The sequence below is a fragment of the Silene latifolia genome, chromosome X (assembly GCF_048544455.1).
Source record: "Silene latifolia isolate original U9 population chromosome X, ASM4854445v1, whole genome shotgun sequence".
In the NCBI taxonomy this organism is placed as follows: Eukaryota; Viridiplantae; Streptophyta; class Magnoliopsida; order Caryophyllales; family Caryophyllaceae; genus Silene; species Silene latifolia.
In genome coordinates, this window is record NC_133537.1 from 7544975 (window position 1) to 7615587 (window position 70613).

General features: G+C 37.4%; 7 protein-coding genes across 10 annotated transcripts; 3 read left to right on the top strand and 4 right to left on the bottom strand.

The window, feature by feature from the left end:
- The first annotated feature begins 10036 nt into the window (after positions 1-10036).
- On the top strand, positions 10037-16441 carry LOC141622674 (alanine aminotransferase 2-like). The gene is made up of 15 exons (XM_074438680.1): positions 10037-10434; positions 11292-11342; positions 11922-11972; positions 12193-12258; positions 12353-12414; positions 12861-12939; positions 13197-13301; positions 13379-13489; positions 13654-13791; positions 14302-14376; positions 14479-14599; positions 14688-14842; positions 15068-15142; positions 15346-15549; positions 16062-16441. Exons 1-15 carry the CDS (start codon positions 10225-10227, stop codon positions 16176-16178), a joined length of 1620 nt encoding a protein of 539 aa, XP_074294781.1. The 5' UTR covers positions 10037-10224; the 3' UTR covers positions 16179-16441.
- A 334-nt stretch (positions 16442-16775) lies between these two features.
- Positions 16776-18545, bottom strand: LOC141622675 (uncharacterized). The gene is made up of 4 exons (XM_074438681.1): positions 18127-18545; positions 17711-17794; positions 17194-17366; positions 16776-17090 (listed from the first exon to the last, which is right to left on the bottom strand). The coding sequence occupies exons 1-4, from the start codon at positions 18389-18391 to the stop codon at positions 16896-16898; spliced, it is 717 nt and encodes a 238-aa protein (XP_074294782.1). The 5' UTR covers positions 18392-18545; the 3' UTR covers positions 16776-16895.
- Positions 18546-19183: 638 nt separating this feature from the next.
- On the top strand, positions 19184-19672 carry LOC141623530 (uncharacterized). Its single transcript, XM_074439633.1, has one exon. It carries the CDS (start codon positions 19184-19186, stop codon positions 19670-19672), a length of 489 nt encoding a protein of 162 aa, XP_074295734.1.
- Positions 19673-21445: 1773 nt separating this feature from the next.
- LOC141622678 (putative plastid-lipid-associated protein 12, chloroplastic) lies at positions 21446-23882 on the bottom strand. Its single transcript, XM_074438682.1, has 11 exons — positions 23537-23882; positions 23407-23460; positions 23255-23329; positions 23046-23165; positions 22764-22955; positions 22592-22675; positions 22417-22506; positions 22270-22323; positions 22117-22196; positions 21850-21957; positions 21446-21746 (listed from the first exon to the last, which is right to left on the bottom strand). Exons 1-11 carry the CDS (start codon positions 23747-23749, stop codon positions 21668-21670), a joined length of 1149 nt encoding a protein of 382 aa, XP_074294783.1. The 5' UTR covers positions 23750-23882; the 3' UTR covers positions 21446-21667.
- A 1380-nt stretch (positions 23883-25262) lies between these two features.
- LOC141622679 (uncharacterized) lies at positions 25263-30000 on the bottom strand. The gene is made up of 5 exons (XM_074438683.1): positions 29772-30000; positions 28635-29178; positions 27195-27708; positions 27001-27082; positions 25263-25555 (listed from the first exon to the last, which is right to left on the bottom strand). Exons 1-5 carry the CDS (start codon positions 29829-29831, stop codon positions 25322-25324), a joined length of 1434 nt encoding a protein of 477 aa, XP_074294784.1. The 5' UTR covers positions 29832-30000; the 3' UTR covers positions 25263-25321.
- Positions 30001-41574: 11574 nt separating this feature from the next.
- On the top strand, positions 41575-42432 carry LOC141622683 (uncharacterized). The gene is made up of 3 exons (XM_074438689.1): positions 41575-41807; positions 42024-42148; positions 42229-42432. The coding sequence occupies exons 1-3, from the start codon at positions 41652-41654 to the stop codon at positions 42350-42352; spliced, it is 405 nt and encodes a 134-aa protein (XP_074294790.1). The 5' UTR covers positions 41575-41651; the 3' UTR covers positions 42353-42432.
- A 353-nt stretch (positions 42433-42785) lies between these two features.
- Positions 42786-54632, bottom strand: LOC141622682 (1-phosphatidylinositol-3-phosphate 5-kinase FAB1B). Of its 4 annotated transcripts, none has more exons than XM_074438687.1 (12): positions 54264-54632; positions 52705-53584; positions 51515-52264; positions 51250-51403; positions 49747-50091; positions 47504-48352; positions 46905-47236; positions 46387-46510; positions 46146-46310; positions 43911-45404; positions 43501-43767; positions 42786-43304 (listed from the first exon to the last, which is right to left on the bottom strand). In XM_074438687.1, the coding sequence occupies exons 2-12, from the start codon at positions 53307-53309 to the stop codon at positions 42984-42986; spliced, it is 5406 nt and encodes a 1801-aa protein (XP_074294788.1). In that variant the 5' UTR covers positions 53310-53584; positions 54264-54632; the 3' UTR covers positions 42786-42983. The 4 variants fall into 4 exon arrangements, with proteins under 4 accessions (XP_074294788.1, XP_074294786.1, XP_074294789.1 ...); XM_074438685.1 differs by having other exon boundaries at positions 52705-53662; positions 54264-54603; XM_074438688.1 differs by having other exon boundaries at positions 51515-52255; positions 52705-53662; positions 54264-54421.
- Between the last annotated feature and the right edge of the window lie 15981 nt (positions 54633-70613).

The window sequence follows — 70613 nt, forward strand, 5'->3', positions numbered from 1 at the left end:
TCTTATTCAACTTCGACCCTACATAATAAGGATTAATTCATTTTTCACAATTTTATTCGATTTTCGAACGAGACTGGTTTATCGCATACATGCACCCTTAATTATCTTCAGTTGCTCCTCAAAATTTGTGTGACCGCTTTATATGAACCATAGAACCCGCAGTTCGATTTTCAGACATTTTTGTTTTAGAATCCTAAAATCTACGAAAACCGTGTATTATACACTTTAACTTGGACCGTTTAAGAGATCGTGCCAAAACATTTTCTTTCTCATGGTTTTTAAACTTCATGCCCGAGGTCGTTTCAGAAGTTACTCTATTCAATTTCGACGTCAAATAACAAACATTAATCCATTTTCACGATTATCCGATTTTTTATCGCATACAACTAATTACCCATAAAAAATGTTCCAAATTTTGAAATGTAAACAATTGAACAAAACCCCAAATTGGATGGTGATAATATGAAGCATTCTCAAAGAATAAGAGATTAGTTAGTAGAGCATAGACCCGACTGACAGCATAGGCTAGCCCAGCCCGGCTCGGCTTTGTAGTCTGGTGGACTTTAGCGCGACCCCAAAAACATGCATTGCAATTTGTACATGTCTTGGGCCAGCTCAAGGCCTGAATTATTCCGCGCGGCCTGCCAAACCCGACTTCTCCGATCGGGTCGGGCCATGTATTTTTAGTTCAGCTTGACCCATGTGCCACGGTGCCAATTCAAGCTCTTCCGAAATTATTTGTTCTTTTGGAATGATGGTACGAATTACGATGGTTGTTTGGGAACATTGGTGCCTCCGTGCCATGCAACGCAACATTATTGATTGGATATGGGTGACGTCCAATTTTGGCGGCACTTTTTCACATGCATCTCTTATTATTGTGGTCCCCACTTATTTTATGGGATTTATCCATTATTTTTAGGGTCCACATTTATTGCTTGTGAGAGGGTGTTGTCGAGATTGAGCGTCACCGGATGACGCTAACTCATTTTCCTTATTCTTATATGTATGCCCAACTAAACCAAACATCAATACTCATTCTTGCAATCAAACAACGTCAAACTAGCCTCAAATTAAACAAGGAAGAAAATAGTACGCACACACTATGATATAAGTTAACATTAACAAATAATCGAGACAGAACGAGTAATTAAAGCTAATAATACATACATACTCATATAACAACAATAATAATGTAGGTTGGTCACATCATGACCTTATTAGACCAACATATTACATAAACATAATACTCCGTACAACATTAAACTCATAAAATCGAAACAAAATTAACGTGGAAAGTACATATATATAATCGGACCGGAACGATTAATTAATAAAAATTAATTAAGGGCATTTATCTTGGCCCCTCTTGTTCTTGATGTCACGGTAGCAAGGGCATTGATTTTTGTCACCGTAAGGTCCGATAGGTACGCACTTGCATACGCCACAACAATGCATACACAACTTCTTGCATAGGTCTCTTGGGTTCCTTGAGCATCTATGTGCACACTTGTATGGGCAAAATTCCGGCACTGTTTCATTACCCAACACTACTTTAGTCCAATGTCAATACGGAGTATTTATTAATAAAAGAAGTTATGAGAGGGTGTTTAAGTAAAATATAATTAAGGTGTATTCATTCGCAGTTTGCACTAATTTAGTGTAAAACCGTATCATATAAGAATTTGTGAGATGATCTCTTAAGAGACGGATTGTTTAGTCGACATGCATGCTTGAATTAATTGATTTTTATTTTTTATTTTTAACAAGTGAGTTAAAAAGGTACCTTTGTATACTTCAAAATTGTTTGCTAGGTGGTGTTATACTATAAACTGTCTTACAAAAGATTAACTGATCATATACGAGTATATAAATACAAAGCAAAGCGAAAAAGGCTTAATTCCAGGTTTCAAATGATGATGTTGTAAACGGTCTTACAGAAGACTAACTGATATAAGAAATATATAAATACAAAGCGAAGCGAAAAAGGCTTACTCCCAGGTTTCAGATGAAGATGTTTGCTAGGAGGAAGAGGTGGTGGAGCAGACACTAGAGGTGATGAGTAAGCTTGGGCAATGTCTACAAATGTAGCAAACAACACTAGGGCTATGACTAGTAGAGTTGCAAGTGATAAACTCTTCATTGTTTTTGCTACTTTTTGTATACTTGTTTTTGAGTGTGTAATTGTGTATATGTGAAGTCTTTGTAAAGAAGTGGGTGGAGATATATATAGATGTTAAGGGATACTATAAATAATTATCTCTTGTATTATTGAGTTAAAAGGGTCCGAATAATTATATTTTTACAAAAATATATATGGACTTAAGCTTTTTTTTTTTCTAGTGAAAGGAACTAAACTATAAACTGAATGTAATTGAGTTGAATGGAACTGAACTGAATGGAACTGAGCTAAGTTAAATTAGGTTGAAGTAAGTGTTACGTAGTAGTTTGAATAGACTTAGGCTGAATTCAGAGTTGAGCTGGGTTTAATTAAACTCAACTAAATGGAGTTGAGTTGATTTGAAATGAGCTGAAATTAAGTAAAAAAGAATAAGGTCATCCCCTATTTCTACAAGTATATATTACTTGTAGATTTTTTTTATTATACTTAAGACTAAATTAGTAATCATTTTAGGAGTGACTTTAAATTTAAATTAATTATCTCTGTATAGGATGCTGCTACAAAGTTCATTATTATTTTGTGTAACGTTTAAGCAAAGTTGACAATTGATTTAATTATTAGCGATTTTCTCTAAGTTCGTTTGGTAATGACTATTTGTCGACTGACGTGAACCCATTGATGATAAAATCGAATTCCTAGAATAGGAAGATAGGACTATACGAGTAGTGATAAGGGAATAATAATTGAAGGGGGAGGGGAAGGAGACAAAGAAGGGAAGGTAACAGCTGGTTGCAACCTTTTAGCTATTAGTGCAAATTCTTGTTTCAGACGGACATATGCGACCTTTTTATGGTTAAATGTAACAACAATGTTACAGTCAGTGTTATAGTTTATCGTAACTTAAACTTGTTTTTCAATAACGGTTACGTTTGATTGTAAAATGGTTATAAAATCCAGTTTAATTATTTCTAATCAAAATAACCCAAGAGAGACCGATTTACTAATACTAGAAGCTGGTACAGTACGTAATACGTAGATGAAGTGAAGTCTAGTCGGTGGGTTTAGGCTCTTGGCTCTGAAAACCACGTGAACAAGGTTATTGTGTCCTTGCGAGGATGATCGCCCACACTGTCTCTCATTCTGTCATTTCCACATCCATCCTGTTGCTTCTTTTTACTACGTCTAGCAACAACCTGGCATTATATGGCATTAGAATAACGGAAAATTCACATGGCACCCTCAAATTTTGCCATTTTGCACGTGGTATCTAATTTTTTAAGTTTGTGCACATGTTATCCTTGAGATTTGATTTTGAAGCACAACATACCCTTTTTATCGTTATTAAAATTTTTAATTGAGCATAAATCATAGACCGGAAATCGGAATTGACTAATTTTTTTTTTAAAATTGATTATCTCTTCGCGATCTATAGATTGATAAAACGAAAATGGTCATTCAGAACTTTAAGATCGAAAATATGGTTGATTTGAGATTTTCGTTTAAAAAAAACCCCTATAAAATGTCAGTCGACAATTTTTTTTTCCTGAAATCGTAGATTATGAAGAGATAATCATTTTAGAAAAAAAAATTGTCCGATTCTGAATTTCGGTCTATGAGTTATGCGCAACTAAGTTTTTTTATAGCGACAAAAAAGGCATGTTGTACATGAAAATCAAACATGGAGGGTATTATGTACACAAACTTAAAAAGTTGGGTACCACGTGCAAAATGGCAAAGTTCGAGGGTACCACGTGAATTTTCCGTTAGAATAATTCTTCCAGAATTAGAGATGTCAATGTATCGGGTAAAAAATAGACATTATATTGCCGGGTTTAATTCATTAATATGTTACTATTATTAAGTTAAAGTTTGTCGCCAGTGGTAGAATCAGGATTTGTCGTTAGGAGAGACAAAAAATTTTAACGGTGACAAATAAGTAATTTCATAAGGTGAATATCTCGAAAATTCAACTTAAAATGTCGTTCATTTTTCAGAGATGACGAGCGCCCTTACCGGACACTAGCACACTACCTCATGAAGTCATGAGTACCAACATTACTCATCAGCGGTGACGGGTTTGGTTTAATTTGTTGAGCATTTAGTGATACTAAATAAATGTGTCCTGCTAACGCGGTTTCCTTTCATTAACTGGGCTACTATTAGAGGCATCGTCCTTTTTACCATTTTGTTCCGTAAATAGATAAGTGCATTTGTGCATGTCAATTTGGTTGGTTTATGTTGCCCCACTTATTTTAGCAGACACTCCATGATCAATGTTTTCTCAACGACGGGTTCTATGGACCTTCTCCTTACAATTGATTAATTTAGTATATATCGTGTGAGGTCAAAAAGTAAGTGCTGAAGCAAAAGAAACGATATTTTAATCGGTTGTGAGAGGAGAAGGTAGAAGAGAAGGTAGAAAAGAGAAGGTAGATAGTAATTTTCTTTCTCAACTCATCACTTATACTCCTATTGTCCTATTTGATTAGGTAGAAACATTAAGACGACGGTTAGATTTTGAGTCTTGACATTATAGTAAAATCGTCTCATAAAAAAATTACTCGAACACCGTAGTTTATAAGATTAAGGTGACTAGACCGATAAATAGGCCATTGGGTCTGGTTATCTCGGTAAACTCATTTTCGGTCAACAATTTATTGGCTCATTTTCAGGTTGAGTCAATTTTGGGTCGGGTAAACAATTTATCGACTCACGTCAAGTTGGGTTAATTTCAAGCCGAGCGGGTCATTTCGAGTCGGGTCGCTTTGGGTCATTTCGGGTCAGGATTTTGCCTTAACTGAGCAATTCAGGTCATTTTGAGTTACTTCGAGTTGGATCACTTCGTCTATTCGGTGAAGTTCAGGACACTTTCCGTGTGATTTTCAGTTATGGAGTCGGCTTACGATCAGGTTAGCTTTGCCAGAGGCAACTAGTCATCCACTACAAGTTGCAAAGCAAGTGTATGTACTCGTAATATGCAAGGCTGTACTAAACTGTCTATGTTACCAAACGATTTAATAGGCCCATGTGACAAGAAGTTGGCCCATTGTATGGGCCCCAAAGCCCGCACCATTCTGAGTATGTGCATCTTCCTTGATCAGCTAAACAAACTAACGTCATTATCCAAAATACCCAAGGTAGATGGGATGAAAGGACAATGTACTAGATGAGCAAATACACTGAACCAACCGGTACGTAGCGTAATTATGGCTGGTCCCTCGCTTAATTGGTAAAGTCATTAAACAGTAATACTCATGATATGTTGAGTTGTGCTTAGGCTGATTCAGATCATTTTTACGTCATTTTTTTTAGGATTGACCTAATTTAACCACTTTTAGAGTTCTAGATGATACATTTTTATGCCGTGTCGGGCACACAATACATAGCTAGGAAACCTATTAACAATACAAAAACACGTCCTTAATTTATATCGGTTTTTCAATCCTGTGTCCAATTCTAAGGAGCCCGTTATTGAAGAAATTAAGGTCTTCCTTAATTAACTCCTTAACACGTGCCTATTGGGGACATGATAGAAAACTCAATTTAAAAAATGATCAAGTCGCTCCCTTTTTATCATACTCATACACCCAACAGTACAATTATACAAAATTTTTAAATTGTCTAGAATGATTCTCAAGACAGAAATTCTTATTTCAAACGGTTTATTTCCCGTCTAAAATAAGACGGACCGAATGCAGCCATTTTACGATAAATGTTACTATTTTCTGATAAAATGTTATCATCATTTTCAGGATAAAAATTGACAACTTTAGTTATAACATTTTGTCATTAAATGATTATATTTTATTAGAAAAATAGCGTCATTTAATTCGTCTTATTTCAGACTGTCTAAAGCAAGACTTATTGCAAACGAAAAAGGTATAGTGTAATATTTTTAAGTTAAAATCATAATCCCAAAATGAAAGAACATCTTTCTTAACCTACTATAATAAGAGTCAGAGATTGATGTAATACTAGTATTGTTTTTCTATTATGTGGCAATAAAATGGCTAGTATTGTTGAAACAGCTGTATGAATTCAGACTTCTGTGTACCAAAATCATTAAACAAACACACATCATCAGAGAAAGCAATGATGCATGCATTTCCGTGGTTTGTTACAAAATTTCGAGATTTTTTTTCAAAATAGGCGATTTTCCTCAATTAATTATTAAAATCGATCGAGTCTCAAATTAATTGTCGAAAATGGATTTATGTAGGCTTGGTATTGACGAAACTAGTGTGAGGGGTCAAGTCGCCATGGCGGGTGGCGACTTGTGTCGAAGTCATATTTCCCGCATCTCCTCTCCTTCCCGCAAAGAAGGAAGTCGCCAAGGGAGCTGACGACCATCAGACCAAAACGCCATGGTGGGTGGCGACTTTGGGCTTGGTCGCTGACCGAGATGGCGACTTAGATACGAACCTAGTTTCGGGTATGACGTGGACCCATTTTAGGTAATTAATTTGAGATTCGACCCATTTCATTAATTAATTGGTAAAAAGTCGCCTATTTTGGAAAACAATTCAAGTTTTGATACCACCCTCTTACAACCTCACTTGCATAATATACGCCATAATTAATAAAAATAAACTTTTATACGACTCGGACCTATGCATACCGTGCATATAAGAAACTGATATCAAAACTCAGTACCACTCGATATATGATGTAGACTTTATTCATATGAATATAAAAAAATGGTAACGAGACTCTATATCAGTCGATGAAGTAATCTCCATTACGGCAGTAGGAATTCAGACTTCTGGTTACAAAAACATTAAACAAACAAAAATCATATGACCCTTTTACAGTTTTTCACAATTCCAAGAAACTAAACTCACACTATCACGTGACAAATCACATGACACCCTCTGAAGTTAATCTCTAAATTAATTTAATTAGTATGCTGGATTAGCATATAGAAGCATATTATATATACTCCGTATCAATTAGTCTCACTTACGACGAATATACTCGTCTTAAACCAATACAGGCCAAATAGTATCCCATTTGCATAGACAAGAGTCAGGACAAACTTTTTACTTTTATCTTATCTATATTATTTGGACCGTTTTAAGTTTAAGACGGATACTTCCGTGTTAAACAAGAATTTGTATTAATATAATCCAATGGTCAGAGTCCACAAAGCATGCTTATAGTCAAACTAAGCATCACATGATCCCACTTACTTCAGATCCCTAATCCCTTGTGTTTTCCAATGAATATTCTTGTTGTACTATTAAACTACATATATAAGTAAACCTTAAGACATTGATTTGTAGAAGTTTGTATGTTTTCCCAACAATATTACTCAACAAATTATGATTAACATGAAAGTGTACTATAGAGTTGTTGTTGTTTTAGTTATTGCATTAGTTTTGGTATCTATAAGTAGCAAAACTCAAGCAAGGTTACTTTCAGTATCATCTCAAGCTTTCAAACACTTGCGATCCGAACAGAATGACCCGTTTAAGAAGCTGGGCTCAAGTTTCCGAAGAATACCGCCTAGCGTATCAAACCCGACTCAAAACAAGTAGATTTCGTGCCAGAAAGCTAAGAATGCAACTTAGATGATGTTTTGCAGGTCTAGATACTGTTGTTCTGTAGATTTTTTTTTTTTTTTTTTTTTTTTTGATTAGTCATTAGTTAAAGTAGTTTAATAGTTTATGTATGTAGAACTTATGTAAGACTTTTTTTCCTGCAATATATTCAGATATATTACAGTTAAATCCCACAATTTTTCTGTATTGCATTTTTTTTTTTTTTTTTAAATTTTGATTATTTCTGTAGAACAGTTTTTCAGTTGTTTGAGACAGCTTTTCACCTAGTGTAATTGTAATGCCTGTAAGACTGTAACAAGCCTGTATTATTTCAGCATTATTGACCAGGAGCTTGCTGAATGCTGATATTGTCGCAATAATATGAACTCGAAACTAAAACAATTGATCAGGGCGGAGACAGAGTAAACAAAGACGGGGTTCGTGTATGAATTTAGACCCGGTAAATTAAACAGCTTTATATACATTTTGTCTAATTTTGGTGTCAATGAGGTAAAATTGATTATCGTATTTTAATATAAATTCTCTATATTTTTAGCGCGTTTTGTATTGTATTCCTATAAATTTGCCTTGCTATCAGTTGAATGCAATTTGACAAGGCCTGCCAAGCGCCAAGGATGAGAAGCATATGAAGATAAGTTAGGCCCAAATTCATAGGTGGTTGGTTCTGGAGCAAGATATCAATTCGATCATCCTTCAAATTTATCATCCATATCACAGTTTGTTTTATAGAACATGGATATTGATTCGCGTCATATCAACTTAATAGTTACTTCTTCAATTCAACTTCACTCTACCACTTTACTTTATTACGTTTGTCAACGCGTATTTTACGCGGTAAATATAGTTAGTCATGTATTTGCAAAAATTATAAAAGTTAGATATTTTGTAGACTACGTGTCCAGGTACTTGTCCCCCTTTAATATACGGCCTCCTAGCCAACTAACCCGTGGTATGAGTGTATGACCATTAAGCTCGAAATTTCTAATGACTTGAGTGGTGAGTCTCGAGTCTCGTGCTCGGTTCACATAGACCATTGACCATAACCATCATTATTTTTTGGGAAATTCCACTTGTACTCTTTTCTTAGAGGCTAATTTCACTTGTATTCTTAGGTGGCAATCGGGTCAGTCGGGTCGGGTCACGTCGGGTCGGGTCATATCGGGTTCGGGTCATATCGGGTCAGCATACCCTTTCGGGTCGGGTTCGGGTCGTTATCGGGTCGGGTCATTTCGGGTCAAATGATGTATCGGGTCGGGTCGGGTTTGGATCGGGTCATTATCGGGTCCGGTAACATAATCGCATTACTATAATTTTTTACCATTAAATTTAGTTTTTAACCTATTATTTGGTTTAATTTATTCATTACTAAGTCAAACATATTAATCTAAACACAAAATCACTTTCATTTTGATCAAAATTAAGCTTAATAATTGTCGGGTCATCAATATAATCGGGTCAGCATCGGGTCGGGTCAATATCGGGTCGGGTTCGGGTCACTGATAATCGGGTCGTGTCGGGTTGCGGGTCGTCATCGGGTCGGGTCGGGTCGATTTCGGGTCACAATATTTTCGGGTTCGGGTCGGGTCACTCGGGTCGGGTCAGACTTGCCAGCTCTAGACTCTGTCCTTCAGAAAAGCCCACTTATACCCTTTAATTTACTAGTTATTTTCATTTATACCCCTCATGTATAGACTAGTCTCACTTGTACCCTTACTTTTAAGGAAAGTCCACACTCCAACATTATAATACTAAGCATCAACAACTAAGATGTTAGGTGAATTATTGCTTGTCATTATAAAGCGGGGAAGAAGTGTTAAGTACCCTTACGTACGATGTTAAAGGTTATGTAAACAATATGATACTTTAATTGAAATATTTGTTTTCTCTCCAACAAACATCGTTTTTCCTTCCAAATTCATTTTTATATGCCTCTACTTCATCTTCAACGTTCATCTTTTACCACATTTCATCTTCAATATTCATTTTTTACTATACTTAAGGGGTATATGTGAGAATAACTAGGAAATCGGAGGGTACAAGCAGACTTTCCTGATAAGTAGAGGTACAAGTAAAATTAGCTCATAACAGAGGGGTACAAGTGAAAATTTCCCTTATTTATTTTTTTTTAAATTGAACTTTCATCAACCTTATTTGATTATCTGGTTACAAATCCATGATTTAGGTAAAAATAAAATAAAATTAATCAACTCAATATACGTAATCTACAAATTGTCACATATACTACCCACACCCGATATAAAAATTTAAAAAAAGGAAAGAATCTAAATGTAATACGAATTAGATTGTCAAGTACTCAAGTTTACATAACTTGACATTCACTGGTTCACATAACATACATTTTTGTAAAGTACATAAATTTCTAAATATTCGATTGTGATTTTTCTAAGATTTCTTGCACAAGAAGTTGCAATCTTAATTGTCTCAAAATTACCAAAAACAAAACAGTGGGTCGTAATTTCACCACCAATCCACCATCATCATCAATTCCACAACCACTACAAATAAAATTGGTGGCATGCAATGCGGAGATTCGTAGCACAAGCTTCAAAACATCTTCTCTCTAAAAACAATAAACCTTTCGTAAACGTTTCTAGTACTAGGAGTATTATTCCTTTACTTCATAAAAATCCCAACTTTCTTGCTTCTAAACAATCCCTTTTCTTTTCTACTTCAATGGAGAATTCTAATGGGTCTTCACATCATCTTACTCTTCAAAATATTAATCAAAAGGTCTAATTTTTATGTTGTTTAACTATGTTTTGATTATATTTTTCATTGCTTGTTGTTTGATTGATTGTTTGTGTTTTTTCGGAATTGATTTTTGGGTGTTTTTGTTGATGGGTTGGTGTTGAATCAGGGTTTTGGTTTGTTTTCTTTGATGGGTTATTGGTTATGTTCGGGGTCGTTTAATGAATATGAGAGACCCGGTTCAAAATATCATTACCTGCTGAACTTTATATTTATGCGCGCTCTAGTTCTGAGAACCTTTTGAACTTGCTAACAACGGCCCTAGTTATATTGTTTTATGGGGTTTTTGATTTTGGTATCATATTTAATACCACTGTAGTTATTGTCTAATATGATCATGTCGTTTTAATGATAATTTTATTGTTGTTTTTGGTTAAAGTTCCCTTGGCTCGATGCTTGCAATTTGCAGTCAGTTTAAAGCTATGGAAAGTAATCTAATAGGGATTTGATAGAGTTTGGTATATAAAAGATGAAAACTTTGGAGCTTATTTTGCCGCAAAAGTAAACAAATCATCTCTAGTTTTTGAGCAACTGTAGTCCATTTTTAGCATAGTGAACACTGAGCAATGTGCAGTAATGAATAGAGGTGGCCGTTTATCTCCGGTGTCCTGTTGAAAATTTCTAAAAGTAAATTTTAAGTTTTGAGTATACAATATGTTTATCTAGCATTATTTATGGCGTTTCTAGCTCGAGTGTGGATCTGTCAATGATCCCAAGTGTTATTCTTTCTAATGATAGTTACTGCTTTTAGTTTATCTTGCATTATTTACTGTGCCTCGAGCTCGAGGTTTAAGTGGGCAGGACAAAGTTTCTTACTTGTGTGATGATTTTACCTTCAGGTGGTGAAATGTGAATATGCTGTTCGTGGTGAGATAGTCACTCAAGCCGAGGTATGTGAAGAGCCTGACTATTTGTGGTATTGCTAAATCATTTGAATGAAATAATCTTTATTCTAAGACTGTGGTTTATTTGGATACTGCAGTCTTTCTTATGTTGAAAGGATTGTAATTTTTAATTTGGTAAATCAGTTGAGGGAAAGAGAGGTGAAGTAGAATGAAACAATGTCATTTTCTTTAGAAGTCTTTCAATGTTGAATGGATTTTTAATTTGGCTTGTGGGACGGAAAATGGATCTTTCCATTTCCCCTCAACACAATTTGTTAACCAAACTAGGAAAATAGTCTCCCCTCCCTTTCCCTCCAAATGCCTCTATCCAAACAGGTGCTAGATGTTCCAAATCCCACATTACTGTTCTAGAAATTTAACTGAACAGTCTTTATTACTTCAATGCGCATTGCAACCTCAAGTTAGCAATCTTAGACAACAATTCTGATGAATTTTCATTCATTTTAAGGCTACATTGGGCTTAAATTTGGATCATAAAAATGTAGTAGATTTATGGTTGTATTTGATTTGCCTTGTTATACCGATATTTGTTTAAAAGTGCTGTCAAAATTCTTCTTATTACAGAAACTGCAAGAACAGTTGAAGAAGCAGCCGGATTCTCTCCCCTTTGATGAGGTATATTCTCTCCCATTTGTTGATTAAATACTTGTGCATGTTGTGAATTTTACTTTGCTTTTGATGCTAATAACATTATCTTAGACAATTCATAGTTCACCGTGGCTAGATTTAACAAAAAGATTTCTGGGTCATTTTTACGAACAAGAGAAGTGTCATAGTGGTGTCATACTGTGTCTTTTGTTGTGCTCCTATTTTAAAGTTTCTTCAACTTTTGCAGATACTTTACTGTAATATAGGAAATCCTCAATCTCTTGGGCAGCATCCAGTTACATTTTTCCGAGAGGTTGGTTTCTGTGATTGGGAGGGTCTATATCACCCAATGTAAAATTGTAAATTGCTTTATTATGTTAATAGTAATAATAATTTGATGTCCCTAGGTCCTGGCACTTTGTGATCATCCAACTATCCTAGACAAGAGTGAAACTCAGGGGCTTTTCAGGTATTCTTTGTGTTACCTGATTTGCAAATTCGTTTTCTCTATGCTGTTTGATAGTCTGTAGTTAGCCTATCATGCTCGGCTAATTTTTTTACTTCCAGGTTGCTGATAGTGATTCAATTTCATAATTAGCTGCACTAAAAGAAACAAAAGAGACATGTTTTTTTATCTATGTTTTAAACGTCTAGTAAAGTTTACCACTTTACCCTTATTTTTAATTTTTCAGGCTTGACTATAAGAATACAGTAGGTTATTGTCCAGTATTGGTTAAAGCCATTTTAAGAAAGTTTTGCAAATTATTTACTGTAAAATGAAGTATAGTGTCTACAGTCTGCACCAATGTTGGAGTGTCAAATGCGCTTTTGACTTGGGAATAAATCCCTTATGATGAGAAAATAGAGATGGTTGTTTTATTTAGGACTACTTATGCTTGTTTTCACTTGCTGTAGTACTGATTCAATAGAAAGAGCCTGGCAAATTTTGGATCAAATTCCCGGTAGAGCAACTGGTGCATACAGTCATAGTCAGGTAATAATTCTAGCAGATAACTATTGGTCAGTCAGCTCTACATGACAAAAATTTGGACGCTTGTTTTGTTATTTATCGAATCATACATTTTGTCCATTATTCTTCCAGTTTTTATTTGGAGATGGTTTCTCGATAATTTGTCGTTATATTCATGATCCATGCAGCTTAGCTAAGGCCTAAGAGTTAAAGTTCGATAGATGAGCATAGGATATAAACCTATTATTTTTTTGTATCACATGGCTTGATCATTATTACAGGGTATTAAGGGTCTGCGTGAAACAATTGCTGCTGGAATCGAAGAACGTGATGGTTTCCCTGCAAATGCAAACGACATTTTCTTGACTGATGGGGCAAGCCCTGGGGTAGAAAACTTTCCACTTTAAATACATGATAACTAAGCTTAAAAATGAGGCGGATACTTATCTATCTTCTGATGTAGGTCCACATGATGATGCAATTACTGTTAAGGTCCGAGCAAGACGGAATTCTGTGCCCTATTCCTCAGTATCCTTTGTATTCTGCTTCAATCGCCCTCCATGGTGGAACTTTGGTATGTTTGCAATTGACATATCACATATGCATTCCTAATAGCTTTTCAGTTCTTCTCTTCCTGATTTTACTATGTGTTCACGTTGTTAATTTGAAAAGGATAAGATAACTCAATTTGAGCTGTTATAACGTATGCTCCCGTGATATCTTCCATGGACTTAACAGGTACCATATTATCTGGACGAAGCAACGGGATGGGGTTTGGAGATTTCAGATCTTAGGAAGCAATTGGATGATGCCAGGTCTAAGGGTATAACTGTTCGAGCCTTGGTTGTGATTAATCCTGGCAACCCAACTGGGCAGGTATTCACAGGAGCATTTGCTTTAATACCCGTATGTAGGAGGGAATGTCTATAAGCGAGTCTCTCTGATGCTCGGACTCGGATACGAGGATCCGACACGGACACGGATCCGAGGGTCCGATCCTTGAAATCTCAAAAACAAGGACTCGGATACGAGGATCCTAATTTGAATTTGGACTCGGCTAATGTTTTATTTTTTTGAAAATAAATTGATTATTAGTTAAAAAAGTCAAAGAAAAGAAAGGAAAAGTAGTTTTTTCATGTTTTAACATGAATGAAGACTTTATTAGAGCATTAAAATTCATGTCAAGATCACTCTTGATATAGGGCTGCTGTACAAAACAGAGGTTAAAAACAACACTCTCACACCGATTTCTCATAGAAGGATCCGTCGAGGATCCATGTCCGGATCCGTGTCCGGATCCTGTCCACCGGATCCTCAGGGTCAGGTGAAGAGTCCGAGCATCACAGGTGCCAAGTCTTGTGACCTTTCTGAAAAATTAACTTTCAGGTTCTAGCTGAAGATAACCAGAAGGAAATTGTTGAATTTTGCAAGAAAGAGGGTCTTGTTCTTCTGGCAGATGAGGTAATTGCTTTTATAGCTATATGAACTCAATATCCGATACTTTTAACAGTAATATGTTCTTCATTCATGCACTGATGGGATTATGCTTTTTTGCAAAAAAAGGTATACCAAGAGAATGTTTATGTTCCTGACAAGCAATTTCACTCGTTTAAGAAGATTGCACGTTCTAGTGGGTACGAAGAGAACGATATCGCCTTGGTTTCTTTTCAATCTGTGTCTAAAGGTAGCTTGCTGTTTATGCTGTTTGTTTGTATTTGGTATGACCTACAAAACTTTTGCAGTTTTAACATTATTTTCCGTTATGACTCTAGGATATTACGGAGAATGTGGGAAGAGAGGAGGTTATATGGAAGTCACTGGATTTAGTCCCGAGATAAGGGAACAACTCTACAAAGTTGCTTCCGTCAACCTGTGCTCTAATATTACCGGTCAAATACTTGCCAGTCTCGTCATGAGCCCACCTAAGGTACTTCCTACTCTACCATTGGATTTTATGTTGCCTAACTTGCCTTATTTGCTAGATCCCAAGGACTCGAGAGTAAAAAAAATTGATTATTATTATAATCTTTTAGTTCGTCCTTTTGGACAATGGACACTTGAAAAGCGGCTTATTGTGCTTAACTGTCTTTCGTTATCGTTTGAATCATGTTTAAGTTTTAAGAACTAAACCAAACATTTTCCTTTGTTTTAGGTTGGAGATGAGTCATATGAATCTTATTGTGCTGAGAAAGAGGGAATTCTTTCATCTTTGGCCAGACGTGCTAAGGTAATCTAGACAACTGACCACTCATTTGCCGGCTTTTGACTTATTATTTGATGGGCATTTTACTTGTCCTACTCCTACTGTCTCTGAATTTGGCGGCTACTTTCGCTGCACAAGTATCTGCAACAGGAGGGTAAATCCTTAAATGCAAACGCAACTTGATTTGTGTTCTCATATCTTAATTTGTTGTATTGGCACTTTGACAGACACTAGAAGATGCCTTCAACAGTTTAGAAGGTGTGACGTGCAACAAAACTGAGGGAGCCATGTACCTGTTTCCTCGTATTGATCTCCCAAAGAAGGCAGTAGAAGCTGCTAAGGCTGTTCCTACTGCTCCCGATGCCTTCTATGCTCGCCGCTTACTGGAACAGACAGGAATTGTTGTGGTTCCTGGTTCTGGATTTGGACAGGTGAGTCAATGACCTTTTAATAGTCCATTCATATAGCCAAAGTCTTTCATGCTCAGTTAGAAGTAACTCTGGCAAAACTGCCAACCCCGTACCTGAAAGGAACAACCTGTAGCAAACCAACCCCAAATTTACCCAATCTTGGAATGACCATCCCGAATACCCAAACAACCTTAAATAACTTATTTGGAACAAAAAGCTCGATATCCACAATTCCAAAATGACCCGATTGTCCCAATCCATGATCAGTGATCCAAACTAACCAAATATCAAAGGACTCATTGTGACCACTACTGGGTCCGATCCAGACTCTAGTCACTTGTTTGCTAGGTCTAGTTATAGGTATTTGTCACTAGTTTCTAAGTATTGTCTCGGCTATTGTATTTTTGGATTTATCCTCCTTTTGACTCTTCTTAGACGGTCTTATAGGAGGATTGTTGCCTTGTTTGTTGATTATCATGTCACCTCTTGTATTATTTCTTGTTGCTGACACTAAACCGTGTTTTCTTCAAAAGGTTCCTGGGACTTGGCATTTCCGCTGTACCATTCTACCACAAGAGGATAAAATTCCTGCAATTGTCGACCGTCTGACAGCATTCCATCAGAAGTTCATGGAAGAGTTCCGCGATTAAAAAGAGGAACGTTCCCTTTCGAGAGCTCTGATTAAATGAAGATCCCTTTATTATTTGTTTGGGAAAATATAGCATCTGCACTTCTGCAGATGACAGTTTTTTTGTTTCTACACTTTATTTAGCAACTATAAGAATCCTTAAAAGAGTATTTATGAGTACCTATAGTTCTGTGTGATCCTGATTTGAGCTTAATGGATATTCTTTACCGGAGATTCATTTTAATTTGAGCTTAATGGATATTCTTTACCGGAGATTCATTTTAATCCGCGCCTTTTTACCTTTTAGTAGCAACATTTTAAGTCCTTTCAATGTGGACTGGTATTGTTCTCTTCACAATTTATGCAAAGATCGTTTTACCAATAAAAGAACCGAGATGTTCTTATTCTATACTTGTGCTTCTAAATTTGGAACACATTAACAGGACATGTTTGAGATTTCACAGACAGGTATATTTTTTCAGGGTATACTGTAAGTGTCTATCATCATCAGTGGAGCTTAACATTTAATTTTCACAAACTTGCTGCGGCTTTTCTGGGAATATGACGATATTTAGCAAAAACGACTGGAATTTCCTGCTTTTCTGTTTAAACCCAAAAGTGAAGAACTCGGCAACATACTAGTTTTTAGACTAGCCAAACGCAAGTGATCTTTCAGTGTTGCTATGTACAAAGCGGTACAAAGTTTGTTGCCAAAGCTGTAGCAGGAAATACAAAAAAATCAAATAGAAGGACTAGATCGAAGAACCCTTTCTAATTTCTCAGCTTTCGCATAATCCTTGTCTGTAAGAGGTCCAGCAGGAAACGGCGTGATCTCCACAATGAGATGTGGGGTTGGAAGCTCATCAAAGAGGGCTCTAACGTTGTTGCAGCAGACGCTTTCTCCATGCGCACTCTCCCTTCTAATCTGGCATCCCTGAAATTTCAGAACAGTCCTTCGTCATCATACTGTTTAGTTTTCTACAGACATAAAGACTGCAAAATGTAAAGTAATTTATGGCAGTGATTGATTATATTACTTTGTGTGAAGAGGCATCTACAAAATGATCATCCTCGGAGAGCAAGGCAGCAATGGATTTAAGGAGATTACTCCCTTTCGATTTGGAAGGTACCCTATAGTTCCTCCTAAGTGTCCCCTTTGTCGTAGGGTGCCATTTGCTCACTAGTTTCCTCTTGTCAGACGCTTCTTTGTCTGTTCGAAATCAAAATTAAGTTTACTTGATTCCAAATAACAGAAGCTGCGTACTTTTACAGTTTTATTACTCAAATCGTATGTTGTCACAATTTAGTAAGGAAAGAAATGCTTTCCGATCCATAAAAGATGAGCAGGATACCAGCCCGAGGATCACAAATTCTCATTATAGACGGGAGTTATCAGGCTATAGTTATAGACGAGCCAAATATCCACCCACTTTAAGCATAAACAACAAACAATAAGTTGCATGATAGGGCCCAAAAATGTCACCACTTTAAGCATACTTGACCCGTCTTTCACTTTAGACGGATAGGATATATCCGTCTAAGAAAGCAACATACCCGGGTTCTTTCGGAACTTATCCAACCATTTGGAGAAGCCTAAGTCAGAATCGGAATCATCCTCAGTTCCAGGTGCTCCTAAATCTGAACATCAGTGAAACCCATTAAACACTAGTCTTTCTTAGACGGAGTATATAGATAGATAGGTACTGTCTGAGTATCTATCTATCTATCTATCTATCTATCTATCTATCTACTCCTTCCGTCTCAATCATTTGTTTACTTTTGATTAAAATAACCCTCATAGATAGATACCCCTTCCGTCTCAAATCTCAATCATTTATTTACCTTTTATATTTATATGGCGAGGGTCGAGGGGTATTTTAATTAAATGTAAACAAATGATTGAGAGTTGAGACGGAAGGAGTAGATAGAATGAGCAAAATAGATGAAGGAAAATGGAAAAAAAAGAAGACCAGAGATAAGAGGATTGGATTTGGATCCAACAAAACCGGACTTGATAAGAGCATAGAAAACGGAAATACGAGCAGCCCACAAAATAGGATTCTCCAGTAAAGAAGCAGTGATAGTGATTGCATTTGAATGCGATTTGATGTTAATGCAACTCCGCCGCGAACGCTCGAGAAATAAAGATTTGGGAAGAAAGGATTTTGGAAGCAAATTGAGTGAAGAACACACAGCTGATGAGTTTGTTTGCAGCACTCCTGGATGCATCATCATTTTAGCTAAGTTTTGATTGTGTTTGATTATTTGTTGTTTTTGGGAATTGAATTTTTTGGGTTGTTTTTGTTGATGGGATGATCTGGAATCGGGTTTCGGTTTGTTTTTATTGATTGGTTATTTGGGTTTTCGGTTTTTGATTTCCGACCCTCTTATCTTATCCTGTAATTTACATTTTGCTAAGTTTTGATTGTTTTTTTTTTTTTTTTTTTTTTTTTTTTTTGGCTGACAACACTAAGTTTTGATTGTTTGTGGTTTTGGGAATTGAATTTTTGGTTGTTTTTAGTCGGGTTGATTTGGAACCGGGTTCCGGTTTTTTTTTTTTGATGGGTTATTGTAATGGGTTGTGTTGTTTTTTGGGTTTTGATTTCCGACCCCCCTTATTCTACAATTTGCGGGAGTCATTGAATCACTAAAATGTCATTGTAAGTTGTCATACTTTAGCCTTTTTTTCAGACCAAATCGATCGATCCGCCGAATCAACTTATAGGATCTGAAGTGAACTTAAATGAACTAACGTATAGGATCTAAACTGAAGTGAACTGAACTTATAAGATCTAGAGTGAATTTAAATTAAGTGATTTAAGTCCAAAAGAAGAGGGCCTTAATACCGCTAGTCCATTACTCGAGCGAAGCCGAAAGTGTAATGTGACTGACAATGTGAGCCCTCCTCAATCAAGTGGGTAGTAAGACAAAAGTGCTAAAGTTCAAAGGGAATTGATGATAATGTGATAGCACTCATAGCAGTAACACCTCCTCTGTATTATTCACATTCACATTCACATTCAGAAGATGGAGGAATTGATGAATGAATTCAGCTTCCTCTCAAGCCAAGCACTGATGGACAAGAATTTCGACCCATCAAACATACAGGACCTGATGAAGCTGTTCGAGGTTGAAGCTTACAAATCATGGGCAGCAATGGAGTTAGAATGCCAGGCAGAAGCCGACGCTGCTGAAACAGCTATGCAGGAAGCAGAAGACGAGCTCAATTCCGCCTTGGATAGCGCCATGGATGAGTTTCAATGTCAGGAAGCAGAAGATGATCTCATGGTTAAACAGGCTGTGGCTGAATGCTTGAGCTTTGAAAAACAAGCTATGGCTGAATACAATGCCCTGTTAACTACTGCTGAAGCTTCCAGAAAGATGGGAAAATCAATGGAGAAAGCTGCAACTGCTGCTTCTAATAAGTATATTCAAGCTGCCCTCAATTCTGCTACTAACTCCATGAGATCTGCTTCCAAAGCTATTTCTTCTCGTCGAGTTCACCCTTCTAATTGAGACCTCAACTCAATGGGTTTTACAGTAATTGTTATTTCAATTAGTCTTTCTTAAGACGGATATATCCCTCTTATAAAAATAATATGTATGGTCCAAAGGTGTAATCTTTATCAATTTTAACTAAGTTTTGATTGTTTGTGGTTTTGGGAATTGAATTTTTGGTTGTTTTTGTTCATGGGTTGATGTGGAATTCGGTTTCGGTTTGTTTTTGTTGACGGGTTATTGCGTTGTGTGGGTTTTTTGGTTTTTTGGTTTTTGAATTCCGACTCTGTTATCCTGCAATTTGTGAAAGCTATTGAGGCACTGGGTATTGTTGTTGTAATGTTGTCATATTTAATATGACTTCGCCCTATTCATTTTTTTAATTATTTGTAGGCGATATTTTAATGAAAGTTAAATAAATTATTGAAACGGAGAAAGTATTTTGTTTAGTATTTGGTTTTCGATCATGTCTTTTTGCCGCTATTGATATTGTTGTAGTTGATTATCGTTCCCCTTTTTGATGACATTTAGTGAAGAATTGAGTTTTCTTAGCTTGATGCTTGCAATCAGTTTTAACCTATGGATAGTAATCTATTGAGGATTTGATAGAGTTTGATTTATAAAAGATGAAAACTTTGGAGCTTGTTTCGCAGCAAAAGTAAAGAAATCATCTGTAACTTTTGAACAATTGCAGTAAATGTTTAGCACAGTGAGCAATGCTGGCCGTTTATCTCCGATGTCTAGTTGAAAATTTCTAAAAGTAAATTTCAAGTGTTGAGTATACAGTATGTTTATCTTGCATACAGCCAGGTACCTACCTGACTACCTGTATGCAAGTCAGCAAGTGCGGCTATTTGTTAAGCGAGTCTTGTGACCTTTCTGAGGAAAACCAAAAGGAAATTGTTGAATTTTGCAAGACACAGGGTTTCGTTCCTCTGGCAAATGAGCTAGTTGCTTATATAGCTATATGAATTCAATATCCGATACTTTTACCTGTAATATACGGAGTATGTTCTTCATTCATTCACTGATGGGATTATGCTTTGCAAAAAAGGTATACCAAGAGAATGTTTATGTTACCGTGATAAAATTCTTGCAATTGTCGACCGTCTGAGTCTGACACTCTGACTGTGTTCCATCACAAGTTCATGGACGAGTTCCACGATTAAGAAGAGTAGCGTTTCTTTTCGAGAGCACTGAATAAATGAAGATCTCTTTATTATTGTTAGGGAAAAATATAGCATCTGCACTTCTGCAGACAACAAGGTTTTTGTTTCTACACTTTAAGTACTCCCTCCGTCTCAATCATTTGTTTATCTTTGATTAAAATATCCCTCGCATGAATTATAAAGAGACGGAAAAAGTAGCGAAGAAGGCAACTAAGACAAGTAATGAAAGAACATCCTTTATTACTACTTACATGCAAGTATCTTATAAGCATGGTGAATTCCCTTGGTTATATTAATGCATTAATGTCAGTCCAACTTTATTTTTACTGCTTCAAAATTGGACTTATTTACCTATTTTTTTTGGTTGCTTGTTATATGTCCTTTGCATTAACAACCTATTTTATTAGAATCTATGCACCTGATTTCTTTCACCCTTTTGGATTGATTGTACCATTTCTGCATAAAGCTGAAGTTACTATAACAGTGATTTTTTACCTACTGATTGGAGAATCTCTGTTGTGATGATGTGATCATTAGGCAGGCAGGTTCGGGTCATTTTCGGGTCTATTATTATCAAGTTCTTTTTACGGTCTATTGACCGAACAAATAAAACTCAACGGTCTATCTTTGTAAGTAAACTATTCATTTAATGCTAGTAAATGAGTTTTCTTTTTACACAAAGGGAACTGTCTCAGAGTTTTTACTTACAAAGAACTACACAATGAAAAGTCGGAGAGGGTCGATTTTTCAACTACTTGGAGATCTTTGTTCGGCCTCTCCGACTTTTTGAGTTGAAAAATCATCAGAAGAAAATAGAAATACACAAACAGTGATGAATTGCTAATCATGAGCTCTGAACGCGCAGGTGGACAAATACGATATTATTGTATCCTGTTGTGATTCTGAGCTTGTCATCTGCATACCTGTTAACAACAACATAGTAGGAAGGCCGTCACTTGTTGGATAAGCAGGAGCGAAGATTGTCAGCAAAATAGATGATGGCTTATATAGCTAAGCTAAGCTTACTTAAGCTCCATGTTGAATTTGCTCAGCATTTCTATCGGAAGTCCAAATGAACCAGCCACGATTGCTGCATCATCCATTTTGACTTGATATTTTTTCGGCTCTACTTTCCTGTTATGATCAAACACCGTCCCAGTAGTTAACTATGTTGTGACCATTTAGTGAACGGTGTCTGTTTTTTTAATAAATCTAGTCCCTTTCTAGTTGAATGAACAAAAACTGCAAAGAATTCGAACTGCTAGAAACTTCAAAAAACGATTTAGGACATACTGATAAGTGCCGCTCATAGAGAACCTTAAGCCAAGCACAATGTCAACCAAAAACCTCAACTGTCCATCTCTTTTGACGATCTGAAATAAAGATACTGTCAGAAAACCCGAATACAAAGACATCTATTGTACGAGAAGACAATCAAAAGCACACCTGTGAACCCATGAGACCGTTGGCTGCATTCTCCAGCCAGCTGTCGGTCTCCATCTGCAATATAGATATAAGAAAAAAAGAACCTTGAGAAAAACCAGGCTGTTATCAATGCCCGCTGTCAGTTTCCCCTTATATGACTTTTCAGACCTGAGAGCTCCAGATCATCTTCCATTCTCCCTCCAGAAGCTGAGGTTCTTCATCCTCATTTCGTGTTGCAGAAATGAGCTTATCGATTGCCTGAAAAGGTATCATATCAATGCGAGCTACAAATACCAAAGTAATTACGCATTTTTTTGAAACTCGATTTCCTTTCCATACTAACCTGTGTTACTCCGTACCCAGTAGAAATAGCAGAAAGCAGCTCTTGCCTAGGTTCAATTTCCTTCTGGAGCACAAACGTAGTGCCCTGTACTATAACACAGTAACGGAAACCCTTACCGTCAGTTAAACATAGCAAAACCTTGGCAATAATGTGTAGGATGGACCTGTATTACCTTATTTCCCCTCGAAATGCGTATGTTTCCGGAATCAGACAAATATGTAGTGTCCAACCAGCCTTTTGCTTCGTCTCCAAGAAGTTTAAACGGCACTGGATACGGAACCTTAAAGGGCAGGAATTTGAATGCAAATGCAGCCCTGTCAAAGCGGAAAAGGATTCGTTTCCCATCCTTGATAGATGCCACCGCCTGTAAATGAGAGGCGTATAATAGTCAACCGTTGAGAACTTGAATTCACTACATTCTGAAATAGAAGTAAATTTACAGAACAAAGTGTACCTCGACTTTTAGCTCACCAACAGCATCGGAAAACTTGACAATGTTGGAAACCCGTGGATCATCTGTTTGCAGGAATATCTCTTGGAACACACTAAAGTTGTCAACTCCTACAAATGTTCTCTAAGGAGATATACCCGTCTAAAATGAGAATTTGCTTAAAATGTAACGTGGGTCCGAATAAAATCAGGAGACAGTCATGAAAAGGGAACCTGGATCGGCGAAGCAGTGCCTGGCCTTGTCGTAAACATTAACCTCCAACGGCCTTGGATCAAATCGGAATATGTCTGAATGATATTAATAAACATTTTATTAGTGCTTCCATATCATTCAAAAAGAATTTAGTACTGAGTATATGTGTTACCGGGTCAGAAACGCCTTTAAGCTCTTCGAGAACTTGCACTGCACGCTCCACTTCCTGATAACTAAGAATACTAGTAAGTGATTATTAAACAGATTAAGCTAAAAAAAAATAAAAAAATAATGATTGATACTTGGAGTTGTTGAGGAGGAGCAGAGCGGCCGCGGCCTTGGACGCCTATAAGAGCATCAATGAGACGATTTTCGTGTTCATTAAATTTGATTATCCCTTGTTCTGTTGTTTTATTTGTGATTGAAGATGAATAAGTCCGAAAGCGAATGTGTTTACTGTAAGTGGGAGGTGGAGTTGGGAAGAAGCCTAGTTTTGCGACTGCAATCATGGCCATTCCGATTTTCGGTCGAATATCCAAGAAACTAAGCTTAGGAGGAGTAAGTATAGACTAAGTACAGCATGTCATTTGTGGATGGAATGAAATCAATATCAAACTATGTCCATTGTTTTCAACCTCCCATCTCAACTCCTCCTTATCCTTGATATTCTCCTCCTTATTTTCCTACTTTACTTCTCTAAATATCTTAGCACCACAATTATAGACCTGGCAAAAGTAACCCGACTCGATTGACCCGACCCGAACATGACCCGAACTTTCTTGACCCGTAACTGACCCGAACCCAAAATGACCCGTTCCGAAACCACCAAACCCAAAAATGACCCGACAAAATATAGATCTAATTGAAGCGAAAAGACTTGAAATGACTATTATTATTCATTGACCCAAAAATGACCCAACCCGAAACAACCTGGCCCGCTTGACCCGAAACAGACTCGAAATCCGAAATGACCCGAATTAACCTGAAATCAATGAGAGCCGAACCTTACCCGACCCGAATTGGCCCGACCCGAACCTGACCCGTTGACTCGTTTTGCCACGTCTAAGCACAAATTCTAGAATAAGACGGTCTTACAGTGTAGACGGTCCTTTTGTAGAGAAAATCATTCATTTATTACTATATCAATAAAAGAGTGATTTTTATATAAATGTACCGTCTCACCGTCTCACACAATAATTATTCAGCTTAGCGGTGTACATTTTGAATTTCTGACTACTCATTTCCCTGCATAAATTATAGAATTAAACACATTGCGAGACTATCTTTGTAAAAGAAAAACCTATATATTCATTTAACGGTAATGATAAATACAGCCCTAAGGGATGTATTTAAGAATTAAATTACTACCCAAAATGGAATTAAATTACGAATTTATGACACAATTACGCGTAAATTGATGTCATTAATGCTTGATTTAAGGTTTTCATTCGTTTTTTGGCACCTTAAATACAACCCTTAGGATTGTATTTATCATTTTCCTTCGTCTAGTTCTAGTAAATAAGTTATAATTTTTACGCAATGAACCATCTCACCGAATAATTACCGACTACCGCACTTTCTTCAGTCTCTAAATTATGAGTGCTATCATATCCAAGTATCATTCATTGTCCTTGTTAATTGTGACAACTGAAATATGCACACGCAATACTCTACACACATTTGAGGCCCCTATGCCTAATATTAGGCTTTCACAAATCCCCTTAATTTAAGGGATTTATATGATCTTTTGATTCTCAAGTACTTGTACTTCCCTAGTGTTTGTATAGGGATTCATATCATTCAAGAATCTTACAAAAATGTCTACTTTTTGTTGAAAGAATATGGTGAGTGTAACATGGTATGCCTCTCGAATTAGTGTTGGAGCGGATAAAATTAAGAAGAGCAAACAAGTAATACAATAAGATAAACTCGTATTTTAACAGGCATGCAAGTCTATGACAAGGCTTCTTCTCCTCTTTATTTTTTAATAACTCGTCAAATTGAGATGATAGAAAAAGAAATGCAGCATTGCGAAACAAATTTAAATACTTATATAATAGGAGTATGAATAAAATTTGCATGCAAAATTAGTGATTAGAAGTACAAGGGAAACAGCCACATGAAACAATGTGAGAAGATAAATGAGAATTTTGGATGTGTTTGTTTAATTTAAGTTTCTGAGCTCGTTCAGTTGCCTTTCGGATTTGTTCAGAATGCTCAACTTGTGCTGCTTCTCTCCATTCCTCTGCTTTTCTTTCTACTATTGCCATTCTTTTCATCAATTTTTCTTCTAAATTTGATCTCATCTTCTGTATTTTTACCTGTTCCATTTTTTCGCAATTTCAGTATAATTCTTCATTTATAAGACGAGCTGTTTCTAATGGATGGTGTATAATAACAATACAATCGAGTCAAGAAAGTTGAACTTAGACCTAAAAAACGGTCTTACTCTCATAACATAGGTTTAAAACCCGTCAACTTCAAATTACAGTTAAAGTTTTTTGTTTTTTTACAATATGGTCGCCTTAACCAGGGTCTGGAGTCGGGGGATAAATATAGAATTCAACATAAAAACCGTAAAAAAAAAAATGGAACTTTTAACTTAAAATTTCTAATTCATTATTCGTGAAGAGGGAAGGCCAAAGACTCGGGCAGAGGCGGTGACGACCCCTGATAACCCCGTCACTCCGCCACTACAACCATTAAGTGGTCAAAACAAGCGGTAATCAATGAAGATTATCATATAATAGTAAAAGATTTTGAAAGTAAAAGATGGTCCTAATCCTAATTGCATTTATAATATATTGGGACAAGAATTTCACATGGGTATACGCAAGTTACAATATAAACAACAGCTGTTTTATGGAAGATTTGATGTTAAAGTAAACAAAATTGCATTACTTTTTACCTGTTTTTTTACTTAGAATGTAAGCATGTTTATAAAAAGACCAGTTTAATGCAACCATTGGATTTCGAAAGTGTTGTTAAAGAAAAAAGCTGATTAAGAAACTGTTTCTGTTTTAGAAGGTTGTGAAGAAGAAATTTTAATTTTAATGAAGGATTGTTTGTTTGTTTGCATGCTTGCGTTTGGCTCGAGACGGATAATGCATGCTTATAAACTATACCGGAAACACAGTCTTCGAACTTCAGACAGTCAAAAATTAACACCCATTTCACTAACAAACACATTTAGTGTTAATTAAACAAATAGTTTAAGTGTTTAAGATGCTACATTACACATGGGGATCTCTTTAGTCTTAGGCAGTAAACTATTACTTTATGTTTGATAATTCTTCCTAGATCCGATGGCTTAGAATCGCGGATTGTATTTGTAGTTTAACTGTTTTAAGTGTCCCACATTTGAAAAAGGAAGGAAAACGTAATCGGATCAGAACCTAAGAACAAACCGTGAACTTGACACGACTTGAAATCTATGTTACTCCGACACTTCACTTACTTAACTGCTGTGACGCGTGTCCGACACCTATCGTGCCGACACTACACTTTGACACTTCATTTTAGACCAAAAAATTGAAAATTTTGCACAAAATAGCCGTATCCAGCACTCGACACGTGTCAGACACGACACCCATGTCGTAGGTTGGGGTAACACAGCTTGAAATGATCCAGTAATAACCTTAACAGCGACAATCTACACCAACCCGGAAATTACCTGACTCCAAAGCATTGTCCATAAACTCATCGAACAATAAGCAAGGCCAGAAAATAAGTACGAGGAGGGAAAGAGAGCGCTAAATCGCAGTACCTCAAGTTTTTTTGATTGAGCTTCTGCTTTGGCAGTTTGAAGATTTATCCAAGCTTGAATTTTGGCTTCTTCTCTTCGATACCTTTGCAAATAGAACAAATTCACGTAATTAACCAACTGTCACAGATGAATCTCAGAAGCAAATTCCGTTTTTTACAGCAAAATAAGTAAATTTTTGGTTAGTGATTGCTGACCTGAGACAAGACTTGGTTTTCTCCTCTTCTTCCCAAACAGAAGCTCTAGACTCGGAAACAGAAACACTCCTCCTTCCAAGTTCAAAATGTCGTAAACTCTTGGATATCTCCTCTTCCTCCTCCTCTCTAGAACTCCAATTAGTAGTAACCGAGTCAAATGGAGTTGACCCAATTTGAAGCTTAGCAAAATGACACTCTTGCAGCTGAGCCATGTCAATTGCGCTTGGTTCGGCCGTCAATGCCAGCAGTCCAGACCGGCTGGACGGCGTGTTGTGGCGGGCAGGTGAGTTGCTTTTGAAGGGCGTGTGACATCTTGATGTTGTTGAGCTTCCTAATGGTGTCATTTCAGTGCCGAAGTCTCTATGTTGTACCTCCTTATATGGGATCATTTCGGTGCAAGCGTCTTTCATTTGATCACTTTGAAGTTTATGGCTTTTGAACAAAAATGCCTCTGTGGTAGGTTCCGAATACTTAAAATTCGGTGTAAATGGTTCGATTTCATCTGTGTATTTATCTGCATTGTCAAGTTTATGATCTTAATTAAACAAAAAAAAAGATCAATCTACGAAATCATTAATGAAATCACTTTATGTTCATAATTGAGTACAAAGTTTCTTCCTTTTCTACAGAAATCTACTACTGTCATTAACTACGTTACTCCAACACTTCACTTGAAAGTGTCCGCCACGACATGACATGACATGACATTCCACACTTCATTTCAGACTAAAAAAATTTGAAAACTTTGCAAAAAATAGCCGTATCCCACATTCCGACACCATATGATAGTTGCATCCCACATTCCGAGTAGGAGTAACATAGATCATAAATAATGTCGTAAATGAGTAAGAAAAAACCCCAAAATTTGATCATTTTACGAAATCATTAATGAAAATGATAATGATAGGGCGCCACGGGTGGCGCCGAGATTGGGTGCCACCCTCTCACATGCATCCTTTATTGAAGGGGTCCCCACGTGAGAGAGTGGCGCCGAGATTGGGTGACACCCGTGGCGCCAACTCATTTTCCTAATGAAAAACCCATGTACAAATTGAATGTAAAATTCAAAATTTCTGAAAACAACATGAGTGTTGTCACTTGTCACTTTCAAAGAGAACCCACAATGCAAAAGAAAGATAGCAGTACTCGAAAATATACCCTGTCACTCGTTTTTGTCAAGAAACCATTTCAACCTAAGCTTTTGGTTGGAGTCTCCGTGACCTTTTGGTCAACCTGACTCTGATACCGTGTCAAAGAACCAACTCAACCAAAAGCTTAAGCTGATGGTTAGAGTCCCAAGATCGGTTTTATACTCTGAACAGTTTTTACACTCTCACAAAATGAGTGACACAAGCAATCTATCTAAAGTTGAAAAGGAAGGGCATTATTATTAACAAAAGTAACTAAAAAGCCAAAAACTTTAGAAGAAAAATAACCAACCTTTTAAAGGCAAATCAGCAGGAAGCATAAGTCCATTGAAAGCAATACTTGAACTAATTACTTCTTCTTTTTCCTGAATAAACCTAGACACTTTTTCAGCAATTGCAGCATCACAACTTAATCTTGGCTTAATTACATTTTTATTACTACCAAATATAAAATTATGAGTATGATTACTGATAGAGTGATGATTAGTGACGGAATGACGAGCAGGAGATTCATGACATGATGAACCATTAACCAGCCATTTTTCAGCATCATCCCATTTTGATGGAATACTTTTTCTTGCAACACTGAAACTGAATACTGGTCTTCCTGGTGTTGTTGGTGTTTCCAGTTTTCGTAAATTTGGAGAATTATTATTATTCATAAAAACTTCTGTTGATTTTCTTCTTTGAGTTGTTGAATTAGTAGAATTGCTCATTGGTAATGATTTGACAAATTCTGAAGTTTCTTTGAGATTAAGCTTGCAAATTGGGTCTATTTCATTACTAATTATTGTTTCTGCAAATGGGTTTCCTTTGGTTTTGCATTCTTCTAATTCCTGCATTGAACCCATCTAAGAAATTCAAATTTTGAACATGCATTGTGGGTGTAATCATTATATATAAAATAATATATATTCCGACTCTTCTTATTTCCTCACATACCAGTGTCCCAACCTCGACACTAAGACACTTCATTTTAATTCAATATATTTATATTTTTAGGGAACATAGCCAAATCCAACACTTGGACACGTACCGTGTGAGATTCTTCTAAACGAGTCCTAGCATTGGAAAGTGACAAGTTATTTAAATGACCATAGCCAAATGTGACACTTAGTGACTTAGACACATACTATGTCGGATTCTTCTAAACGAGTTTGAGTAACATAGATGGTATGTGACAAGTTACATGACACACACAAAAATAAAGACAAGTGTTTTGTACTAGTACAAATGTTTGTAAAAAGCATGACATAAGAATTTGGATTAATTAGATTAGTACTTATTAAACTAATATTTCCTTCGTCTCAATTATTTATTTACCTTTAATTAAAATACTTCATACAATAAATATAAAAGTTAAACAAGTGATCGAGACGGAAAGAATAAAAATGAGTAAGAAAAGAACAAAGATGAGTGTTAAACTTACTTCTTGGGATGAAGGAAATGGAGATGTGGGATGATAGTATTTTGGGGTGGTGAGATCCATTTTTTTTAGTTTTTTGAGGGAAAAAATGAAGATGAACAAGAGTTGTTGTGAAGTAGTACTAAAGTGTGAAGAAGTGTGGATGGTGAGGGAGCAGAAGAAGGCAGTGGAACAGTAGTATATAGGTAGAGTTGAAGTACTATAAAAACAGAAGAAGATTTGACCAACCAAGCCAAGTAAAGACTGATAGACTCATACAGTAGGAAAGTAGCATCGAGGTAAAAAGAAACAAAGCGTCTTGCTTGTGACGGGCTAATACCGTCACAAGCTTGTGACCTCTTACAAAAGGGGAGAGGGGACAAGGTGGGGCATCCCCATGTGCTTTCCCACTCATCTCTCATGTTATTTTGTGAGAGAAAACGCTATCCGTCACAAGCTTGTGACGGATATCGCCGTCTTCAATGAGATTTTGTGAAAAAGAAATATTTGTATAAATAAAATCGAGAAAATTGTTAATTATACTTCCTCCATTCAACCCCACTCTACCTATTTCACTTTTGTACACTATTCACAATTGTGTATTGAATTTCGATTTTCTCTCGATACGTAAGTGGAAATATATTCATGTGGGATCTTGTTTGATTCGTCTTTACGAGTACATTAAAAATATCTAACTTTTATAATTTTTGCAAATACGTAGCTAATGATATTTAACGCGTAAAACACGCGTTGGCAAACGTGAAAAAGGAAAGTGGTAGAGTGGAGTTAAATGGAGGAAGTATAGTCTTTTGAAAATCACTTTTTTAAAAATTACGGGCTTTTTATATATATATATATATATATATATATATATATATATATATATATATATATATATATATATATATATATATATTTTAATTACAACCAAAATATCACTTTTCTTCTAAAATTGCATTAGTTGAGGAATCGGTAAATTTTGTAAAAATATGTGATATACCCTTGTCTTATTTTAAAGTCTACACACCCAGATTTCTTACATCTCCCTACCTTATTACCTTTTCTTTAAGAATTTTATCCTAAAACCTCTCATCTTCCTCAACACTCTCATCTAGAGCTGTCAAATAATGACACGACACGAAAACACGACACGAACTCGACACGAAATTAACGGGTTTGGGTTGAGGCTCAATGACCCATTTATGTAGGTGGGTCGACACGAACACGACATGATATTTAATTGGGTCGGGTTTGGGTTGAGCTCTCTAAATTCGAACCCGACACGAATGACCTGTTTAATAAATTAATCCTAATTTTTTTTTATCTTTCATCACATAAATATACTTAAAACTTTCCAAATATTGACATGACACGAAAACACGACCCGAACCCGACACGATATTAGCGGGTTAGGGTTGAGGCTTGATGACTCATTTATGTAAGTGGGTCGACACGAACACGACACGAGATTTAAACGGGTCGGGTTTGGGTTGAAGGGTTTGTGACCCGTTTACATGTGACACGAACACGAACCCGACACGACCTGATCTATTTGCCAGGTCTACTCTCATCTATCCATATCTTTCTCTTTATTTCCCTAATTTCTACAGAAATCTCATTTCTCATTGTCAAATTAGGACTCCAGATCATGAGCGGCAAACTGGTGCATCGTCCAACGGTTCTACTTCGAAAAGTCCGTATTCATACACCCAAATTTCTCTTAATTTTATCTTCAATTTGTTGTTGGTGGTGGCGTCAAATTGAAGAACCCTAATTTTTTTTTTATTTGGGAAAAATTAATCTACAAATGTGATATAGAAGAGATGATGAAGAATAGTTAATTATTATTTTGAACTTGTAATAGAAATAATAGAATTCAGTTAAATTGATTAGGGTAGATGTTGAAAAAAAAGAAAAAATGGGAGATTGATTAGGGGAGATGTTGGAGAAATGGAAATTAAGAGATAAGATTACTAACTGAAATATGATGAACACAAGAGAGTATGAAAGAACAAATTATAGGAAGGTAAGGGCAATTTTGTCACAAAAGATTAACTTAACTGGCAAAAATTCAAATTTGCATGAATTTTCCACACGAATATATATTTTGGCAATAATTTCTCATCAAAAGTGGTAATTTGGATGTAATTTATAAAAAAATTATATAAGACTATAATTTTCAAAAAGTAATTTCTAAAAGACTGTAATCAATAATTTTCTCAAGAAAATATAAAAAAAATTGACATTTTAGATTATTTTGGGTTCAGTTTAGTTCGATTTCTGTAAATATATGCAATTTAATTTATTCTTGTTTTTCACTTGTTAAATTTAGTGTCGTTATTAATAATTTAGTTTAATTTAGTTAGTTTAGATAGTTATAGTAAAAGAACATGGCCTCTAAAAATTATTTTATTCCCTCTGTCCCAATGAATAATTAATGATAGAAATAAACGCGAAATCTTATAGGATAACTAGTTTTAAACTAGTGCAATAATTGCACGAGTCGTAATAACAGACGCTATTAACGGAATTGCAAAAAAAAAAAAAAAAAAAACTTTCCAGTAAAATTCATTTTATAAATAATTTGATAATAGGCAAATTACTGTTCTCAGGTATTTTAATAACAACTTTTATTATTTCGTAAATAATGTTGTACCTCATATATATGATATACTTTCGAAAAAATCAAAGGTTTAGGAGTAACACCTTATAATCCTCTAATAAATATTTTCAAATACTTGAAATTTGTAATATATCGATGTTTTCAATGGAGTCAAAGAATCATTACTCTTTGATTCTGGATTATGATAAAACAAACCAAAATGACTCACTAAAATGATTGCGATTTTTATTTTTTATTTTTTGAAGTAGCTTCCCTTCGATGCAATTTTTATATGGGTCATTTAAAAGTAGCTTATTTGTATTGCAAACACAACTTACGGATATCATTGAGACACAGAGATAATATTGTTGCATTTGAATCTCCTAATAGTAAGGAATTTAAGAGTTAAACGAACTTGGATAAATAACAAGGACTTGTAGACGAAATGGATGACATACATTAGATTTGGACTCATGGACCACCAATTTCACAACTTTACTCCTTTTGCCCAAAAACATGCATAACAGTCAATGCCCAATGGACTGAAATAAGGGAGGATTAGAGAGTAGAGACAAAATTGTACTTAAATTATTATATTTAATTAAGCATGTTCATGTACATCCAATTTTATGAAAAGAAGTTGTTTAAGGGTGGAAAGCTTTGGAACAAGGGAAAAGCATCCCATGAGTAAGGACAAAGGAAAGTTCAAGGTGTACAAGCTAAGTACTCCTCCAATTTGAGTGACTAGTTATTTCCTTAAATTAATTTGTTTTTGATAATCCCATTTTTCATACTACAGGAATGACTAATGAGGTTGCTAAGAGGTCGTGTGGTCGACTGATCGGTGGATAGAGCTGCAAAGAGGTCGTGTGGTCGATTAATTTTTCAATGCACTTATACTTAATATTTAGGTTTTGATTTGGGCTGATAAAGACATGAGTGAAGGTATTCATGAGTCATAATTTAAGTTTATATTTCGACAGTTATAAATTTGCTCTCATAACTCTCTTCACACTTAAAAAGAGTTGTCAATTTAAAATAATGACGTTGTTTTCTTTAAACGGAATTAAAGGCATTTAAAACTTTTGGGGGGAGTAGTATGCAAAATCAATTATCATGCCAAATATTACAACTCTTGTCTTGGAGATTTGTTTTGGACCATGGTCCATTGTGCATCCATTTGGGAGCTATTTACCTTCGTACGTTATTATAGTAAAACAGTTGTTCAAGGTCCAAGGAATAAATAAATACTGTAGTAAGCAACTCTTTGATACGACCATTCAACATGTATTCAATTTGACAATCCACATGCATAAATACCGAGTGAAAAATAGTAAAATACTTGTTATCGTCCTTCTTATACTTGAGGACAATCCACCAAATAAAATACTATAAAGGCTTAGGTGTAAGAACTAAGGACCACGATCATTTCAAAGAATACAAAAAAAATTTCATACCGAGTTTATGTTCTTATGGACTGAATTAAAAAAGTTTTAACCATAGAAATAAGTTGAGTAGACGTGAACTAAGGAGATATGAACTGCACTAAAGACATCCGAAATCGTTAAACGGAGCTGTATATAAATTAAAATTAAAATGGAGAAAAACAAGGCCTAATTCGCCTTAGAGGCCCGATAGTTAATCTTCACACAAGCGTACGTGTAATTGGTTGGTTGGGTGTCACTCGACTTGGCAAAATTGACCCAGTCCGAATAATCTGACCAATACTTGACCCGACACACGAACTTAATCCGAACCCAAATTGACCGACTCAATATAACCCGATCCGAATGTTTATTGTCGGTCACTGATTATTATCCATAAAAAAAAGTTGATATCAGTTTTTTTTTTTTCCGAAAACGACCCGATCCGAACCCTTGCGAACCCGAAATTAACCCAGCATGAATCCGACCCGGTTGACCCGCTTGCCATATCTAGGAGCCACCATTTTAGCTTAGAGGGACATGGGCTATCGTCTTATTGGGCCATAACCGATTCTTGTACTTTCTTGGTTTAAGCTTGGGCCATAACCGATTCTTGTACTTTCTTGGTTTAAGCCCATCTCCATATTATATCTCTATAGTCCACACTATATAGAAACTTCTTGGGCCATAAGTTTATAACTGATTCTGTACATTTTCTTGTCACAATCGTATACATGTTCTTCATGTTACGTATTACACCGCTCGTCTCGATTATTTGTTTACCATTTTGCTTTTTTACGTTTGGCAACGCGTATTTTACGCGGTAAATATTTTTAGCTACGTATTTGCTATAATTATACTAAAAAGATAGATATTCTTAATGTGCTCCTAAAGACGAATAAAATAACATCTCACATGAATATATTTTCACTTATATATCAAGAGAAAATCGACATTGAATGTTCACTTGTGAATAGTGTACAAAAGAGAAACTTGTAATGTTGAGTTGAATGGAGGGAGTATTTAATATTATAATACTGTGTATTCTCTCCGTTTCGCTTATTTATTTACCTGTTTCAAATTAGGGCGTCTCATTCATTTGTTTACATTTCTATATTAGACATGTTTTTATTGAGTTATTTGATCATCCAATTTTATTATTTTCCACTTATAATCTAATAACACTACCCTCAAATGATCGCCTCTCCATTAATTTTTGTGCCAAAAGAAAAAAAAGTAAACAAATGACTGGGACGTCGGGACTCGGGAGTATATGATAAAGGTGACACAAATTCTTACTTAAGACGGGCACTATTCGTCTTAAGTTGTAGACGGATACCATTTTGTGAGACAAAATGCCCAAATAGAGGATAGTGGAAGGCACATGGGGGTGCCCCCACCTTGTCCCCCATATTCGTTTTGTGAGTGTAACTACCCGTCTTAAGATTCGACCCGTCTTAAGCAAGACCTACTCGGTGAGGTGATTGTCAGCATGATGTTTAGTATCAAGAAAGCATATTCCATGGACTATATGCAAATTTCCTTTTTTTTAATCATATGAATATTTACATATATTATTAACAGTCCGTCTTATTGAAGACTACCACTATTCATCACAGGTTGAAGACGAATAGTGGCCCTTGTAAGATATTTCCATAAATCAAATAAGTATTATACTAATATTTAATTAAGTTATTTTAAGGAAATTAAGTTGGTCCATTGGTGGAATTTACCTAGGATTTTGTTTTCACTATTGTCTCCCATAATTTACCACTCACAATTTAGGAAACTGTCCCCTTGACTCTTTGATGGCAATAGTCTATATAAGGGGAACATATTTATTCTGATTAAGGTTCACCAAACTTACCTCATTAAGAAAATACACCATCTAAATTGTGAGGCTGGGAGTTTGGAAACCAAGTTAGATTTGGGGCATAAGAAATTGGATTATTCATTAAGACGGATCAATTATTTCAAGCAATGGCTGGAGGTAAGTAATCGATCTCTTTTATCGCTTCCGCATTCAGTTTATACATGTTCATTATGAGAGTGGAACATGTTAATTTAGACTATAAAACTTACAGCCCTCTCACAAAATACAAGTGGGGTATCCATTTTCTCCACTCACACTATCCATTTACATTTTAATTGCCTTTAAATTAATTTTCCATTAAAACTTTATGATTGTTTTTGTTGAGTTGATGATGACAATGAGAAGAAAATGACTGTAGCCCAAATTAATTTTCTTCAAATAGAAGGTTCATTAGAGTTTATTGCCTTAGCTCAAATTTCCAAGAAGTAGATTTATTGCTTAGCTCAAAAAATCCTATGAATAGGTTTAATCATAGTTATGCTCAAAGTATCCAACATTTGCCCTACCAGAAATTAGGTTTATTAGATAGACAACTATGATTTTTCCACTAATTTTTAATCTTTAACTAAGTCTTTTTTTTTCAACTGAAAAATAACTGAACTGAAGTGAATTGAGCTAAACTAAACTAAAGCAAGAGTTAATTTGTAAAGAGATAAGTTAAACTAAACTGAATAAATTCGAACTGAACTGAATAGAGCTGAACTGAACTGAAATACGCTGAAATTAAGTATAAAAGAACAGATACTCTAAGTCAATCTGGCATACAGTATATAGTGACTTTACAATAATTATCTTATCATCGCCCATTGCATTCAAATGAAAACCAAACTTACAAAAACGCCTAAAACACTTACAAATAAGATACCTCGAAAACCTTCGGTAGACACACATAAAGTTCAAAGTTTAAACATATACTTTCTCTCATCCACTCTTGAGGTAATATTGATCTTTTGACATTAATCATGATTGTAGAGAATCTTTCTTATTATTTGTAATCTATAAAAGAAATGGTTTCTCTAACATGTGCCCTCAGGACACCTGATAAGAAGTTAAGTAGGTGAAAGTTTTTAACATTATATCACTAATTATGGTAAATATGATTATATGATTTCCAACTCTAATTTGTCATGATATATATATCTCAACAAACTTTCCCTAATTAACTTTTTACCATGTGTCCTAAGGACAATTTTAGAAAATCCGAAAAAGAAAATATAATTATGTGAGATCTTATTTGATTTATCGCCATAAATATTACAAAAATATCAAATCTTATCTATATAAAACCAAAAACATTTCAAGCATTCTCCTTAAGGCACGTCATCACATACATATTTTTATTTTTATTTTTATTTTTATTTTTTTTAAAGAAATGTGGGACCCACAAAAAAAAAATCTAGAAATAATTGCTAAAAAAAATCTATGTTTAAGTTTTAGACGTAAATGTTTACGTTTATGTTTTCTACACGTAAATATTAGTAAATAATAACGAATAATAAATAATTTAAAACTAAATTATTCAACCCAAAAAATTTTACTAATAAATTACAATATAGTGCAACAACTGTAGAAAATTCAATCCTAATTTTTACTACAATAATAAATTACAATAACAATTAAAATAAAGTTCGAAAAAAATACATCAGCTGATACATGTAGAATTTTTAAGGGGGATATAATATGAGAGAAAAGGGAGAAGTTATCATAAACTTGCTCAATTAATAAACATGAATTAATGGCCTTTAATATAGGCCTACAATCTAAAACAGATTCTAGTTTAAGTGAGATGTATACCCACGTTTCCCATGATCACAACACAACTAGATTTATGCTAATAACTACTAAAGCAGCTAATTATGACAACTACTAAATAATAGGAATCACTAAAACTAATTTTGGAGCATAACTCCAACAATACACAATCAATATCTATAACCTCTTAAAATGTAACAACATCTAAAATCCCCCCTTAGGAATAGTGCCAAACTATTCATTCTTGTGCAAGGCACATGCCTCCTAGCATTTCCTGCGTTTTGCTTCTGGAGACTAAACACAACCACACGTGTGAGCTTTGTAGTTCTTCACACACACACACACTACCTTTTTCCTTCTCCTCCACTCTATCTTCCAGTCTCCCATATTTTTTCTCTCATTCATCCATTTCATTTTCCAATTAATACTCATAGCCTCCCTCCTTCCTGCTCCTTCCAACTGCCCTTGCTTTCTTCGTCTCTTACCACCGACCCGTCGCCTTCAATGCTCGATGATGAGGATCAGATTCCTTTTCGTGTTCATGTGTATTGCATGTGATCTAACTCGATGAATGTCCGTCTTAAGTTACGTCTGCTAGGTTTGATCCGTGTTCCGTTTTCTATTAATTGTTTTTGGTGTTGTAAGTCTGGTCTTTCTTTAATCAACATTAATGCCTCTCTTCTTCAGGTGTTCCATTTTTTTTTACTACTTTGATCTACGGTATATCAATCAAAATTACTTAGTATAAGTGGGATTTTATTTGTATAGAAAATAGTTAGCCGGAAAATGGATTTTGATTACACCTCTACTATTAGGGATTTAGATGGTTCGATTTGGAATGGTAAATGTTCCTTAAACAATCAAGATTGTAGAGTCTGAATCTCTACTGATTTGAGCGAACTCCAACTAGAATCCGAAGCCTTTAACTTGGGCTGCTAACAAGCCATGGCTCCCACTTGGATTCTGATAATATTGTAGACAGCCTTGTATGTTCAACAAGGTCTTGATTTTCTTTATTTAATAGAAAGTGGGCATAAACTAAGTGTTATGTTTGGCCTCTATATTTACTTCATACTAATCATTCAGTTGTCTTTTATCCTTGTAGGCTAATCTTGTGGGTGGCCCGAGAGAGAAGTCACTTATACAAACCTTCAGTTCTTGGCTTGAATGGAGAAACCAGCGACGATATGGGTGAACGGTGAAGCTTGGATACCTCGCTAGCGATCATGTATCTGGCTGAGCTTAATTATATGGTTGTCGCATGTCAACCAATTCCAACGATGATAAGTCTTAATTTCATCTGGTTGGTTGGTTGGTTTCAAATTGAACTCTGGTTGATAATCTATGCTACTACTTCGACCAAGAGTACTTGTTTAAACTATAAACTCTTAGGTTCATCAACTTTTGTATGTGTTGAATCGTGTATATAATCAATACGACTAAACTGGTATTTTTCGTCGATATTTATGTGCGAAACATTTGGATTACGATTAACACAACCACGTAGGTTGACATTTTTGAAGGACTCTATCTTACTTCACTGTATATTGAAGAGTCCTTGTTTTTTCTATTTCTTATGGAGCTAAAATCACATTATGGTTTGGTTCCGGATGATGATGCAATTATGTATTATGACGCACAAGATTTAATCATACTTCTATTTACTGCAAAGTAGCTATCGTTTATGCAGCTCTGGGTGCGAATTTCACAATAAATCAAATGTTGTGGTCTCTCCTTTATGTTAACACAGGGGGCAGGCTTTGTACACCCATGTCCTTACCTCATCGTTGGCAAGAGAATGTGTGACACTACAGTTATATTGATGTATTGTCGATTCCTCATTCTTACATCTACTTAAAGCTATAGGGGGTATACACGCATACTACTCATAAACTGGAGTGATATTTCTATGTACCTGATTCCCTCATTTAATCATAGGGTTAACAGTGCGATTACTTGGTCTGAAAGATAAGTATCAAAAATTGTCTCTTCTTGATATATGTGCCAATATTTTATCACAAGTTTGTCATAACATTGGAGTCAGTGAGCTGTTTAGCAGTGTAAACATGTTTTTTTAGAGAGAATATTTCCAATTTTTAACTATGCGGCTAAACAAGTTAGTTAGCCAGTAATGGAATTCTTGAACATAGTAACTAAGGATGCTTATATGTTATTCGGGCGAAAGCCATGGTGGAAATTGTCTTCATGTTGTAGTCTCTGTTAAATCTGCCTTCGAGATTCTTAAAATTTAGGTAGTATTAACGTTTCTGGCTGCCTTGGTTTTTAGGCGGCTTTAAAAACCTTAATTGTCATCCTCACGCCTTAATGGAAGTCAGTCCAAACATTTATGAAGGCTCATAAACACTGAATGAAGCAGACCACGTGTTCAACATGTCACATGTCCGAATCATGCAGACCACGTCAGTCCAAACATTTGTGAAATGCAATACCAGATGGACAACATGCCATGTTTCCTGATTGCCTTGTGAAATGCAATACGGTGGCCGGTTTGGCTTCTAAGTGGATGAAGCTCATGAATGCAGTACCATGGAAGTTATGGAGGAGTAGTACGAGGGAAATGCGTGAGAAGAAGGGGTAAGGTGAGAAGGGTTAGCAATATGAGGAGAAAGGGGCTATATGGACTAAAAAGAATAGATTTCCTAAATTTCTCGAACTTCCTTTTAATTGAAAAACGTCGTCGTCATCTTCCATGCTCTTATGTTAATGTTAAGGACACCTTTCTCGCGCTCTACCCATGATCTGTTTTTTTAGCATAACTAAGCGTTAGCGTTAGGGTTGCATGAGACTAAGCATAACTAAGCGTATTGTGTTTTTGTTCGTCAGCGTTCATTTTGTCATCTCGTATTGTTATCATGTTCTTTAGGTCCGTTTGTCAACAAAAAAATTGTTTGTCTTACTAGCGCGGCCATTATGCCTTCTATTCTCTCACAATTGTTCTCTAATTTTTTGACATTAGACACCGTGTTTTCAAGGAATTTCGTCATTTATGTAATAAATACTATGCTTATTCCGCAAATTCTAAATATATGCGGGATCATATTCATTTCTATTAAGATAATTCTAATTTATGTACGCTTATTATTGCGACAAATTGGGGCACCGCGCCCGATAGGGCGTGGTGCAACAACTAGTTATTACAAAAATACTAAATACTAAATTTAAGTTTAAATAAATCGTAAATGGAGTAAGAAATTAAAGAACAACGTACTAGAATTTTCTTTTTTAAAAAAAAATAAGGTATTATCTCATAAATATACTCGGTCAGATAGAATTTTTCTATATGACATTCCATTTAATATACTCTATAGTCTATACCATGTTTTAACACTGATTTAACCTATTATCATTATAAGAGAAATAGTATTTTGGTTAATATTTTTTAAATGTTAATTATTTACGACAATATTCATAAAAATATACCCGTGCAATTTTGCACGGGTTAAAAACTAGTTTTTATAATTTTAAATAACGTGTAACTAAAGAAGTGTGATAAAACAATATTTTCTTTGAAATTAATGAGAAGGAGTACCTTTTATCTTAACTTTAGTTTAACAAACTCTGTTTTTTAGGAATGTTACCAAATAAGTAGGCCATCTAACATTACTTCTATTAATGTGTCAAAAAATCTTTAATACTCCGTATGATTAGAATAGTAGATTGAGATAAGGATAGTGACACATCTTATACACTATACAACTATTTTCTAAAGAATTAGAAAGAGCTACTAGACCAATCAATTGCATTAAGAACTATCCAACTTAAGTACTTAAGTCTTAACCAACCAATGAAGACTCCTGTGTGCACTAACTGTACAAGATAATCCATGTGGACCCCCCTTACCCCACATAATGGACTGTGATTAGGCTCTTAATGATATTTTTTAAGACGGTCATATTTGTTTTAAATCTAAAATAGATATTGCATGGAATGACAATTGTTATTTACTAGACATTTTGTTTTTTTATCTCATCCATCTATTTAACCTTGTTATTGTTTAAGACGGATTTGTCAAATTCTGGTTTAAAACAAACTGAATTTTTGTGTGTAATCTATCACTTGACGAAGTTGAGTCATTAAGTCTCCTGTAAGAAGGTCGGCCATACTATAAAAGTTACGAGTCACTAAATCTTCTGTGAGACGGTTTTCTCGGGACAACATTCTCATCTTCTTAGTTTTCTTACAGCTTTTACTAATTCATCCTTATTTTTTCCTGATTTAGTGAAGTAGATTCAATGGCATCACAAATTTCCTTTTCACCCCATATGATAATAGTTCAGCAATCTGATCATCTTAAGAAATCTGTTTTCGGCATGTCGATATTTAGGAAAAATCAGCTTCCTGTCAAGAAAGCAGCCAAACTACAGATCAGATCCTCCATCAGACACCAGGTATTGTTTCTGTTGCTGTCTTCTGCCATTTCTTATTTACAGTGTCCTTAAGTTTACGACAACATTATCGCAGTGCCTCAATGACTCTACCTATGGCGGCCTGACATGGACAATTGAGTCAGATATACTCTGTCTTACCCCAAGAAGTGAATTGTACTTTTGTTTCATATGAGACGGTTTCATGATAAAGTATACCCCGTAACTTGTAATCTGCAGGTTTTTGAAGATCATGCAACAGGCGTAATCTGCTACAAGGATGACAGCGGGGAGATCATATGTGAAGGGCTAGATGAGGGTCCTCGACTTCTTCAGCCGCGTCCTGCAACACAATATCCTTATAGGCACGTTCATTTCGAGCCATGAGATCACTTCTTTTTTCGCCATTTTTTCATTAATTCTTGTTATATTGATGAAATTACAGGGATGGTGATATGGTCGATCGCCTTCAACAGAGATGGTTGCAAATTATTGATGGACAATCAACAAGCAGAGCCTTTTTTATGGGTTTAATACATTATTACATTGACCTTAATCAGAAACTTTAATAATCAATCATCTTGTAAAAATGTCTCTTCGTTATCGGTCAATATGATATGCAGTTTGTTAATGAACTGACACTGGTTTAGTTGGTAAAATCGCAGAGCATGACATTCAGGAGTTCAGTTTGAACTTCAAACCCGTCAGCATAAACTAACCTTGCGACTTTTACCTGAACAAAATGACCCAAGATTGCGAAGTGATAAAAAAATGATTTAAACTTTGGAATTCTGCTCAACCTCAAAAAGAAAAATCTCGAGATTCATTCACGTCTCGTGAAAGAACAAGATTATAACAGGAATTCCTTCTGAAAAAAACGAGACCAGAATTTCTTGCGAAAAAATTTTCCAAACTAAATACAGTATGCTTTTACCAAAAAAAATTCAAAAAGAAGCATTTACAAGAGTTGGGGTAGACAGTAAAAAAAAATATACACCCCTTGATTGAAACTCTCAAGGCTTCAATTTGGCTGAATCTTGGTAAATACTAATAGCTAAAAATAATTAAATATAGCTCATCTATTTCCAATATAACTACAAATGAAGTTCACTACACAAAAGAATGGGATATAATGGAAAATTTGGGCAAAGAATAATAATAACTATGATGGGGTAAATTTCGGCCCCGGCTACATATATATTATACTCCAATACTTTGAGCAGTTTCGTCACATATGTTTGTTTGTGATTGGCTTGGTATGATGGTCGGTGGCGACCATTGATCGGGGACCATGAGAAAATAGGTAGTCATGGCCTTCCGGAATCTTTTCTTATATTGCTTTGGTGAAATTACGGTTGGAGACACGTTTTTCGGTCCACCAAGGATGCCGGAAGCCTTGACCCAGGTTTCGAGATGTTTGTCCCAGGTATATTGTCTCATGAAATCAATGATTCCGAGAACTAGTTCATGCTTCTCTTCATCAACACCGACAAGCAAAGAATAGTCCATGACATCTACTGACTGAAATGAATCACCAGTGTTTGAAGCACAGTAATTAGAAGATTAATACATGTGGTTTGTATTTCTGAGCAATATAGAAAATGGATACACATTGAGTATTGGTACCGAATCTTATATCAATTGTAGCCGGAAAAAAAAGACTCCGAGAGTTTTGATGAATGCTGAAATTGATAGAGTTGAGAGTTAAGGAACTTACGGCAAGGAAAGAAGTATCGTTCCAAACAGCCCGTTCCAATAAGCGCTTTGCCTTGTTTCCGACAAAGATTGGAGATGTGGGCATTGCTTCAATCAGGTTTTGATCTAAAAGAACCTTATTAGCCCCGCTAGAGTCCGGATTATATCTTGATCTTGAAGATCCCTTTAGATCGTAAAGCCTAGTGACATTCCTTTTAAACAAAAGATTTTCCATAACCAACACATCCATCTTTGTTTCTTTTCCTCCTTTGGAATTCTTTGTCGTAACCTGACAGTACACACCCATCAAAAGAAAAATTACACAGAAAAAAGAAATGTGATAGTGGATGTTCATCAATTTCACAATTATATGGCACTAAAATTATGCAGCGTAAATTTAGATGAAAAAATAATGAATCCAGCAAGAAATACCTGATAGATACCCAGGACTTTGGCTAGACAGGTTGGGCTCTTTGTGCTTATCGCCTCCATCAAGTACTTAAAGTACTCGGGAGCAAATTTAATAAATGATTCAAGCTCAGTCTTTGTAACCTGCTTGATGATAAACCTGTCATCTAATGTTTTTGCGAAGAAGACGTTACTTTTACCACCCTGTGCCCCCCACTTCTTACATCGACTCAACGACCTAACAAAGTCCTGTTCCGATGGACAGCAAATCTTCCTCAAGGAATCAAAGTGCTTGGCATAGTAGCAAGTAACGGTATACTTCACTTTATCAAGAGGACCATTATCAGTAAAAGAAACTCTTATATGCGATGATTTCGTGGATGATTGTGAATCTGACATAAAGGAACGGGGCCCTGACGATAAGACACTCTCATCGATTGAAAGACTTCTACATGCTTCGGACATTGACTCGTCAAATGAGAGAAAATGGTGAAAGCTTGCTGATTCATGTAATGGCAGTGAAAAAGCAGACTCAATGGCTTCTCTTGGTCTATCACCGTCCTCAAAAAACTGAACATGATAATCTTGTGAGATCAATGCATACGATATTATGCTAGTGGGCTCGTCGTCATGAATCGGAATAACTGTTTCATTTAAACCTTCAGGGAGAAGCCACTTGGCCCCACCTTGGAGCTCCAACTCCCTAACAGAGGACAAATACATGGGTTTGTAGCCACTAAAAGTATCAAGCTTTTCTTCGGTTCCAAGGAAGTTCTTATTCAGGGACCGATAGAAATTGACAAAGGGCATGCCCAACCAGCTTATGGCGTCTTCTGTGCTATCAGAGCCTTTTGAATTTACAGATGGTATTGGTGATGGCGATAGGGGTAGCTTGACACTATCTATAGCCCGCTCATCAACCCGACTCTCCAGGGCCAACCTTTCGGACACTGCAGCCAATGAAGAATCAACTGAAATCGAGCCCGTCAACAGAAAGCTGTTATCTTTTGATATAACAGCCCCAGGTTGACTATTACCTGTCCATGCAGCATCGAGGGTATCTGTCAAATGGATGAACTGGCTATCAGATACCGCCCTTCGCACAGTAGAACCATATTCCAACGGGTCGGGTAGTTCAGAAACCTTAGTGCAAGAAGAGAGGTTACTTTGGTCTCCAATGCCGTGACTAATGTCAGGACTTACACCTCGTATTTGATGAGTCACTTTTGACTCCTCTTCATGCTCAGAGCTTCGGAAGGATTTCAAGTCCACAGCTAGAGATTCATCACAAGTAACAGCATTGTTTTTTCTGAGAACGTTTGTTCCGGGTACATCACCACTAGAAATGGGTTTCTCTTCAGAGCATGCCACAGAGCCAGTCACCTCGCCTTGGACATTGTTGTCATCCAAAGTAGCAGCATGAACTAGGCGATGGTCCCACATGTAAGATTGGAAGAGGAGCTGCCTCCTTACCCGATTGATATCCAGAATATCTGTGGCTGATTTTTTTAGCAATTCCTGAGAGATGGAAATAATAGTTGATTATTGATGGTCAAAACTGGAGAAAAGGCAACTGACTCCATATTCCATGAGAAATTGGCTTAAGAAACAACACAGCTTCCCCGCCGAAATTAACATAGCGTTGCGTTCCAGCATGCCATAGATACATGAACACACATTTTGATACGGGATACATGCATTCAACTAGTGGCAAATACAAACCAAAATTTTTATTGTAATATAAGATCATTTTCATTTACAACAGAGCCAGAGACTATTTCTTTAACGATACTGTAATGAAATAGAGCAGAATGGCTCACTAAACAAATTACGCTTCATTTTGTTGTAAGTAGTCATATTTGTTCAATTCTCAAAAGTTATATTTAAGGTCATCAGGAAAAATCTTTTACAGTGAACAGAAGGGTAAGGCTGTTACATTCAACCCCCTCCTACCAAAACCCCCACCCGACCCAATCCCGCTATTTGGGAGAGCCGTCAAGGCATTGACGTAATGTTGTTGTTTCCTTATAACATAAGTACAAATAAGAAACATGAAGAAATTCTATCAGCACAAAAAAAGTGAAACTTGGACGGATATTTAGTTAGGAGCAGGATGAAATTTGATGTCACAAAGCTACTCTCATCAAATGTAATTAAGTACTCCGTACTGAATTTGGACAGATCAAAGCATTCAACAAAAAATGCATCCAAATGGATGCAAAATATGCGGATGATGCTGATTAAACTTTGGCATCGCACCTTATATTCAGCGACTTCATTATCTAGAACTCTTTTCAGTTCTACAATGTGGTGTCTTGATTCAGAGGATGTCATACCAGCATGTGATCCACCATATTTTTTCTGAGAAATTTGTTTGATGGCATTACCCACCTCAGAAAATAGAGCATCTGCCCGTTTAACAACCTGCCACATTAAATACTTTCAGTGCTCCTACAAATTGTAAAATATTGGCAAAAAACTATTAAAAGAAATTCTGAACCTCATCGGCTTCTTTCTGAATCCAATCTTGAATCTCGTAGCTAAAGTCAACTTTTGCAGGTGGAAGATAAACTGAATAAACATCAATTGATGCATAACGAAAGCAAGCCACCATTTTCCCGCACCTGTAGAGCGATAAATATTAGATGGACAACATAGCACAAAAACATGTGAAAGCCTTAACTTTGGACAATTGATTATCATAACGAATAGCACCAAGTATAGTAGTGCCAATAGTAAGAAGTGTCTCACCAATGAGCTTACTGAGTATGATAAATGCTGCATCGAACAGCTCATTATCATTTTGATGAATTATAATCCCTCCATTCCAATCAATTCTATACACTTGATTAACTCATATATATTCTACAAATGTATAGAAATGATTGAAATGGAGGAAGTATAAGATAGATTAGTATTCAGGTTATCATTGGATATCTACATGTGAGCAGGTGAAGGAAACAAAAGGCTTGCATAAAGCAAAACCATTGTAGAGATATACATACGTCAAAGACATACCCATAGAACCGAAGACAATCCCTATGTAGAGAATGACCACAACTAGCAACCCTGCTTGCGGCTGCATGATTTGAAAAGCTAAGCTCCAAAAACTTGCCAAATGATAAACCCCAAGCAGCATCGGACATTACAACCCTTCGAGTTGCTGGGGGGAAACCATTAGTTCTGGGGCAACGTAAACACCTGTGCCACATCCATATCTTTCCTTCTCTTTCACCAGGCAAAAAAATCTCCAGTATTTTCTTCACTGAGATCGTGAGTGTGCCTTGGCGGTGAGTATAACATTGGACATGCGCCTCAGATGGCAACTCACAGGAACGGCATCTGTAGCCCTGTCAGAAACAGAACACCCTTGTTGTAAAATGCAGAACATTTACTCCCTCAGTGATCCCTCTGTAGCCAATAATTTACGTTTGCTTTAAATCGTTTTTCATGTAAGCACAAGTAAGTGGGCTAGGGAGTCCCGCAATAACATAACATGGCAAAAAAGAAATAGTAAACTATTGGTTGTGATGGACCAAAATGAAATATTTAAACTATTGGCTCAGCCAGTAATCATTACGAACATTCACATGAATATGCAACGCTTCAGCGTTTACCTGGTCAAATAAATGGTCTTGAAGGAATCTCCCTAAGGGCTTATCAAAACTTCCATAGTATTTAATCCTAAAGAGATGGGATCTCTCGCACACCGTCCCTTTCCACACACATCGAGAAGATAATGAAACTAGGATGCTCTGACTGTCAGAAGGGGATGGAAGGAACTCCTCTTTTGAGGGCCCAGACTCATCTTGAATCAGAATTTTATCATCTTGTCGCTCTGAATAATCTGTTTTAGAGAGATCAGCATCACGGGCATTCTCAGAAAGATGTTCATTTTCCCTAGACTGGAATGGTTCAGAATAATCTCCTTTAGACTGATCGTGATCAGTGACTGCAGAAGCATCTATATTCATACTTTCTTCCATATACTTTTCGCTGTATACTCCCGATACAAAAGAAACATCATCACCGATAGGTTCTGAGCCACACCCACTGCCTGGATGTTTAAAGGTGAAACTGGTTGCAAGGCTGGAGCTAAAGGAGGGCCTTGCTTCTTGAAGAATGGCATCCACAGGTAATGACAGTGTTTTTACCAAATCCGTTTTTTGCTTATCAGAGCCTGTTGTTGAAGCAGTCATTAAGGAGACAGGATCTCGGAAGTCTTGTTGTTTACCATCAGTAGGAACTGATAAACCAGGTATCATTGAAATGGATCGGTCAATAGTTACAGACTTATTTGGAAGAGCTACTGTTATTGATTCGTTAAATAGATGCTCTGGCAAGGAGGCTCCTTCATCTGCAAGAAAAGATGTCTCCAACGCCAAGTGATAAGCTGCAAAAATTCCATATTGGACTACATGCTTCACTTTCTTCAGTTCATCCCCATTCGCACCTCTAAGTAAAATCTAAAACAAAACATAAAAAGTGAGTTAATAATAAAAAAATAAAAAATAAAAACTCCAATTCTTTTCAATAAGATAAATGGAGCAAGAGCAGTGGGAAATGGTAGTCATTAAAATTTATCCACATGGTTGCAGCGAGCCTTCCCAGACCAATAATAGCCGGCACCTTCCAAGATCTAAAATTGACTTTTCACCGTCTACAGACTGTAGAAATAAAAGCCCTACTGAGTATAATACTGTACAACATTGACTTGGCTTGATATATCACAAGTACGGTCAGCCAAGACTACAGTTTGTGAGTTGCAATGGTAATACAGTCACAGTCACAGTAAAGCCAGTAGAACCTAGAATAAGCAGAGACTACTTTTAGTAGTTGTATCTTGATAATTTAGTCCGAGTTTTATCAGAATCTTGAGGATAATAAGCACTTTGATAGCAAACATTTTCAAATACTGGCTATCAAAACCGACTTGCTTCATGATCCTGAACTCTTTGGAGTATGTGTTGCAATCATTTCAAGATGTGATCCATTGTTTTCTACTTTCTGGTTGGTCATTGAAAGCCTTGATATTTATAAAAGTCTCAGATGAGTTCTTACATTTAATCATTCAGTATTGATGTCAGTGTTAAATGAGGTCCTATATATTGTGGTATTGGTCGCGATCGCAAATCACAATCACGCACTATGATGCAATGGTGCAATCAAGTGTCATGGTTTATCACAAGTTCACAACTTGTTACTGTAAGTCGTGTTAGCTGCATCGGTCTAGTATCAGCAACATTCGTCTAAAACCAGATTATCAATCAAATATCGGCTAAAAAACTGGCGATAGAAGGCAGCCTCTTTATACAATGCCTACGGAGGTGACAATACTAACAAATACAAGTACAAATCTTTGAAAGAGGACATAAATTGATATCCACACTGCTAATCAATGCTGCAGTCAAATTTTGTGAAACTAAGAAGCAGTCCTATAAGTATTTCCTAACAATGTATGTGGAAAGATACGTTCTCAGTTGTTGTAGAACCCGACTAAGAATGACAATAAACCAATTAGAAGACTGTTATACTTAAGCGAGCAAAACATTGGTCACGCAAAGAGGAGTTAAGAAGAGTAGATCAGATATTTGAGGATTAAGCTTGGCCACTTTGTTAAAACATCCGTGAAAAGTCAGATTTTGCTGTTCGCAGTTGAATGAGCCTGAGCCCTGAGATCATTCATCAATCTATATATACACATACCCAACTGCAGCTCTAGTTTTCATCAATAAAACTAGGCTTCTGTCTTTCTCAGAGGAAGTGTCTATCCAGAATCAAAATTTCTAACTTTGATTTCATGAGACACGATGACAGGAAAAAAATAAAAAACCATAAAATCATAGTTCGGGCGACTTACGGTACAACCGAGCGGCTTCGGACAATCTTCAAAATACATCAATGTCTTGGTCAACTTTTTGCCATCTTGACCAGCAGATCCATGGCCCTCGAAACATTTCTCCACATGAAAATGGTCACAATAGCCCATCTTTTGTGCCGAGAGGTGGTCGATAGAGGGAACTATTTGAGCTCCTGTACAACGAGCTATGCGCTCAAGAAGAGGTCTCTTGATGTTGAGGACAAGAGATATGTCCTTTGCAAGAATGTACTCTTGCGCATATCGGGAAACCGACTTCTCCACTAAGAGGAGATTAGGGCGGTGAGCATCTATCTTTGCCACTGCCATCTTTAAATGATCCATTTCCTGTTTAAAAGGGTAAGCTCAACATTATAGGATCACTAAGAGTATATCAAAATTTTCAAGAAACCATTATTTTGCCTCCGAGTCCTCCGTCCAAGCCAATAGTGTATTTTTTCTTTTGGGTCAGTTTCTTATGAAAACACATGCAAGTGGGCTATATGCAGGGGCGGATCCAGGAATTCCGTCTACCTAGGGCTAAATTTTAACATCATAGAAATTGATAAAAAAAAATCTCGATATTAGTATATATAAGGATTTTTAAGTTGATATTTTTTAAAACATTGTATGGATATTAAATTTACGTGCCATTTTAGCAGTTTTTGAGTAAAATATGAAAATTAGTTAGCCAACAAATGTTTGGGATATGGAAAGTACGGAGTACAATTTAACATAACAGAGGGAATATTCTATAATGTTTTTCATCCCATATCTTATTCGTTAGTCGTAAAATGGTTGATACGGAGTAATTGATTGATTGGAAAGAGAAATGGAGAGGCCATTTCCATTGAGTGGCCCAGATCGCATCTTGAAATTATCAAACGGTTCTAAATTTATGGGTGAAAATAAAGAAATGATGAGGTTTAGTGAAAAAAATATTATTTAAACGATTTAAGAGAGAAAATGGATCCAAATCCAAGAATAGCTACAACAAAATATGAACAAATAAATCAAAAGAGCATAACTTTGTAAAGAAATAGATACAAAATAACTAATGCTCAGACAGTCCGCATCATTCATGGTGGAAAAATAAACCTAAAAAAGGTGAATCTTGAGTTGCACAGTTAGCGCATCACTCTAGATATTAAAAACATTCCCCATTGAGATTCGAACACGGGTAAGCTCTGTGAAAACCAAGTCTAAGACCAGTGAACTACAAGCCAAGATCTGAGTATCTACTACTTCAAATTATATATATCGTTTTCCCAGAAACTACTCGGGCTTTAGCCCGAGTAGCCTAGCCTTGGATCCGCCCCTGGCTATATGGAATCTCACCCTCATTCTCCACCAGATAAAACATGTATAAAAACACAACGTAAACTATTGGGCAAGACAAACCAAAATGGAACATGAGATTGCAAACTATTGGCTGGGATCAAGGGATGGGACAGATACAGCCAATTTAGAGGACTGTAATAAAATAAAATAAAGGTGACCAAGTACCTGTTGTAAGAGAGTATCAAAACTTGACAAAAGATTAGAAACCCGCTGATATTCCAGGGCTCCGCTAAGGATCATAACACGAGGTTTCTCTATTCTTGTTGTCATTCGTCTATGAGCCACATTTTTCTTGCACACTATTCCTTTGATAACCACACTAACACAAACAATACCAAAGTTTCAGGAAAGGTAACAATTCTAGAAATGAGAGCAAAACTTTCTAAAGATTCTGATCACAATACAAATACACTCATGAGTCATGACTCACCTCTCTGAACGACACCCACTGGCTAGGCACTTGACCTTGACATAGCCACCAGGATCCATACCTCCGCCTCTGCTTGTGTCAGGCTTCAGAAGTGTAGCAGCCTCCCAAGAAAGAGCAGTAATAATTTCTAACCAACTCTCTCTAACATCATCATCACTAACTGGAATGTTCTCAACCTGCAAAAGTTGAGAAACCAGGGCCCTAAAATGGCCATCAACAATGTTCTTCACAACCTTCTTCTGCTCGTCACCAGACCGGTCTTTACCATGATCGCTACTGCTACCAAAACTGCTAGAGGAGCGTAACTGGCCCCAACCTCCTGCTGCATCACCATCTTCATCATCGTCAAACAACCCACTTTCTCTGTCATCCTCTTCATTTTCGGGTTCCGGTGGAAGCCATAGAAGTCCATTGTTCTCAAAATCAACGGGCTCAATATTAACGTCTTCTGCAGCACAATAAGATGAAGGTGCTTCAGATTCGTCATCAGCGTTGTGAACATCTGTCGTTTCAACCTGTTGGAGTGCATCATTCTGGGCATCATAGTTGTCCTGGAAACCATAACTGCTCAAGCCTTTTGCATCAGCACTTTCCATATCAGGAACAAAATTATGTGACTCAAAGTTACTTTGCATGCCATTGAATTCAACAGGGTCATAGTAGTCATTAGCTTGAGAGCTACTTTTAGCTTTGGAATCTGATTGATATACACTATAGGCTTCATCATCATCGTCGTCACTCCTGACATTGCTGAATACATCCATAATATCAGTGAAATAAAAAATACATATGTCCGTAACATGAATAGAATTATGGTAGTTTCACACAGCTCAGGATAAGCTAACATGCAGGTCATCATACAGGAAACGGAAAAAGGATAGTAAGTTCTCAAGGGACTGTGTCATACTCCATACTAACAATAATCTGAGTGAGACCAAGTTTCCAACCATGTTATATAACCCCTACCCCTATGGCCCTATTACCATTACCGCACCAACAAAGACAAAAAGAAGTCACTATCATTATAAGGGTCGGTTCAGTCTCATGATACATCAGACAGTCTCAAAAACGAATTTTTGTTAAGGAAAAGGTAAGCATCAAACAATTCCAAGCAAAGGCATGTGAATTACAAACAGAAACTCCAATAAAATATTGAAAAATAGCTTAACCCGAAAGGAGAAGAGATGAACCTGTTTGTGCCTGACCCGTATTGATTTACAGAGGAGTCATCAGCATATGTAACCAAAATATTGCTCTTTCCTGGTCCTTCCCCACCCTGAACATCCATAGAAGGATCCATCACTGCCGACTCATACGGACTAATGGAAAGATTCTCAGAGATTTGTTCACATAGACCAAACGACATTGAACAAATAGTAATAGTGCTACCATAAGCAGTGCAACTGGATTTTGAACTGGCAATGCTAGCCTCTGAGGGAGACCGACAAATACCATCAGTTGTACTATCTCCAACACGAGCTACACCTTGTTGCCATTGCTTAAAGCAGAAGTTGCAAACCCGAACCTTCTCCCATTCATCCCGTAAGTAACTCGAGTTATCAGTATTTGCTGGGACCCAATTGGCTGTACATTTTCCACAAAAGATCCGACCACAAAGTCGACAATGGTGTCTACGGTTGAATAAAGTAAACTGAGCATCACAATCATAGCATACCCTACAACTATCATCTGGCATCCAAAAATCCCTTGACACATTCGCAGATTCTGACCGCCATGGCATCCATGTTTTCAGAATGCCAAATAAATCGAAACTCTTATTATTTGCTTGGTCCATCAAATAACAATCCTCCTTCCCCACTCATTGTGCACTGTTCATTTGGCTGCACAATAACCTTAAGGTAACCTCACACCAAAATGCAAGCCCTTAAGGTAGGGGGGGTGGAGGAGTAACCCTAATTCCCTCGAAAAATTCCTAAACCTTAACAACAATAAATCCGATAAAGAATCTAACTTTCACAAATACGAGTCACACTTCCCGCATCAGAAAGGGCTGCTATCATCCTACAATTACACTCCACTAGCTTACTCCTTCATTCTTTTCCCCACAGCCTACAATTACAATGACAAGACAAATTCAAAACCCGAAATCCGAATCACTCAAATTAAACCAACTGAAACTTCAATCTCCTGCAATATCAGTGAGAACCCAAAACATAAAAAAAACTGATCAAAGATTATCAGATTTTTGAAAAAGACAATCACTCAAACTCAATTCACTAGTAAACTAAATTAACAATTAAACTTAAAATGATGATCACTCAAACTAATACAATGAATAAAACACCCTAATTCACAAAAATATGAACTTTATATATAACAAACGAATTTAAAAAAAAAAAATCAAAAAACACGGTTTCTTGTAACAAACCAGGAAAATCCAACCTGTCATCAGAAATAAATAAAAGTTGGATAAAAATCAAAATTTTATCCAAAACAATCACTTAACAAAATTGAACAAATCAAAATTCTATAAAACTAAAATTGGGTATTCCTACTTTCTACAATTTAATCAAATTAACATCACCCACCAACATATACAGACATAAAATTTTGGACCCACATTGAAATTAAAATTCAAAAATGTACTCTTTCCGTCTTCATCTATAATCGAAGGTAAACAAATGATCAGAACGGAGGCGGTATCTAGATTCTAAACATTAAAATTACAAAACCCAAATCATATCATATCATATAATAATCAAAATCATATAAATATAAATTTCCATACCTTGAGATTTATATAATTTAATTTAAGTAACCCAACCATGCATGATCAACCCACGTAATAATAATATGAAATTTATAAACTTTTTAATAAAAATGTATGAATTTTAAAGAATTAAGTAAAGGGTAACAGAAAAAGGGAGAAAAAATTGATAAGCAAGTGTGAATCTGCGAATTTTATCTCCTTCATTACGTGATTTTGGGGTGATTTTGGGCTTCTTGTGATAATTCATGGAATTTTGTTAATTAATATTTGTTTATTTAATTAATTTTAATTATTTTCCCCCTCATTTTAAGCGTATGTATTGTGTGTATAATAAGCTTCCTCACAAGTATAAATTGGTATTTTTGGACCTAAAAAAAATTACTCCGTATTAAAAATTGGTATGCTTTTTTTCCTTTTCATATTTTTAATTTTCAAGATCGTGTAATTAGGCTTTTTAAATTTTAAATTTTTTTTTTTAACGAGGAATCCGCAACGGCTACTTTTGGTGCGCTTTGGGTAAATCCTCGGGTATACGCAATAGCTGCAAACTATGTATATTGAGTAAGCCACCCGAGAGTGACGGACTCGAAATTTAGAAGACATGAACTCAGACCATAAATATTTCACAAGATTGCTCTTGATGAGGCTTGAAGTTGAACCTGGATCTTCTGTAAATTTCACCCAAATTTTAACCACTAGACTCCACCCTTACGGACTTCATTTTTATAATTCGTGAAGCTTGGATAAAATTCGCTCAATTCGATGGTCACATATTTGATTAATTTTATTTGGATTATTTCATGGGAATAATCCATCCTATGGGTGCCCTGCAAATAACACTTCATCCTTTCAGTAATTCCAATTAAATCCATCCTATCTCCTTTTCTTCACCGAACAAACTTGCCCAATTTTTTTACCTGTTATATGAGGTCACCACTCACCTCCCCCTTCTCGTTATAACCAACCTTCTTCCTTCTTCCCCATTTCCAGATTATCATTCACCACCATCACAACTCCCATTCGCCCATCACCACCACTCAACAACCTCCAAAATCACCACTGTTAAAAACACCACCTCACCACCACACCTCCGCTGAACTCCGACAACTCTTCAAAACTAGCGATGATCCGACATCAAGGATTATGATATTGACGAGTAAGGGAAGAGAGGGCGTTGGTAGTGATGGTGTCGACGAGTTGCCGGAGAGCAGAGAGCAGTGCCACCTTCGACCTGGAGTTCTTATCAGCGTCGTCACTTCTCCTCTAATTCTAAACCCACTTTCAAACACCAAGTTTCAATTTTTTTCAATTTCTATTACCAGATTCGACACTTCAATTGTCAATCTTGTCTCGCAAGTTCTCAGTTGGTTTTTGGTCCAACCAAATAAACACAGAAAAATTTGGATTTGCTTTGAAATTATGTGATGTTGTGAATCAAATTAAAATTTGGAATTGCTTTGGAATCCTTCACAGTTAGGGTCACTGATGTCGTTCTGCGATTTCGATTAGGCGGTAATCCGTATTTAACAGGACAAATCCCTTCTCAGTTGGGTTTACTTACTAATCCGACTACATTTGGAGTTGCTGCAACTGGTTTATCAGGTGTTACTAATCTGCAGACATTTGCAGTGTATGAAACTGAGATTTTTGGGTCGATTCCACCCGAGCTTGGTTCCTGTTCTGAGCTTACTAATATGTATTTGCATATGAATAAGTTGACGGGTTCAATTCTGCTTTCGATTAGGCAAGCTTCAGAAGCTTACCAGTTTGCTTTTATGGGGAAATTTCCTGTCAGGTTCTATTCCGAAAGAGATTTTTAACTGTTCTTCGCTCGTTGTGCTTGATTTATCAGCTACTAGTCCATTGCGAGAAATTCCTGGTGATTTAGGGGAAGTTAGTTCAGTTACAGCAACTTCATTTGTCTGATAATTCGCTATCGGGGTCGATTCCGTGGGAGTTGAGTAACTGTACTAGTCTTATCACCCTGCAGCTTGATAAGAATCAACTGTCAGGTTCAATTCCATGGCAAATTGGTAACTTGAAGTCATTACAAAGCCTAATCTTGTGGGGGAATTCGATTTCTCCTATCCATGGACTTAATTTCATTCCTTTTCAAAAACCCGGCTTTACTATCGATAACATATTAGATTGCTTGAAAGATGAGAATATCATCGGAAAAGGATGTTCTGGGGTTGTCTATAAGGCTGACATACCTAATAGATAGTTGATTGCTGTCAAAAAGCTATGGAAAACAAAGAAGGAAGACGAGAGAGTGTCATTTACAAGGGTGACCTGTTCTTCAGGTTGCCCGTCTTCCGAGAGTGTTATGGGAAGAAAGGGAGATAGGATGGATTTAATTGGAATTACTGATAGGATGAAGTGTTATTTGCAGGGCACCTATAGGAGATTATTCCCATGAAATAATCCATTTTATTTTGGCAATTGATATTTGACCTGAGTATATTTATTATTAAGACCCTATTCTTTTCGGCTTAATTTCAACTCTCATTCAACTCACTTCAACTCACCTCAGTTGAACTTATTTCGGTTTTATTTATCTCAGCAAATTTCAATTCAATTCAGCTTAGTTCAACTCATTTTAACCCAATTCAGTTCAGTTCAATTTCATTCAGCCCAAAAGAGCATGACCTAAATATACTTCATCTGTTCCATTCATTTAATTACATTTTATACTCTTTGTAAGGAGTATTTTAATCAAAAGTAAACAAATGATCGAAAGAAGGAGAGTAACAATGATTCTACTCCATAATATCTAGGAAAAATTACAACTTACCACCATGTATTCTCCGTATTTTACAGCTTACCACCATATATTTTGATTTTTACAACTTACCACCGCTTTTTACCGTTTATATCCGAATTCCCACCGTATTTTATTTCCGACACTCATTTTTCTTAATCCCCGACTTATTTAAGTGAATTAACCTATAAATGACCAAAGTACCCTTATCTTAACTCTTCATAACACCAACTACAACTAAACCAACACAAACAGAATTAAAAGTTTAAAACCCCCAAAAGAATTAAAATCAAGCAAAATGCCAAATTGAATTATCATTTTGTTTGAAGAAATGAAAATCGGACAATCAAACATCAAATAATTCAAACTCCACCTTCTTTGATTTCTTTCTCCCTCACACACACATCATCACCACCACCACCACCACCACCACCACCGAAACGTTTCTCGCCACTCGCCCCACAATCTCATCACCAACGCCATCTCAGTGTCTCACATTCTCACTGCACCTCTAACTTAACACAACCAAAAATTAAAGAAGCTCGCAAGTGAAACCGCTGTGAGCGAGAAAACAACCTTGAGCAAAAATTTGCCACCACGAAATCCCCTTTTCCACGCACAAAAACTCTAGATCTAAGGTTTTTTGTTGGTGGAGGAGAAGGTTCCATGGGTTAAGGATGATGTTTCATAAAAATCAATTGCGGTGCCGCAAATGTAAACGGTGTTGCATTGGATAGAGCCGCCAAGGGTAGATGGTGGAAAAGTGGTTCGGCCGTCCTGGTGTTCTATACTTTGGGTGTTTAATTTTCAGGATTTTTTTTTTATATGGATGAAAGCATTTTATTTGATTGAGTTGATTTTGATATGGATGGATATTTTTGATTGTTTCGACTTTTGATTTTGATTGGAATTTGATTTTGCTTTTGGTTTGGGTTTATCTTTGATTGTTTTGTATTGTATTTGTATTTGTATTTGTATTTGTATTTGATTTTGATTTGGAGACTCAAAAGTAAGTTTGGGAAGGATAATTATAGGGGTATTATGGTCATTAATAAGGTTATTCACGTAAAAAAGTCGTGAGTTAAAAAAAATGAAGGTCGGGAGTAAAATACGGTGGGAATTCGGATATATACGCTAAAACGCGGTGGTAAGTTGTAAAAATTAAAATACATGGTGGTAAGTTGTAAAATACGGAAAATACATGGTGGTAAGTTGTAATTTTTCCTAATATCTATTCACATTTTAAAGTTGAAAACACATACTCACTCCCATCCACTGCAATGTCTGCAAATGTAACATGGATCCACTTTTTTTGTGAGAGGAAAAGTGGATCTATGTTACCTTTGGAGTAGATGGGAGAGAGTATTTAGTTAAGATAAATTTAATTGTTATATATTTTTCACTCGTGAATATCAACCATTTTACTTTAAATTCGAGGTATATAACTATCAATTGGTCTCCCTTGTGACGGGTTACCATTTGTGACGGATATTTTGTGAGATAAAATGGTAACAAAATAGGTTAGTGGAGAAAGGGGACCACATAAATAGTGTTGCAGAGAGAGAAAAAATGGGTACATTGTGAGGTAAAATGGTATCCGTCTTCCGCTTGTGACGGATATGTCATGTCTTCAATGAGAATTTGTGTATAACTATATATATACTCCGTAGTTTTCGATACAAAACAATCATACATAAGAATTTCCGCGAAAGTGGTAATCACTCAAAACCATTTTCATTGTCCCTTTAACATCGGAGTATGTAATAATGTGGTTGTAATTTAGATTATTGTTTATATATTCGGTTTCGAAATTCAACTATAAAAGTATGTTTAGTGCTCTTATACGCAAAATTATGTGTCATTGGCAAACGTAATACTTCAATCGTTTGCTAAAATAGTAAAATAGGAGCGCTTGAACATAAAGGCTCGTGGGTAAATGTCATTCTCCGATCATCCAATGTGGCTATTATGTGCGTTGCAATTTGACTAAAATGATGACCAAACAATGGATAAAATTTCATATTTAATATTGCGTAAATGACGAGACTCACGTAGATTTCACAATCTCATTATTGGGGAGGCTAATTAGTTTTTATTTGTGACAATTAATAACTAAAGTATGTAGATAAGACGAAGAAACATCTAATAATTGATATTGCGATGTTACAGAAAGCAATGAGTTGAATAACAATTATCGTGTTAAATGTGGTCAAACTTTAACTAAGGTAATGAGATGTGTCACGAGTAAGTGGATTATACATCCGATATATTACTACTATCAGTTTTGTAAATTTTGAGTATTATAATAAAAATTTCGAGTTTTATTTTAAAATTTATGAGTTCTAACAATTTCCATAATTATAGTTTTTCGAGTCAAATATGCATCTTTAATTTCTTTGTGTCATGGTCAATTCATATTCATATATATGATGTTTATTATACTAATTCCGCAATTGTAGTTGGGATCATTGTTTTACCATGTCTGGTGGATAATTGCGGGGGTAGGGTGTGGCCGACTGGTCGTCGAGTGCAAAGGATCGTGGTTGAGAAGAAATCGAGAGAAGAGGCGGTCTTGGTCATAAAACAGTCGAGAATCAGGGTGGTACTCGGAAGATGAGAAAATCAAGACCTTTAAGTAGTGAAACAATGATAGTCACTTTTGCGTAATAAGAAGTAAAAATGAAAGCAAAACACAAGAGAACTACTTCCTCTGTCCCGATCATTTGTTGTTTTATTACATTTTGGGTATCTATTGACTCTAGCCAATTGTTATCCTTTCTATTTTAAGAATAAATTTGGTGCGTAATTTGATCATTCACACTCAATTTGATCCACTTGTCATTTAATAATTGACCCTCTTCTTTTTACTTGGTATTTGTGCCAAAAACAAAGAACAACAATTGACCGGGACTATACTAAATATGATGAAGGACAACCAACAACAAATTGCAAGACAAATTATAAAGCGCATGTGAATATTTGATAATCATAAGCATAGTACTGTCAGGTTCTTATGCAACACATTATTAATCAGCAATAATTAACAATCAGGAAGAAATTAAAATATTAATATTATTTAGTATTCCAAATATAGATTCAGATTTGGTTGGTATTTGCAAATTATGAGCAACAGTCCACATGCATGTATATTTGTACATACCCCATGCTAGTTATTCAAATGATCCATTTAATTAATTTGCTGGAAAATGTTGAGCAAATTATGATGTTTCAAGTATAACAATGTTGAGCTTCCTACCACCCAAAATAACACTAGGGGTGTGGTTAATGATTTAAGTGTCCCTTTTTCTCCGGTGAATGAAAATGTTACTTTTACTTGCTCTCAAACTCAGAAGGTTTCTAATGACCATCAGCCTTTCATTTTCTCAGCTCACCCCAAGAAGTGTAAGACTTACTCGTTTGAGAAACCACCATGCTCCCATTTTACACCTATACTTTGCAGGCACCCTTCTACTCATCGTGTGCATGAGAAATGGAGAATGACCATTTATTTCCAAGAAGAATCATAGCCAAGGGGATGAATCTCCAAGACACAGTTTATCTACTCTCTCCGAAAGTAGATATCTCTCCCATAAATTTCTACGTCCTCGTGGCGTAAGTGTGTCTTGTTGCGTCTTCCTCAAAGCTCATTATCAGAAGAAAAGAAAAGATATGACATCCTCAATGTGCTACTCTAACAACTCTTCGAAGAAGCCCCGTTTTTTAAGTAACACCATCCCTAGTTTAAGTTTTTGTAATAATAAATAATGTAGTGTTTGCACCTGATTTAGAGATGCAGATGTGCTTCGTGTAAGGAACTTTTATTTATCGAATTATCGTTGTCAAAAAAAAATGTTGAGCTTCTTAAACTAGGGAGTATATGAAAGCACTCAAATGAATTGAATCACTCAGATCCCCTTCCGGTAATAGGCAAATACCATAGCGTTCTAACTCGGTTTCAAGTGTCAGATATGACCCAGTGATGATACATGGCTATTGAGAATCTTTTCCTACTTAATTTCTTATCATGTGCCCTAAGGGCACATGTTAGAAAAACCTTTTAAGCTAGACATTATTTAAAATACATTTGAGTAGTTCTTCAAAAAAAAAAAAAAAAAAAAAAAAACACTTGAATAGCCGTGGCAGGGTCAAGATTTAAATTCGTGAGGGCGAAAAATTTAGCAAGGGCAAAACGGTAATCAGGGTTACTGGATTGTTAATCGTTAAGAGCGAAGTCTATTCTGTCGAATAAATATGGCCTCACTCAGTGGATCCATGAAAAACCAGTCTAGGCTTAGGATCTGGATTGGTTATGGGTGGACGTGCAGGAGTTTGATTTATGTGGGCTCATTCTAGTTGGACCACCTTCTGTTGTTAGTAGGCTCTCATTTTGTAGAGCATGATCCTCCTATACTTTTTTAAACTAGGAAAACTTTCGGAAATGCGTGAGTGCGCAGCGGTGGAGCAAAGCAGTTCGAATTTAGAAAGGGCGCCCGCTTGCACTAAAATGGAAAATTTTCAAGTTTTAGTTCATTTTTTTTTTTAAGTTTCAAATTTCTCCTATTAGATCATCCACATTGAAGAGGATGAACCATCCTCTTAACACTCTCTCTCATCTAAGAGAATATCCTCTTCAATGTGGAACCATTGTTACATATCCTCTTTGAAGGAGGAAGAGGAATACTTCCTCTATTTTTAGAGAATATGCAACATTGACCCTTGTGCCCACTTATCATTCATTATCTAGCATGTGACATATAATTCATTTTTTTTTTTTTAGTTTTTGCTTATAAAAAAATTGGGAGAGGAGGATAAGAGGATCCTCTTTGATGTGGAGATTTTTTAAGAAAGGTAAAAAGAAGAGGATGAAAATAGTGGAATATGGGTGAAAGTGATGTGTCCAAATTAGAGAAGGAAAGAAAAAATATAAGAGGAGAAAACCATTCTCTTGTATGTGGTTGCTCTTATCTTCTTATCTCTTACTATATAATTAGTGTAGGTCCCGCGCAAATGCGCGGTATTTTAGATAATAACTTACAAAGATGTCAAATATTAGTATAGTAACATGTTTAAGTGCTATATAATATTTGATAGTTTTCACACCAGATACAATTGACGTTCTAACAGAACCTTATATTACATTAACCAAAAAAATATCCTCAAGTAATGAATTAATTATACAATAAAATTAGAAAAATTGCAAAAGGAGTTGGTCAACTTGTAGTAATCATAAAACAGAAAAATAGAATTATAACACATATTTTTTTAGCCAAACTTCTTATCATTAAATGTCAATAATTTTTAAAACTCTTCTGATGGGGCATATTCTGCACCGCTGACCAAGTCAACACGTTGAGCAAGGTCAAGGATATCCACAGCAAAGTCAACGACTTAGACAAATTTAGCCGTCGACCCTATCGGCTGTCACTGGTCTCGCATGGCAACACCACCGGGACACATATCCGCGTACCCATATCCAAGGACCCTCGGCCGGCCTGCCATAGGTCCATCGGCCGAGGGTAGAACGGTCTTTCCACCTGCTAGCCACTTGGCCACTTGGCCACTACGTGACGAAAGGTGAAAGTCTATAAATACTCCTCAACCTTCATTAAGGAAATGATCCATAAATTAACCTAAGAATCACTATTCATCTGGTAATATCTCCCTTATCTCTCTACAATACATCCTTAGCCAAGTAACAACAACTTATCCCTCTAAGTTTACTGACTTGAGCGTCGGAGTGAGTACGCTTGGCTCAAAGCCAAGCCCTCAGTTCGTTCATTGTTGCAGGAGAGGCCGAGGGGAACGATAAAGACAAGAGAGATTCAACTCAAGACATCATTCTACAAGCCACGGGTGGTAACAATACTTGCTCTGGAATTACACCCGGAACAATTGGCGCCGTCTGTGGGGATAGACACTAGAAGCTAGTCACATTCATTCCCAAACAAAAAAAAATACACACAAAAAACCCACCCCAAAAGCCAAGAAGATGTCGAAACAACAAGAGGTATTCGTGGACTCGATTTAAACCGAATTCTACCAAGATGATACCGTCCACAAATGCGGAGTTGTGCAACCCTCCACGGTCAAATGATTCAACCGGAGTACGGATGCCAATAATACGGACACTCCGCCGCCGCCGACCAGGTCACCATCATGGGACATGTGGTCGACGCAAAGAAATCGAAGATGCTCCTGGACCTAATTGGGAGTACGCGGCTCACACTGTCACGCCGACAAGAGCGGCGGAAACCGTCCAGGAGACCAGGGCCCAAAATGTGACCCCAAGAAACTTGAACGGAGCATTAGGAGAAGCTGACCCTGTCAAGACACCGGAGGAGCCCAAAGTGGTCGTGGTAGACCTAAGTCCTTCTCGCACTCGTGAGAAGACAGCGTCGCCGCGGCACGAACGAGGCACACCCCAGAGGAGCGAAAGAAGCCCAACTCGTCAGAGTTGGAGAAGAAGCCCGACTCACCAGAGTCGGAGGAGAAGTCCTTCTCGCTACGAGGAGAGAAGCCGGACTAGGAATGCGAGGAGCCGATCGCCGCGTGTCGTTCGACATGTGGTCGATGCCCCCTCGGCGCCACGTCCTAGATACCCGGTGCCGACTAAGTGAAGTTACCACCTATAGCATACAAAGGATAAGGTGACCCAACCGACCACGTCGAGGCTTACGAGTCTCACATGTCGGTATGGGAGCAACCCGATGAGGTTTGGTGCCGAATCTTCCCAACGACACTGCATGGGATGGCACGAGTAGTTGGTACAAGGGGCTACCCGACGGGTCGATATCTTTATTACGCCGACCGAAGGACACGTTCCTAGCCTAGTATTCCTGCAACAAGAGGAGGGCCGTGGAGACATCGGACCTCCTGACTATCAGACAGGAGGGAGGCGAGTCTCTCCGAAGTTATGTGAAGAGGTTCGACGCCGAGGTTCAAAGAAATTCGTGAGCCGAGCAATGAATCGCGACCTTCGGCTGATGAAAGGCCTCCCAAGGGGAGACCTAAAAAACGAGCTCATCAAAAGCGGCGGCCTGACCTTGGACGCCGCCAGGAAATTGGCTGATCAAGCCATTAAAGTGGAGGACTACCTGTGGACAGCGGGCCGCCCACGGGGGCGCTTGGTGAAGGTCGAACCACAAGCGTTTGCATTTTGTATGGAGTCGCCACCAATTTTTATGGGAAATTGGAACCGTTCGAATACCTCATGTCATGTCAAGACACAAAGTAGTGACATGAACACTAAGCAATCGTTACCCTTAGCATTCTATGTCTAGAATGACTCTCGTGGATGCCAATGAACACGGGTGCTCACGGAGATCTGGAGTAAGGGGTGAGGGTACGTATTAGGAAGCTCTTTTGATCGAACACCTAATCCCGCCCGCCTCGATAGCGGCCTCTACTAATGATTAGGGAGTTTATTCGTACTCGATATATCGTCGGCTATATGCATGCAATGCAACATCCATTAGATTAATCCTAGCATGTGAAAATTAACTAAGTCGGTTGAACAAGTAATTAGGCATACAATTGGGTCGAAGTTGGATTTAATGCTCATTTACATGTGAAAGCATACAAGGAATAAAACAATAAAGATTATAAAGATAGAAAATTACAATAATGAAAATTACAATAATTACAACGGAATAGATGATTCATGTCGAAAACACCCTTAAAACGGATAATTTGAGAAAAAAGAATAAAAGAAATAAATAAATAAATTAACGAACAAAAACCAGGTGACAATACGAATAATAGTTAGATAATTACGTAGGTTAATTAAACTAGGTCAAAGCAGAAAAGGAGTTCAGGGACAGAACTCAACCTGGAACAGGCGCAGCAGAGCTGCGCCCTCTGGAAGAGGCGGAGCAGTTGCTGCGTCTGTTCCAAGGGTGAGTTCTGGCTGTGAAGCCGGAACTGCAAATCGTTAATGTTAATTGTTAATTTTAATGGATCGATCAGATTATTTGACTCGGATGGAAGTGATTAACAGGATTATTTACATATGAAGGGGTCATAAAAGCAGTAAAACATGGATGAGACGGAATTAAACGGATTAATTACATGAAGGGACGATGTTAATGAATGAGATCAATAAACAACTAAACAAACTAATTAATTGATTAGACTAAACATGATGAATATGACGAATTAACAATGAATACGGATGCAAATATACCAACAATGAATCCCAGAAACTCAATATGAATGAATTGAATCTCTAAAACTCGGATTGAATATTAATGACGAAAACCCGCAAATATTGACTACTTGAGATTTAAGTCGGATTTATGACAATTAAAACATGAACATGATGATGATTAAATATACGTATGATTATTAAACTATCATGCGAACGAATTGACGAAATATACGAACAGAAACAAATAAGAAAGACGAATTACAGAGGACGAGGAAGAAGAAAAGAAGCAGGAACTGCGGCAGCCTCACGAAGAGGCGCAGCAGGAACTGCGCTCCTTCGAAGAGGCGCAGCAGTTGCTGCGTCTTTTCTCGACGTCTGTCTACTGGAAATCCGCAAAAACAGGTTTTAAAGCATATTTTTAGAAATCGGTTTTAATTAGATGTTTTCGACATAAACCTTACAATTGATACGAAAAATAAAATACAACAAATAAAGAGAATTATACACCCTCAGACTTACATGTTGACGGAACGAGATGAACTAAGTATCGACTAGTGAATGCTCGACGCGAATGCAATGAAAGAGTGCCCTCGTAAAAGGAAAACGATTGATTGATTAAGATTGATTGAGTGTAGTTGGTCAAATTGGTCGGTCATGCAACGGAGAGGCTGGTACCCGGAAAGATTCGAGCTTACGTGGTCGGAAGTCCAAGCACTTAGGCGCCAATTAGTAAGAACGAAGTCTAGAATGCAAAGGGAGAAGAGAAGGGCGGACACTCGCGTGAGAAATATGAGGAACGAAAGCTCCTATTTATACTAATCACACGGAGGAGTAGGGTTTCGGAGACTCTTTGGAAGTGAATCTCGGAAAGATATAAAAAAGATACGTAAATCATGCAAAGAAGGGCCTGGGAAGAGGCGCAGCAGCCACTGCGTCCCTTGGAAGAAGAGGCGCAAAGACCTTGCGTCTGTTCCCGGAGGTTTCCTCCCTTTGAAGAAAGATTTCGCGTTTGAGTTATGGTAGGACGGAAATAATCCGATTATCTTGTGAATATTACGGAATATTATTTGCCAAAAGATAAAATTTGTGAAATATGGAATAGAAATATCCGGAACATTCCAGAACATTCTGACTCGGGATTTAACAACTATCAGAAAATGGAGACGGTTTTTGACCCGGACTCCAAATGTACTCTAATTACTGCCAAAACGACCGTATCCGGACGCAGATGACAACTAAGAGGTTGACATTAATATTTGAGCAATCACTTGACGATAATCTTACGAACTGTCACAAATCGTTCCGCGAATCAAACATGCGGCCCAATCATCACCGGGTGGTTTGCGGGAGGTGCAGAAACGAGGTGTCTCTGAGCCCCCACTTTGACCGAGGCTTGGACAAGGCGAAAGTCAAGGTATAGCCATCAGTCAATCAAGATTACAACCTGACGACTATGGCGACGCGAGGCGGCTCAAGGGGTCTGAGCCAAGGACCTGTCGTCGGGAACATTTTAGGGTCTGTCGACTATCGGGGAGGGTCGTTTAAAGTCCATTAGACTACGTAAGGAGGCTCGCCAGCCATAAGAAGAGACCATACCTGAGGCTTCTTTCGAGATGCTTTCGGAGGTGCGTAGGAGCTAAGGTTGAGCGTAGGAGCTAAGGGTAAGACCTAAAGGGTATATAAGGATTGGTGCTAGGGTATGGGGCCCTAGAGGAAAGCATTGACGGGAAGGAGGCCTAACGATAAGATCAACTTAAAGGTGGCCAAGGTTTGGGTATAGGAACTTCTGGAGAACAACACCTTGTCGAACTCCGCGGGGAAACACAAAATATAGTGAAAGCAGCAGGACGTCGGTAGAAACTGCTGGGGAATCCGCTTGCGTCGGTCTCAAGCGAACTCTGGCAAAACTTGAGGTTGAATCTGCTTGCGTCGGTCTCAAGCGAACTCTTGTTGGGAAATATATTGACGACTAGGAACATCTTGATCGTCGTGACAGAAATCCTGAGTGAGCAGTACTGCAAAATACTACTGCGCTGGGGACAAATATTTTGAGCAATACTGCAAAATACTGCTGCGCGGACAAAATGCGGACCGGAACGAAAGAAAATCCTCGAAACGGGCCAAAAGAATATAATAGCGTTAAAGAAGAGGCGCACCAAAGATGGGCCCACAAATAACGAACTCATACCGAATTTTTGAAAATTCGTATGGAGGGAACGCCAGGAAGAGGCGCAGCAAGAGCTGCGTCTCTTGGAAGAGGCGCAGCGCCTGCTGCGTCTTTTCCCCAATTTGGCAATTTCCGCGTAAAAACGCGAAATCAGAAGGGTTTTATTCATTATTTCGAAACACATTTCCTTCAATTTCTCTCTCAAATCTTCACCATTTCCGTCGAGGTTTGATCCAAAAGCTTGCTTGAAATATGACTAATCGAGGTATGTGTCTTAATCTTGCATTAATCATCTACATTCGTCGAATTTTGAGCCGAAAATTCTAGGGTTTTCGACCCTTTCGATTGAAAATTTGGGGCTTTTCCCCCAAATGGATTTGCTTTGCCAAATTGATGCTAGAAATGGATAGTAGGCAATGTTAGGAACATAACCATGTATTTGCTTTGAATTTTCATCGAGTTTTGAGCCCTTGAGCGAATTTTGAGACGGTTTTACAGCTGAACCGTAAATTGCTTCGAAAGTAGCCTTAGGATTACCCATTGGCGGTGAAATTTGATATTTGGGACCCTTGGATGATGGGTAAACTTTATGCCATCTCGAAATTTTGGTTTGTGACAGCTTTTTCAGGGCACCTTTCTAGGGCATAATCGCCGTTATAACGAAATGCTGCCGAATTTTCGACTTGAACCCGGAACTAGGCCTTGACTTGGACTTGACTTTGACCCAATTTATCACATGAGCGATTGGATTGGCGGGAATATGGCCAAAGATGGCCAGAAAGGGCAGTTTTCAGGGCTCTGGAGGCTCGAAAACTCCTTAACAAAGGCTTGTCGTCATGTGACGCGGCCTAAATTTACTTTAATGTGCAGGTGATGAGGCTTCTACTTCTGGGAGGACTCCCATGGAGATAGACATTGTTACAGTTGAGGAGGCTTTAGAGCAGGCCCTCACCGCTGCGGTGATGGCTACTGGAGACGAGGCTCACGAGGAGGAGGCCGTCGAGGAGGAGGAGGAGGAGGAGGCCCCGAGACGGGCCAACGTCAGGCGAGGAGGTCGTCAGCTGAGGGGAGCTCCCACGTGGGCTGAGACCTGGGAGAGTAGGCACCTTGTGTGGGCTGCAGAGGGTCACCTGTCCTACAGGACGGTGAAGAGCTTGGTAAATAAGAATTCACTACTCGTTACCTATTCTTTTTCATTCTTTTCGTCCAAATTTCTTGCAAATTTCCATTCAAAACTAAAGATAGCTTTGTTTCAAATCATAATAGGAGGCCGGGAACCTCAGGTCGTTCTCGGGTTACACGACAGCGATGGAGCACTACGAGCGGCTGTCGGCGGAGGAGAGGGCCATGATCGAGCGCGGAGCGTTCGGTCCTCTGGTTCAGGTCTGGAGGGATATCGTCAAGAGGAAGTTGCGGGCCAACCTTAGCCTGGTCCGTGCTTTCTTGGATCGATTATGGGATACGACTTCCACGTTTCACCTGCCTTTTGGTGAGGTGGGAGTTACTCTGGAGGATTACGGCATGATTTCTGGTCTGCCGTGTGGGACCGAGGAGATGGTGTGGCCGGAGACTGCTATGAGAGCGGATTCGGCCGAGGCGAGGAGGTTGATCGGCCGAGCTTGCCGAAGGTGTTGCGATCTTGCGGGCTTGGTACCCGCACCTACGTCCGAGACTACTTTGCGGGGAAGACCCGGCGTTGGTGACGATCGATGGGAGGGAGATCGCTCCTCCTCCTTGTATGTGAGCAGAGAGCTCGTCTGCGTGGCTTTGGTGGTTCTTGTCTTCGATTTACCTCGGAGACAAGGGCGAGAGGCTATCGACGAAGCTTCTACCCTTTCTTTCTGACCTGAGTTCCCTAGGGCGTTGGGACTGGGTCACTGCTGGTTTTGCGGTTCTCATCCGCTTCATGAGGGCCATGGTTCGTCCGGAGTTGATGGAGAAGGGGACTTCTCCTGGCGCCTTGTCGGACCTGGACTTGTTGGAGGTATGAACCTTCCCCTAGACCAAAGTAAATTCCTTTCTTTGGTGAATCACGAAAGATCGTCATTGATTATTTTGTTTTATAGGCATGGGTGTACTCTTACTTCCCGAGTCTCGCGCCCAAGAGGACAGAGCCGCTGGAGAAGGCCTATCCCGTGGTGAGGGATTGGGTGATGTGCCGGACGAAGAGCAAGCGCTCTTCTCACAATGTCTACCGGCGGGATGTGAACGCCTTCACCGATTTGGCGTGAGTATCCCACTCGTATTCATATTTCTTGTCCTTTGCTTCCACTTGATCATAGGAATGATTTTTGCCTTAACTTATTGCGGTGGGTGCCTGGACTTGGGCGGAGTACGCTGGAGCGCCTCCTTTTGTCGCCGAGGTCCTTCGACCTAGGAGCTCGAGTCAAATTTCTTTGTTGTGGACGTCGATGGGTCCTGTGTGGTATCTGGGCGAGCGTTTGGCTCGTCAGTGCTCTCGGGGCGCGTTGACGGTTCCTATTGACCCTCCGAGGACGATGTTCAGGGAGCCTTCCGAGGCTGAGAGGGAGGCGGACTTGGCTGGTGCCAGTGGCGATGACCTTCTTCTGCCTGGCGAGGACTACTCGGCATTCCTTTACGGGAGGTTGGCGTACTGGTCAGTAGTGGTGAGTATCTTTTATTTCCTTGATTTGATTTTGGGAATTACGATGAAAGATCATCGATTAATGAGAGCTACTTGTCTTTGCAGGAGGTTGAGGCGGCGGGCATCGAGCCCCCAGTGTACCCCGAGACCCCTGAGTACACTGACGCGACTGGGAGGACGACGCTCTCCGAGTTGCGTGACTTTGACGTAGCCGTGACGGATGCTGGCTTAGACGACTGGCAGCATCTGATTCGGAGGGTGAGCCTCCAACTTATATACCTTTCGTGTAAGAACACATTCGGTTAAACTTGTTCGCCTTACTGAGACTTTCTTTTGAAATGCAGGTCGCGCCATCTCGGTTCGTGGCACTTTGGAGGGTGGCCAACCGGCTACGAGCTACCGCCATTGAGGCACTCGTCGGTGGTCGGGGTCGTCAGGTACGAACCTCGTTTGCTTTCTTTTGATTTTTGATTTTCAGTTTTGTTTGAGTTGATTGACATGAGTCAATTTCTTGTTTCTGTGGTGACCGCGAGTGGAGCGAGAGTTGGCCCAGTCCCGGGAGGAGACGGCTCGCTTGTCGAGGGAGCTCGAGTTTCGGGATGCTGAGATTGCTGCTCTTATGGCGAGGGTTGCTGAGTTGGAGGGTGCCCAGCAGTAGTTTGGCGTAGTTTTGTAGACTTGTACATCTG

Bases quoted from the DNA above. Each gene is read 5' to 3' on its own strand.
- LOC141622674 (XM_074438680.1), top strand. From the start codon at position 10,225: ATGCGGAGATTCGTAGCACAAGCTTCAAAACATCTTCTCTCTAAAAAC. The intron at 11,973-12,192 runs GTATATTCTCTC...CAACTTTTGCAG, and splicing joins ATTCTCTCCCCTTTGATGAG to ATACTTTACTGTAATATAGG. The intron at 15,550-16,061 runs GTGAGTCAATGA...TTTCTTCAAAAG, and splicing joins CTGGTTCTGGATTTGGACAG to GTTCCTGGGACTTGGCATTT.
- LOC141622675 (XM_074438681.1), bottom strand. From the start codon at position 18,391: ATGATGATGCATCCAGGAGTGCTGCAAACAAACTCATCAGCTGTGTGT. The intron at 17,795-18,126 runs GTCTTCTTTTTT...ACTGATGTTCAG, and splicing joins ATCCAATCCTCTTATCTCTG to ATTTAGGAGCACCTGGAACT. The intron at 17,367-17,710 runs GTATGTTGCTTT...GATTTCGAACAG, and splicing joins TAAGTTCCGAAAGAACCCGG to ACAAAGAAGCGTCTGACAAG.
- LOC141623530 (XM_074439633.1), top strand. From the start codon at position 19,184: ATGGAGGAATTGATGAATGAATTCAGCTTCCTCTCAAGCCAAGCACTG.
- LOC141622678 (XM_074438682.1), bottom strand. From the start codon at position 23,749: ATGGCCATGATTGCAGTCGCAAAACTAGGCTTCTTCCCAACTCCACCT. The intron at 22,507-22,591 runs GTTAGTATGGAA...ATACCTTTTCAG, and splicing joins CTGGGTACGGAGTAACACAG to GCAATCGATAAGCTCATTTC. The intron at 21,747-21,849 runs GTAAGCTTAGCT...TGTTGTTAACAG, and splicing joins AAATTCAACATGGAGCTTAA to GTATGCAGATGACAAGCTCA.
- LOC141622679 (XM_074438683.1), bottom strand. From the start codon at position 29,831: ATGGATCTCACCACCCCAAAATACTATCATCCCACATCTCCATTTCCT. The intron at 29,179-29,771 runs GTAAGTTTAACA...GGTTCAATGCAG, and splicing joins CATTTCCTTCATCCCAAGAA to GAATTAGAAGAATGCAAAAC. The intron at 27,709-28,634 runs GTTGGTTATTTT...TTGACAATGCAG, and splicing joins TGCTGATTTGCCTTTAAAAG to ATAAATACACAGATGAAATC.
- LOC141622683 (XM_074438689.1), top strand. From the start codon at position 41,652: ATGGCATCACAAATTTCCTTTTCACCCCATATGATAATAGTTCAGCAA. The intron at 41,808-42,023 runs GTATTGTTTCTG...TGTAATCTGCAG, and splicing joins GATCCTCCATCAGACACCAG to GTTTTTGAAGATCATGCAAC. The intron at 42,149-42,228 runs GCACGTTCATTT...ATGAAATTACAG, and splicing joins GCAACACAATATCCTTATAG to GGATGGTGATATGGTCGATC.
- LOC141622682 (XM_074438687.1), bottom strand. From the start codon at position 53,309: ATGGACCAAGCAAATAATAAGAGTTTCGATTTATTTGGCATTCTGAAA. The intron at 47,237-47,503 runs GTAAACGCTGAA...TGTTTCTGACAG, and splicing joins AAGACCATTTATTTGACCAG to GGCTACAGATGCCGTTCCTG. The intron at 45,405-46,145 runs GTGCGATGCCAA...TCCATCTCTCAG, and splicing joins ATGAAGTCGCTGAATATAAG to GAATTGCTAAAAAAATCAGC.